General features: G+C 38.2%; 2 long non-coding RNA genes across 2 annotated transcripts; one reads left to right on the top strand and one right to left on the bottom strand.

Moving 5' to 3' along the window:
- Positions 1-25,574: 25,574 nt before the first annotated feature.
- Positions 25,575-70,893, bottom strand: LOC136005241 (uncharacterized). Its single transcript, XR_010608729.1, has 3 exons — positions 70,851-70,893; positions 52,144-52,209; positions 25,575-26,296 (listed from the first exon to the last, which is right to left on the bottom strand). It is a non-coding gene; the product is annotated as an uncharacterized LOC136005241 (long non-coding RNA).
- Positions 50,733-61,729, top strand: LOC136005242 (uncharacterized). Its single transcript, XR_010608730.1, has 3 exons — positions 50,733-50,807; positions 57,949-57,987; positions 61,670-61,729. It is a non-coding gene; the product is annotated as an uncharacterized LOC136005242 (long non-coding RNA).
- Positions 70,894-72,089: the final 1,196 nt, after the last annotated feature.

The raw sequence follows: 72,089 nt of genomic DNA, 5'->3' as shown, positions 1-72,089 counted from the left end.
TTGCATCACTGCAATTTCAGGAATGACATATTCATTTGACTTTCATGTGAACCTGAGATTACTTAGGCATCAAAGACAGGTGTTATTGAAATAATAAACTTGGCTCTGCCCAACAGGTCTGCGTATCTAGTGTTTCACTGATCCTGGTGATCCACTAAATCACATACAGATTTCCACTTCTTCTTATCTTTCAGGGGTGAAATGGATTCAGAAGATTTTTCAGACAGAAACAGTAAAATAATTTCTTTCTTTTCACAGCTATGAGGTGGACAGGGAACAGAATGAAGAGTAAATCTTTCTCACCAGTGAAGAGCCAGAAAGCCTCAGTGGCTAATTAGACAATGTTATGAGGGCAGAGCCTACAATCTTCAGATCCTTACCAATCAACAACTAACTCTAGCATTCATAACTGAATATAAGACAAGCCATTATTTCCAGGCAGCAACATTCTTTTTGCCAAACACTGTGTTGTTTGGAAAGCATGTAATTAATCCAATTTATTCCAATACTCATCATTGTACTGCCTGGCTGGCTTGAAAAGCATTGTACACCAGTGCCTTAATTTCTTTTGCCTTTAATCGGGTCTCTTGTGGTTTGCTTCACAAAATAGGACTTGAAATTAGAAAGGCACTTTTTATCTTTTCAAAGCTCTTTCAATATTGTTTAATCATATTTATTAATATAATAGTGTAAACTAATGTAGGATTTCCTAGTGTGTATTGTTTAGAATACACAACCATGTGCACCAAATATGTACTTTTTAACTGGTTAAATTCACAGAATACCTGTTAGATGTACAAACAGCCTCCATCCAGTCTGGATATGTACAACCATGAATACGCAGTGTCAGGAGGATGGTTGAAACATTTTGTATCATGATGTACTTGACGAAGAGAAGTAAGGTTGAGTCCCCTAATAAAAATTACTTTGAGGCTGCTACCCATGTTTTCCCAGGGCACTGAGGCTTATTCCATTGTCATTGTGGGGTTTTTGAGGGTTTGCTTTTTTTTTTTTTTTTTGGGGGGGGGGGGTCTGTTTTTTGGGGGTTTTTTTGTAAAGTTTCCATTTCATTTTTCAGGCTTTGACATTATGCTCTGAAGTATTGCTATACTATATTATTGCTATATTGCCTTTCATAAAAGAAAGCTATGCTACTGGAGTTTTACAGAAGATGTCTTGATCAGAAGAATATTTTAGACTTGATGGAGTTCCTTCATGACTCTGGACATGACTTTAATGCAAAAATTACTGAGCCTGCTACAGTGAATTGACTTTGAGTGAAACCAACGGTGGCCTAACAAAAGAGAGGAGTCCTGCAGAGATGTAAAGACCTTGATAAATCCAGACAGAAGGCAGTTAGGGAGAAAATTTTCTTTAATGGGAAAAGAGAGGGTTAGTTACTGTTTGTCTAAGCTGAAGGCACTGAGGGTTATTGCACATGCTGCTCTAGGAATAATTGCAGGTTTTAAAATCAGGGGAAGAGAGAAATTGAAAATTCACATTACTGCAGACAATTATAGACACCTCCAAAGATTTAACAAACACAAACACACTTTTTCTAGGAATGCGTGAACCTTTTCTTCTTACTCATGGAATAGCCTGTTTACAGTCTGTTGTCTTTGGTTTATTCCTAGCCAGAGCAAAAACAATGCAAGGAGATGATGCTGTTTATCTTCCACAAACAGATCCCATAAGCTAATACTAATGTGCGCTTCAGAAAGACCTCTCAGCCTCTCATAGGATATCAGTCTATGATACCAGAAATGGCCACTGGACCAAACTGGTCTTGCCAACAAGTTGCATTCTTCGTTTTTACACAAAACCAAAGAAAAAGCTACAGTGGCAAATTTTTGAAAATTTCACTCCATGCTTTACTGAAAGATCAACACAATATTGGAAAAGTCAATCCCTGAGAGATTTACATCTCTGAGGTTTCTATGTTTGGAGCTGCTTACAGGCCTGTGCTAATTCTGAGATTCTTAATCAATTTAGACAAAGTGATATCCAGTGCAAGGTGAAACATTTGAATTAAATTAAAACTGTGGCCAACAGTTTAAGGGGGAACATATTTCAAGAAATACACGAACTATTTTCCTCCAAAACCTACTTGCTATTCAAAAATGTAACAAGTTTCCTTAGCAACAGATGTTTCTTTATCAAAGACTTGCTCTATCAGCACATATCCATTATGGATTATTTGTCCCACTATCTTATTGTAAGATAGTGCTAACAAAAAGCATTCATTATTGCTCAGTCCCTACATTTGCATATTGATTTTTAGCTCTTGAATATGTAAACAATAACACCTTTAATGGAGGTTAGTGTAGCTTTTATTACTACAGTTACGCTAGCATGCCAAAATAGGAATGAAGAATGCTAAAAAGCTCTTTAAAGTTCTAATGAATCTTTTCTAGAACTACTGTTAACTACTGTTTAGACTATTTTTTTTTTTTTTTTTTTTGCTAGTGACCCCAGAAAATAATGGGTTCAATTAATATTCTGTTATGACTTCTAGCCATCTGGAAGTATTTCACAGTATTATTTTGCCTGAAACAGTTATTTATTTCACATTAGAGAAAAATAGTGGTTTTATTACACTAACAATAACTAACGGATGTTGATGCCCAGCCAAATCATTTTATAGACTTGAAAATCAAATATACTCATTCACTGTCCATGCTTTTTCCACTAAATCCCTAAAAAGAATTTTTCCGCAGCAAAGCAGGTGTCTGGATAGGAACTTTAAAGACTGTCTATAAGGGAGCTCAGAGAAAGCAGGCTTGATTTCATTTTCCAGAGAGTCCCCTTGTGCCTGAGGTGTAATGTGGGTCCAGCTCCCCTGTGTACTGATTAACTGTTTGCACCTCAGCATGTACAAGAGCAACATGGTATGACTGCGCGCCTCTCTGTGCTCATGTTTTACAGTCTCATCCAGCCTGCACACAACAGTTAAAGCACTTCAAGAAACTGACAATTGAGCGTTTAGTTCTAAGGACTGTGGAAAAGCCATTTGCTGTGGCTTAATCTTCAGATTATGCTATATACATGCTGTGACAAAAGCTCTGAATGACACTTTTTTAGGTGTTACTGGAATGGTTAAAAAGGACTTGAAAGTGGCTAGTACGATCTTTTTCAGGTTTTCTACAACCACACAATTTGCTTTGGGACAGATTACATGCTTGAGACATACCTTTGTTGGAAGAGCATTTTTTTTGAGGGAATTGCTGTTGAAAACTACAAATAAATCTATTCTGTATTAATAAATAATTTACCAGTAATAAAAACAGAAAATTTTTGGTGTGCAGCCTTTTCTGCATAAAGAAAGCAAATCAATAGGTATATAGCAAAATCCTCCTCAGAATGCAAAACAAATTCTGTTCAAGAGCTGAGACACCTGGTCCCCCTTCTCTAGCAGGAAATTTGCTAGAGCACAAAATTTGATACTTGCGATAAGAAGAAAATCCTAACTTGTGAAATTTATTTTATTACTTTTCAATCCGAGAGGACTATATTTTAAAACAACTGTACTTTAAAACAACCATTTTGCAAGGTACAAAGAACACGGGGCCAAACAAGAGGGTGCAGCAGGGCTAGGCAGCTCTCAGAGAGCAGGAACTTAGGTGGCACCATGCTGGCAGAAGCAGTGTCCTTACTGGCAGGGGCACACCAAGGTGACAAGGGCAGGCAGAGTGGTGAAGCCAGAGCCAGCAAAGAAACCAGGTGGCCATGAAAGTCAATGGTGATGAGGCAGCTCAGAGCAAGGTCTTGTGTCCAGGGAGGGGCTGGGATCAGAGATGTGTGGTAAGGTGTGGGCATATCTGCCCCCACAGCTCAGGCCAGGAACCAATGCTTGAACCTCAGTACAGCCCCCCATGATGAGTGGAACTGTGTCTGCTCCTTCCACCTCTTCATCATACTTAGCACTTCTCCCAGCTACTAGATACAAGGTTTCACGGCTACCCCCTGTTCAGCCTGTCCTTGAGAGGCAGCTCCTCTGGGAAAGGGCTGAGCTAAGGGTCCTTGCCTCAGATGAAATTCTGGCTTATTTGACTGTTTTTGTTCAGAGTACCCACTTTTCATTAGAAAACATAGTTCTATATGATGGAAAGAAAAAGCAAAAAATACTTTATTGAGAGAAGGAACATATTTGTTCACTAAAATGTCCAGCTTTTTGAAACAATACTGCATGTAATCTATACGAGAAAAGCATCTGTACTGTTTCAGATTTCAGACAGATAAAAGTGGCAAAGAATTAACTTCTGCCTTCTACAAAGTGGGGAAGATAAACTGCAGCAGGAAGAAACTGTCTTGCAGTGTGATTAGCCAGAAGTGGGAGATGTTTAGAGTTCATAGCACTAAGGAGCAGTTATCTGCTGCTTCATCAAGCCTTCAGAGGAAAACCACTTCTGAGACTTTTCTAGTTCAGCAAAAGCATCTCTCCCACTAAGAGTTAGCACTATATCCATCTTCACAACTTGCAAAAGGCACATCCCTTCTGCACCCGAGTTTTTAGCAGAACCGAATGCATTTATAGTCGCACTGTTCGCATCAGAAAAGTGTAGTAACCAGATCCCTGATGATAAATACATCATACAAAGACATAATACAAAAAGATCTCTTGCACAGTTTTCACTGAAGACCGTGACAGTCCTCTTGCTTGAGTGCTAACTGCTGTCTCTACATTATGGAATACATGTGAAATATCCACAAACCCTAGACTGTGAATCACTAGGTAGGAAAAACCTCATTCTGCTACCGTTTAGTATGTAGCTTTGTTTACAAGTCAGTAGCAGGTGATACAGTTATGGAAGTTTTTGCAATTCAAGCCTTAACAACTTCAGACCACCTCCATTCAAGCAAAGCACTTCATGCATCTTCTGCAGGGTATGTTCTAACAGACAGGACACCAAGCTCAGACCTGAGCTTCTGCACCCTGCAGGATCAACCAGAATGGAGTTTGAGGGGAATACTTTAACCACTGAAAACACAAAAAGCTGAAATCTATTTTCCTTGTTGGTCCATGCCTACTGAACAGAATTCCTTTTGTTGGTACTTCACAAAGAGAAAGTTTTCAGGTTGTCTCTAGGGCCTTGAGTGTTGGTAACAGCTTGATGAGACAATCATCTAGAGCAAAGAAAGAAATGCATACCACTTTGGTTTGTGTTGTGTAGTGCAAGTCTTGTGTGTAGTGAAAAGAGCAACAACTGTACCAGTCAAATCTCCATGGCAAATAAAGAAGAAAACCAAGCCAAACCAAACCATAAAACAGTCTCAAAAACATACAGATAGAATTTAAAAAAAGCAAGAGAGCACATTCTTGAAGGAAAAAATTAATGTCTTATTTTGTCTTCAGTTTTTCAATATGATGCAAATTAATTGCTGACAGAGACACCTAAATTTGTGGCACCTGGAAAACAAAATGTAACAGGGAATTTTTATATGCCACAGAAGACTAAGTTCTGTCTTAAATGCCTATGCCTGTAATTTTGTTAGATTACACTGCGGCTAGGTAGCAGATACTATTTCTATTCTATTAAAATGAGTTAACAACAGTGTATCTAGGAAAATTTACTTGAAAGGATGCTCTGGGTACAGCTGTAGCAGTCATTTTTCTCCTTCTTTGTAGCTGCTGCAGTGCTGTGCTTTCGACTTCAGCCTGAGAACACCACTGATAACACACCAACGTTTTAGTTGTTGCTAACTAGTGCTTACTCTGATCAATGGCTTTTCAGTCTTATGCTCTGCCAGTGAGCAGGGGCACGGGAAGCCAGGGGGAAGCAGAGCCAGGACGCCTGAGCCAAACTAGCCAAAGGTGTATTCCACACCACAGCATGTCATGCCCAGTGTATAAACCAGGGGGATTTACTTGGAAGGTCAGATCACTGCTCTGGTTGGGCTGGGTATGTGTTGGCGGGTGGTGAGCAACTGTATTGTGCATCACTTGTGTTTATTGTTTCCTTTTCCTTTTCTCTTTTAGTTTTATATTCTCTCCCCTTGAGATTTCCCTTATTATTATTATTGGTGGTAGTAGTAGTAGTTTTGTATGGTACCCTAGTTACTAGACTGTTCTTATCGCAACCTGTTTGATTTACAATCCTTTGATTCTCCTCCCATCCCTCTAGGAGCTGTGGGGGAACAAGAGTGTGAGTTAGTGGTTGCATGGTTCTGAGTTATCAGCTGGGCTTAAACCATGACAAAAGATTACTGAATTTAGATTCTGATTTGAAGCTCACAAATGTAAGCTGAAATGCTTGGCCTATTGTACTGGTGATAGCTGCTACAAATGGCAGCAAGGTTAGTTACGGTTGAGCCTGAGCTCAAGTGACCAATCGATAGACTCCCAAGATGCTGGGGGCTGGAAATCTGTGACAAACAGCAGCAAAAGGAAAGCTTCTTCTCTACCAGTAGATGTGCATCTGCAGCACAGATGGAGTGTCATGAGAAGAGGTGATGAGGAACAAACCCTGATGGGGTGGTGATAGACACAGCTGAGCCAGAACCAAATATTTGTACTGACTGCAAGCAGGGAGTGGTGGAAATTCCTCCTGCAAGCCAAAGAAACACCCATCTGCCAAAAAAAGTTATGGTCCTCTGACGTTTACTGCACACTAGAAGATCAAATCCAGGACACTGGAGAGAGACTTCATCAGATGATATGGACCTTGAATTTTGGTCCCAGTGCCACAGTGTCGTTGTGCCACAGATGACATTAGACGTCCCCATGAGAAAGCATATTGCCTACACTAAGCAACCTGGCATCCCCAAAAAAGCTGCTCTGTAGCTGCTGATCACAGAATCACAGAATCCCAAGGGTTGGAAGGGACCTCAAAAGATCATCTAGTCCAACCCCCCTGCAAGAGCAGGGTAACCTACAGTACATCACACAGGAACTTGTCCAGGCGGGCCTTGAATATCTCCAGTGTAGGAGACTCCACAACTCCCCTGGGCAACCTGTTCCAGTGCTCTGTCACTCTTACAGTAAAGAAGTTCTTCCTGATGTTAACGTGGAACTTCCTATGCTCCAGTTTACACCCATTGCCCCTTGTCCTATCACTGGATATCACTGAAAAAAGCCTAGCTCCATCATCCTGACACCTACCCTTCACATATTTGTAAACATTGATGAGGTCACCCCTCAGTCTCCTCTTTTGCAAGCTAAAGAGACCCAGCTCCCTCAGCCTCTCCTCATAAGGGAGATGTTCCACTCCCTTAATCATCTTTGTGGCTCTGCGCTGGACTCCTTCAAGCAATTCCCTGTCCTTCTTGAACAGAGGGGCCCAGAACTGGACGCAATATTCCAGATGCGGCCTCACCAAGGCTGAGTAGAGGGGGAGGAGAACCTCTCTTGACCTACTAACCACACCCTTTCTAATGCACCCTAAGATGCCATTTGCCTTCTTGGCCACAAGAGCACATTGCTGGCTCATGGTCATCCTCCTATCCACTGACAGTGGAAAGAGATGGGGGAAACTAAATTGGAAAGCTTGCTGAGCAGTCAGGAGTTGGAGGAAGTGAGACATGGCAAATGAACGCAGAGTGGCAGAGCCTTAGTCTCCTGGGGAGCACAGACACACCAAGAGATGGCATGCAGGACTGGAGTGCGCAGGGGATGAACGCAGGCTTTGCAGCAAAGGCAGGTGGGAAAGCAAAGATGCTAACTTAAATCTATCCATTTCTTGAAGAAACTTCGATCTTCTAGCAACTGCTGGGTTTAAGTTCCTTTAAGTCACAGGTCATACTCTAGACAGTAATTTTTAATAGACATTGAAAGATTCATCTTCCATGATTTTATTTATTATGCTCTTGATTACATCTATATCTTCAGCTTCACGCTTCATTGTCAAAAAGGCTACAAAATTTTGTTCTGCATTGTGAGTAGAGCACTTACGTTTATTTCCTTAAACCAGCTTGCTTAAACAACAGCTGAATTTCTGACGTGCTCTAAATCAACACAAGTTACTAATAGTTTTTAATTATCTCATCACAATTAAATTGTTAACGGTTGTGTTCAAACATGCCTTTAGAGAAAAATAAAGAAATATAACTGCCATATAAAAGAAACTAATAGTTACCATAAAAGGTATTTTTATCTTGTTTTCTATATGATTTTAAGCCTCTGTTCAGATAAGTCCTCAGGGAAATTGTATTGTAAAGATGAGAAATACAAAAATGTGTTGTCTTTTCAACAACATGCTAAAAACACTCTCTGATGGATTTTGCAACAAACAGCAAAATACATCTGTGTGCTTATGTTGTTCTAATATTGGTAGCTTAAGATCACTTTTTGGTACTCTGTCTCTCTAAAAATTATAAGGTCTCTGAGCACAAGGCCTGGTGGAGCTGCAGAGATGTTCTTTCATCTATGAAAGTTTAGTCAAATTATTTTGAGTACAATCCCTCATAGAGTTTTAACTGTGCTCATAACTATGTGGTGATATTTTACAGTACATCGCTATATGACCTGTGCAGAGAATATAAAAATTTGCAAAGTCCTGTACAGTTATGTGATGATAAAGAGCACCATTTTTATAATATTCTTAAATTGTCTTATCATTTATAATGCTGCTTCTCCCACTACCTACATATCGCTAATAGTCTGTGCATTATTGAGTCATTCTACATTGCCCTGGAAAAAACACATTTTTTTCCAGTGCTGGTCAAATAGTTGAAAAAAAAATAAATGCTTAGGTGAAAGATATGTTCTTTACAACATCCTGTGTATCTTCTATTTTTTTAATTACTTATTATTAAGGAAAAAAAAACATACCATAGTTTCTTGAGCACACTAAAAACTCTAAAGCTTTAGTTAAATTTGCAGGATTGTTTTAGTTCTTGCATTGCTAGTTTAAGTTGATAAGACAATACTTGTGTTAGGAGGAGGTCATGCTAATAATATCTTTCTTTTGCATTACTAAGGATTTGTATCTTTTGGAGATAACTGTAAACTTAGAAATAAATACATGCACACACTAAAAGCAAGTAACATCCACAGTGAATATAATTCAATTGACAGAAGGAGAAAGAAAACCCAAGGGCACTCAAATCCCCACTTAGTGCTAAAACTTTCAACCTTCTTTAGAACTGTGAACAGCAGTAAAGACAAGGACTTTTGAACACCAAGTTTTTTATTTACAAATATCTGCAAAGAACTGCCTTCTCAAGAATTCACTCCTTCCAAAACTGTGGGTTTAGCATGCCTGAACATATGACTCAGCAACTGCACAAACTCCATCAACTAAGATCCCGGACTTACACAAACTGACAGCTCCATCTTTTCCTGATTTATGACACTCTCTCAGCACAGCCATTTCAATTTCAAAGCACAGGGATTTGAATTGTTCTCTCAAGGACAAATTCAGACAAGGTCATCTATGAACTACAGCAGCAACAAAAACCAAAGAGTCACTACATGCAGGTGTGTCTGTTTAGTGGCAGGAGTGGGAAAAATTCACCTGTGATGGCTAAGAAGTCTCAGTTACAGTGACAGCCACCTGTGGAGGATACTAATCCGTTTTAAATTGAGATGCTCAAAAGAAGATGGAAAAGAAGAGGGGAAAGGGGGAATTCTTTGGGATTCCACTGCTCTCCAGGACACCACTGCTCCACTCCTGCTTCTTCCTGAGGGAGAGCAGATGGCAAGGACAAGAAGGGAGATAGACTAACATAATGAAATGAAGATTTGCTTCAAGAACCATACTTGTGGAAATATAACTGGACAGAAACAAGAATGCACAAAGATACCTCTTAAAGCAAATGGTCATTTAAAACCAGCTGAGAGATACAGTTCTCTCTCAAGCAGATTATGAATTATTCCAACAGTCTGTTATCAGACTCAGCTGGTATAAACTTGCTGGCTGAAGATACAGACCATTACTTTGTTCCACTCCTATTCTGGTTTTGTGGGGTTTTTTCTTTGGGTTTTTTTTTTTCACTTCTTAAAATGACAACATATTTTTGTGAATGGCACATTAGAATAAAATTTAAATCTCAAGGATATTGAAGTCTAAATTTAAAACTGATAGTTAGGCAGTCTGCTACTGGAAGTCTTCCTTTTGGCTTCAGGTTTAAATCCAAATTAATTACACTGAAATGAATAACTGCTTCTGGAATTGCAACAGTGGAAGATTTCACTCAAATCTTTGTCATATTTTGACTGAAAAAATGTAGTCCTGACTGTAAATGTTAAATATTAATATTGAATTTAAATATACATGAAGGGAGTTGATTCAACATGTTCATATTATGAGCCTAATTTAAGATTTCATTTTAGTAGAATAAACCACAAAGAGTGGGACTGTTCTGCTGTACTGTTAATCTCAAAATACTAGTAGAATTGTAGAATCATAAAATAGCTAGGGTTGGAAAGGACCTCAAGATCGTGAAGTTCCAACCCCACTGCCATGGGCAGAGACATCTCACACTAAACAGTGTCACCCAAGGCTCTGTCCAGCCTGACCTTGAACACTGCCAGGGATGGAGCATTCACAGTTTTCTTGGGCAACCCATTCCAGCGCCTCATCATCCTAACAGGAAAGAACTTCCTCCTTATATCCAGTCTAAACTTCCCCTGTGTAAGTTTTAATCCCCTGACCATCCTCGTGGCCCTCCTCTGGACTTGTTCCAGCAGTTCCATGTCCTTTTTTATGTTGAGGACACCAGAACTGCACACAATACTCCAAGTGTGGTCTCACGAGAGCAGAGTAGAGGGTCAGGATACCCTCCTTCGACCTCCTTCAAAAGGTCATGCTCCTTTTGATGCAGCCCAGGATACAGTTGGCTTTCTGGGCTGCAAGCGCACACTGAAGCCAGCTCATGCTCATTTTCTCATTGACCAACACCCCCAAGTCCTTCTCTGCAGGGCTGCTCTGAATCTCTTCTCTGCCCAATCTGTAGCTGTGCCTGGGATTGCTCCAACCCAGGTGTAGGACCTTGCACTTGTTGTGGTCGAACTTCATAAGGTTGGCATCAGCCCACCTCACAAGCATGTCAAGGTCCCTCTGGATGGCATTCCTTCCCTCCAGCATATCAACTGAACCACACAGCTTGGTGGCATCGGTAAACTTGCTGAGGGCACACTCAATCCCACTGTCCATGTCACTGACAAAGATGTTAAATAAGACTAGCCCCAACACCGATCCCTGAGGGACACCACTCGTTACCGGTCTCCAGCCAGACATCCAGCCATTGACTACAACTCTTTGTGTGTGGCCATCCACCCAGTTCTTTATCCACCGAGTGGTCCATCCATCAAATGGATATCTCTCCAATTTAGAGAGAAGGATGTGGTGTGGGACAGTGTCAAACGCTTTGCACAAATCCAGGTAGATGACATCACCTGCTCTACCCCTGTCCATCAGCTCCGTAGCCCCATCATAGAAGGCCACCAAATTGGTCAGGCAGCATTTCCCCTTAGTGAAGCCATGCTGGCTGTCACCAAGCACCTTGTTGTTTTTCATGTGCCTTAGCATGCCGTCCAGGAGAATGTGCTCCAAGATTTTGCCAGGCACAGAGGTGAGACTGACTGGTCTGTAATTCCCCGGGTCTTCCATTTTCCCCTTCTTGAAAATGGGGGTTATATTTCCCTTTTTCCAGTTGTTGGGAACCTCAAGTGACTGCCACAATTTTTCAAATATGATGGACGGTGGCTTAGCAACTTCATTCCCCAGCTCCTTCAAGACCCAAGGATGGATTTCATCAGGTCCCATGGACTTGTGCACATTCAGGTTCTTAAGATGGTCTCGAACCAGATCTTCTACAGTGGGCCCAAGGTCTTCATTCTCACAGTCCCTGCGTCTGCCTTCCAAGACTTGGGTGGTATGGTCAGAGCCTTTGCCAGTGAAGACCGAAGCAAAGAAGTCATTCATAACCTCAGCCTTCTCCAGATTCAGAGTAGCCGGTTCTCCTGATAGCTTCTGGAGAGGGCCTATGTTGTCCCTAGTCTGTCTTTTATTCGCAATGTACACATAGAATCCCTTCCTGTCAACCTTAGCATCCCTGGCCAAGTTTAATTCTAACTGGGCCTTAGCTTTCCTAACCTGGTCCCTAGCTTCCCAGAAAACATCCCTGTATTCTTCTCAGGCTGCCTGTCCTTGCTTCCACTTTTTATAAGCCTCTTTTTTCATTTGAATTTTCCTCAGCAGCTCCTTATCCATCCAAGGAGGTCTCCTGGCCTTTCTGCCACACTTCCTTCTAGTTGGGATGCAGCACTCTTGAGCTTGCAGCAGGTGATCCTTGAATATCAACCGAGAGTCTTGGGCCCCCTGCTCTCCAGGGCTATATCCCATGGAACCTTACTAAGCAGGTTCCTGAAGAGGCCAAAGTCTGCTCTCTTGCAGTCCAGGGAGTGAGCTTGCTACACGCTCTTCTCACTGTCCTGAGGATCTCAAACTTGACCGTTTCATGATCGCTGCAACCAAGGCTGCCCTGGAGTGTCACATTTCCAACCAGCTCTTCCCTGTTGGTGAGCACAAGGTCAAGCATGGCACCTCTCCTTGTCAGTTCCTCTATTACTTGCAGAAAGAAGTTGCCATCCACACAACCGAGGACCCACCCGGATTGCTTTTGCCGGGCTGTACTGTCCCTCCAGCAGATGTCAGGGTGGTTGAATTTCCCCATGAGTACAAGGGCCTGCGGACTTGAGGCTGTTCCTATTTGTCTATAGAGTGCTTCATCCACAGTGTCCTCTTGATCAGGTGGTCTGTAACAGATCCCCACAGTAATGTCCCCCATAGGTGTTCTCCCTCCAACACTGACCCACAAACTGTTAATTGATCACCTGCCCCCAGACAGAGTTCCATACTCTTCAGCCTGTCCCTGACATAAATAGCAACTCCCCCACCCCGCCTGCTAGGCCTGTCTTTTCTAAAGAGCCTGTAACCTTCCATTCCAGCTCTCCAGTCGTAGGAACCATCCCACCATGTTTCTGTAACACCATTCATAACATATCCTCGTACAAGTACACACATCTACGAGTAATTTAATTTATATTGCAATAAAATTGCAGGCTCACTTACTATTTCTTCCTTTCAATGCAATTGGATCTTTTCCCTGCAAATGCCAAAATCTACCTTGCATAACAGGATATAACCTTACATTCATGTGATATCTATATCAAGTTTCATGAAACATTCCCAAAGATATATCTTCTAGCACTGATTTGGAAAGATTTGAAGCTGTAAATAGGAGAAGAAAAGGAACAATGATCTCAGTTCTGTATTATCCAAGTGTATGGAAAAAATGAAATCAAGGGGTGAGTCAACACTGGATCTCAAGGTAATAAGAAGACCTCAGGTCACATAGTGGTGCAAAATGGAAACTAACTGTAGAGAGTTAAAGATCAAATTTAAAAGCAGAAGGAATTAAGCAAAGGCATCTGATGCTCACTTTTTAAGATGGCGGTTGAAAGCAAGCTTGATAGAAAAATGTAATAGTTGTTTAGTTTCACTGTTACAGGTGGAATAGATTCGCAAGTTTTGGGTAACAAAAGTCCTGTCACCTGGGCTGATAAAACCACTTAAAATCTTTCTGTCCACAAGGTTGTCCTTTTATTTTTTTGCATTCCATCTTTAAGCCTTGGACTGATAAAGCTATCCACTCTTCCAGCAGATTATGTTTCTCCTATTTCCTCAGCCACTCCAGCCTTCAGGATCTGATGTACTGAGAGATGGGCATGGAAACAAAAAGGAAAAGCAAAGGGATAAAAAAAAAAAGGGCACGAAGTATTAGTCGTCTGGTTCTGGTACAATACTGACTACTCCAGTATGAATTTTGCTGCTGACGAGGATTGTCATAGTTGTTTCATAGGATTGCCCTAGTTGATTCATAAAAGAAGAAGGAAAATGTGGACAAAGAAGTGAGGTAAAAACCCCACTCATTAAAAGATGTGACAGAAGGTAAGGATGTGGAACATATAACTATCAAGTATTTTTTGACTACTAGCTGCCAGTGAAAGCTTGATCTGCCTATATGCTCAGATAGGTTCTTTATTTTCTTTATATATTTCTATAAAATGTTAATATTTCACATGCCAGCACAGTGTCAGCAAGTAGTATTTTATTAAAAGTCCTATAACTAAAAAATTACAGAATGAATCTTTAACAACCGTTTTCTCTCTGAAGATAATCAGAGTTTACCAGGCAGAAAAATATTAAAAATGCAAGTAAGAGACCAAAATCTACTAAGCAAACAGATCTAAATGCAGCATCTTAACCTCTTGTTCTCAGCAATAAAATTGATCAGTGGCCAGGTTCATGCTTTCAAATGGTAATTTTGTTTATTCATTCTGGGTTTTGGGGGGGGGGGGGTGTTTTGTCTTTGTTTTGGGGGAGACTTAGACTTTTTTTTTTTTTACTACTATCTTCTTTTCAGTACCTTATAATTTCGTAGACTGCTAAGCAGAAGGAAAACATGTTTCTGAACAGCCTGTTTCTGGTCCTGGTTTGTGCCATAGTATGTGCTTCACCATTGAATCGACCCATTGAAGATTTGACAATGTCACTGTGATTATTGCTTCCATGGATACAGAAATTTTAGAAATTGCGGGGGAAACCATTCATGTATTTCCTGATGCAACTTTATTATTGGAGGAGGTTGCTTCAATTTCTGCATGACACCAGTTCCTATAGCTCTGGGTACATCCAGAAATACATAACAACAAAAATAATAGCGTTAATACTCATATTGCTGTCAGATTTAATTTTTAAAAAGGCCTTTGGTGAGAAAAGGCTGTATGATTTGAATTAATTGTCTATCATTATTTAAAGAATACCATCCTGATGCGTCCTGGTGGTGAATGCCTTTTGCAGTATTTGTGGATCTGTGACTCCAGATTGGCTCTGCCTGCAGATCCAGTGGCACTATACTTAAATTAATTTTCACTGGGTTGTATTTAAAACAGGTGTTTCAGTCCCTATTGGACTCTCACAGGCTTACACAAGCTCACAATGACATTGAAGAGGAGAAATTAAAAGATGAAAAGTTCAACTAAAATGCAGGAATTATTTTGGTGTGCTGAAAAATTAAGAAAATCAGTGACTGGGATCTCTTTGATTTTGAAAGCTAAGAGTGCTAGTATAACCTTGTCCAGTTCACTAAATGTTACCTCATGGTCAGGAAATAGATTAATTGGTAAAAATTGAAAAATATTCAAATCCTCTTGCAGTGACACTTTCAGTTCTGAATTTATTCTTGAGTAGAGTAAACACAAACAGTACAATAATATTTTTTTCTTAAGCTAGACAACTCTGAAAAGCTTCAGTTGCATTTTAGAACTAATTTATGATAATCATCTAACAAAAAACCTTCATTCTTTTTATATGATCAACGTTGAGTGCAGTCATTAGCCACACACTGAATGTAAAAGTAAGGAATTGTCTACTTTAACAACAATTGCAGGGTATTTGAAAGAGGTTCCACAGTTAGTGCACTTGAAAAAACATCAACTCCAATTCCAATATAAAAACATTTATAATAAATAACGGTGTTTGAAAATTTACATCTACCAGCATGCATTATTTCAAATGCCATGAACAATGATGTTAAGAACATATTTTTGTGGTATAATACACAACAACCATCAAGGTCATAGGAACAGCTGGTTTACTATAGCCCTGCAGTTCTAGAGTATCCCCAGAACAAGCATAAAAAATAGCAAATATTCCTCAGGACAAAATATACATTTCATTTACTTTTCTGACTACATACCTTTGTTCACATGCTGAGCTAACTGGCATGGCTGCTGAAGTCAATGCATACGTTTTATCTATATGTTATCATATTGATTCCTACAGTTATTTTACATAGGTATTTAAAAGAATATTAAACAATGCTTTCAAATTTATGATTAATTAAAAATATCATTATTACAATTTCTATATTATTAATATCATCTGTAAATGCTACATATTTATATACATAATGTTAATATATTGTGATAGTGTTATTCATATAACATGTTTATGTTACAAGACCACTCTCTAGAGCACAGATAATGAACTGATTAAGACACTGCAGCTCTTGGCTCCCTTTCCTCTGCAAAGAAGCCTGCTCCTGCTGCTCCCTGACACACAGCCTCACTACCCGTGTCAGAGCTGACCAGCCCATTTTTCCCTCTAGAATCCCAAATATCTGCCAAATTGCCTCAACAGGGGAAGGAATTTTCAGCTGAGTGATTGAAGGTATGCCTATACAAGTTCATCTTAGATTTCTGATCTTTTCCCTTGTCACCCAAATGGTGTCAGACACATTTCAAACCAGTCATTTCTGGAGTATGGTTACTCCACTAACCCAGCTAAGAAAACGACAAGCGACAAGGAAATTATCTGGAGCCTCCATTTGCTTACCCAGCTATACCTATGTGATGTGTGCTAAAAACCACACCTACTGATATAAGCCATGGGATTCATTATTGCTTTGAAGAGATTAAACATTTTTATGCATATTACAGCATCCTTTGCTCTCTCAAACTCTTTCATCAGTCCTCATCACTTAACCAGATCATCCTCTGCTGGTTGTGAAAGTGATGGTGCTGGTGGGGAGGTTGTAAATGTTACAATTTCCCAAGTATAGGGGTCTAAATCTAAATCATGCATGGGGTTTACAAGAGCTCACATGAGTCAAAAAGCAAAGGTTTAGTCTTGACCTTGCTATGGTTCTTGCTAGAAATGGCAAAGTTATGATACTGCCTCTAATCTGTCCTAATTTTGCATACTAGACCTCTTTCTGTCATGAAGAGGGAACAGGACAGCTGAATCTGCAGAACTATACATTAGAAACACCAGCTTCTGTGTACAGCACAGAATTCAAATTCATGACATACTGAAGTATAAAGAAATTGAAACTTATCCAAGTTTCAGAAGCACAAACCTTATCTTCTCAATATGTTTTTCTCCCAGAGGAAAGTCACTCTCTGTTGCAGAATATTTTAACTCTGGGAAGTGAAACGAGAAAGGAACAACTTGTGGGAGGGTCCTGTTTCATCAAAAAAAAAAAAAGCTTAAGGGAGTTAACAGCTTCAGGCAGTAAATATTTTTTCCATCTCAGAATCAATTCAAAACAAATTGAATTGTTAATTGAAACACTTATCTGAGTCAATGCTTCACAATATAATTTAATTAACTTGTTCCTCCTTTTCTGTTATTGTTTAGGCTAATCTATAGATTTATAGTTCATGTCAGATTGATGTCTCTGATCTGCCCTATGCTAGCATGACTGCCCTGCAAATCTGCATTTCAAGTATTTTTAATTAAGTAATAAACTCAGTCAGGAAGAGACCTGTGAGGGTCCAGAGATTAGTGAAGCATGTTTTATTACGTGACTCTCAAGGTGCGGTTATTTTCAAGCAGAAAAGGGAGTACTCCAGAGCTTGGGCTGAGACTGTAGTGCTGAGGTGTTACTGCGTAGAAACAATATAGCAAATGTCTTTCAAACCATTAAGAAAATACAGCCCTCTTGTCCATGCTATGATTCATGTGTGCAGTCTATTTATCCTGGCTGATTTGGTTAGACTGCTACTCTTTCACTCTCACAGCTTGTCATGCTTTCTTGGCATGTCGTTAAGAAACCAATCTCTTTTGGCAGCTATGACAGGTTGTTTTGGGCTCACCAGTAGCCGTTTTGCTCCTTCTTAGTAGCTGGTGCAGCGCTGTGTTTTGACTTCCAGCCTGGGAAGAGAGCTGATAACACCGATTGTTTTTAATTGTTGTTAAGTGATGTTTATTCTGGCCAAGGACTTTGTGAGTCTCATGCTCTGCTGGGGAACAGGGGAGGCTGGGAGGAAGCAGAGACAGGACACCTGACACAAGCTAGCTAAAGAGGTATTCCATACCACAGCACGTCATGCCCAGGGAGGTAACTGGGAGTTACCCAGAAGGGCATGGCCTCTCTTTGGGGTGGGTCGAACTCGTTCGGCGGTGGTATTGTATTCTCTTCTCTTGTTATTTTCTCTTATCATTATTATCATTGGTGGTAGCAGCAGTGATTTGTGTTAAACCTTAGTTACTGGGCTGTTCTTATCTCAACCCGTGGGAGTTACATTCTCTCAATTCTCCTCCCCATCCGCCTGGGAGCGGGGAGCAGGGGAGGGTAGAGGAAAGAAAGAGGGAGAAAAAAAAAAGTGGGAGGGGAGTGAGTGAACAAGCCGTGTGAATCGGTTTAAACCACAACACAGGTAAAGCAAAAAAATAGTTACCATTATCTATTGTTCATATTTTCTACCTGTTTCATTTCTAATGAATGGAAAATGAGGCAATATAGACTGTTGTGTGGGTAACCTGCATACTACAGAGATACACACATAATTACTAACTGATTAAGACAGAAAGTCAGGTGGGTACTAAAAAGATGGAGAAGCAAGGATCCCATCTGATCTGGGTCAAGTAGACCCTTGTGTCTCATACACTGAACTCTATCAGGCCCACAGCTTCAGCTAGCAAGCTGTCACTGTGTTATACTGAAGAACACTCAGCTCACAGTCCCCAAATGCATGGACTGCTCTCCCTCTTCAAAACAAGACCAGACATTCACATACTTTCTCTGTTGATAAACTGGTGTAAGTTCCCACACTGGTCCTTGAGATGTCAATTGACTGTGACATCTGAAGCTAAGAAGTAACTGGTTATTCTAGGGAGACCTTCGTCTCTTACCATTTAGATTGACTGTACTTCCATTTCCACAAATAATGGACTTACCTATAGCAGGTTCAATGATACTATATAACCATTGTCGATTTCTAAATAAAAAAGGAGGGGTGGAAAGAAAGAAAAGACTTAAGGACACTATAGGGATCCCTCTGTTTCCCCAGGCTTATCCCTATCAGTATTGTAGTAGGATTAATAGGATTTGCTGAACTATGATTGTAATACTCACCAAGAATTAAGCAATATATTGCTGCTACTGTCATTTACAGAAAACATCAGGAAACTCAGGCTTTCAGAGAGTGTGGGCTTGAAAGGTTGTGTATTTGAAGCATATAGTTTTTTTATTTACTTTTTCCATTCAGCATCTTTGGAGAGATGGTGGAAGCAAAACCAGTTTGAATAGCCTATGTAACCCTCTTCCCTGTACAAGAAATAAAAAATCTGTTCCCAGAGCTTTTCAGAGGGCTGGTGTAATATGTCATAGCCAAATCAGGGGTCTGAGACTATGCTACTCACTCATGGAGACTGACTTCTTTAGCCTTAAAACTAAGAGTTCCCAGAGTTCCTCATACTACCAAAAATATTTTTATGTTACGTCGAAATAACTGCCAGGTCACGTCATTCTGCTGCAATGAGATAAACAAACAGGATCTACGCTACACAGACATATGAAGCAAAGAAGACAGCTGCTTGTTCGGCTTTTTTCAATGCAGTAATTTCTCTGATATCTCAATACATGTAACCAGTTAGATATTTTACATTAAGTGAGATTGCACTCTAAATATTCATGATTGGTGTGCTCTTCAATCTGACCCATAAACTCTATTAACGTATTTCTACTGCTAATCAATACCCTAAACTTGTGGTGATAAGTTCAAAATGTATTATCTTGCTATTAACCAAGTGTTAGAAGTTTGTTGTTTGTCATAATGAAGATGATGATTTATTTCCCAAAGATTGTGTAGGTCTTTTTCAGGTACACATTTTTGTTTTGCTAATCAGCTCTTAACATGGACACACAAATCTCCAAGGGCTGTTGGCCTAAACCAGGTACAAAGGTTTTCATGTTTGCTGCCAGTCAGGTAGTGCTAACAGGATAGTTGTGGTTTGTATAATAGTTGTCACCATAGCTGTGGAAAACTTGGCTTGAGAGATTCATAATTAAATGAACAATTACAGTGCCTATTAGTGCACACAAAAAAAAATCGTCTCATGACAAATACCATGGAGATCTTTGCATGCAATATGTATTTCTCAGGGTGATGACAATATAGAATTGATGTGGGTGTTTAAAATGTTTGGGGGGTGGGGTTCAGCCCAATTTTTCTGTGACTGGTGAGGGACTTCTTAAGTCTTAGCTTCCTTGGGAATGAAAATAGTAAGCTGGCTGATGAGTACTTGGCTCACATTGCACTGACATAATAGACAAGTTTACAGGTTTTTTGCACATGTGTAAATGAACAGATGAAATGCAAAAAAGGAAGAACTGGGCTCACCAAATTATATGTAAAAACCTGCAAGTAAAGTAATTAATTTAAATTGTACTATAGATAGTAGAGCTAAGGCAAACAAGTGTGTATTTGAAGATGTTAATTTCAGAAACAAGCTTTTGATATAACCTATATTCTGTAAGCATACTCACTGTTTAATGTATCTAAGTATCTTCAAAAGAGCAGACTTTGGCCTCTTCAGGAGCCTGCTTAGTAAGGTTCCGTGGGATATAGCCCTGGAGGGCAGGGGGGCCCAAGGCTGTTGGTTGATATTCAAGGATCACCTACTGCAAGCTCAGGAGTGCTACATCCCAACTAGAAGGAAGTGCAGCAGGAGGGCCAGGAGACCTCCTTGGATGGATAAGGAGCTGCTGAGGAAAATTCAAGGGAAAAAAGAGGCTTATTATAAAAGGTGGAAGCAATCTACCCACACCACATCCTTCTCTCTAAATTGGAGAGATATCAATTTGATGGATGGACCACTCGGTGGATAAAGAACTGGCTGGACGGCCACACACAAAGAGTTGTGGTCAATGGCTCGATGTCCGGCTGGAGACTGGTAACGAGTAGTGTCCCTCAGGGTTCGGTGTTGGGGCTGGTCTTATTTAACATCTTCGCTGCTGACACAGACAGTGGGATTGAGTGTGCCCTCAGCAAGTTTGCCAATGACACCAAGCTGTGTGGTTTGGTTGATATGCTGGAGGGAAGGGATGCCATCCAGAGGGACCTTGACACATTTGTGAGGTGGGCTGATGCCAGCCTTATGAAGTTCAACCACGACAAGTGCAAGGTCCTACACCTGGGTCGGAGCAATCCCAGGCACAGCTACAGACTGGGCAAAGAAGAGGTTCAGAGCAGCCCTGCAGAGAAGCACTTGGGGGTGCTGGTCGATGAGAAAAGGAACATGAGCCGGCTTCAGTGTGCGCTTGCAGCCCAGAAAGCCAACCTCATCCTGGGCTGCATCAAAAGGAGCGTGACCAGCAGGTCAAAGGAGGTGATCCTGCCCCTCTACTCTGCTCTTGTGAGACCTCACCTGGAGTATTGTGTGCAGTTCTGGTGTCCTCAACATAAAAAGGACATGGAACTGCTGGAACAAGTCCAGAGGAGGGCCACGAGGATGATCAGGGGAATGGAGCACCTCCCGTATGAAGATAGGCTGAGAAAGTTGGGGCTGTTCAGCATGGAGAAGAGAAGGCTGCGTGGGGACGTCATAGCAGCCTTCCAGTATCTGAAGGGGGCCTATAGGGATGCTGGGGAGGGACTCTTCATCAGGGACTGTAGTGACAGGACAAGGCGTAACGGGTTAAAACTTAAACAGGGGAACTTTAAATTGGATATAAGGAGGAAATTCTTTCCTGTTAGGGTGGTGAGACACTGGAATCGGTTGTCCAGGGAGGTTGTGAGTGCTCCATCACTGGCGGTGTTCAAGGCCAGGTTGGATGAAGCCTTGTGTGGGATGGTTTAGTGTGAGGTGTCCCTGCCCATGGCAGGGGGGTTGGAACTAGATGATCTTGAGGTCCTTTCCAACCCTAACTATTCTATGATTCTATGATTCTGTGATTCTATGATTCTATGAAATGTAGTGAGCTTGAAAGAAGTATATACCATATGTGTTTGTTTTTGAGGATAGGTTTATGTTTGTCTGGCATTAGATTCTTACTTAATTGCCTATATATTTGTTTGTATGGTCTTACTTCCCTGAGTTGTTTTAGATAGGACAAGTCCAAACATTTTCATGTGTCAATGGAAGTGAGAAGTGCTGAATCTTGGGGAAGTCATTAATCCCTCTGGAATTTTGTTCCACATTTTTTTGCAGCTACCTCAGGGAAAGCCTTACACTGGGGTTTCCATCTGTTTGTGCTCCTGAGAGATGAGGTGTAAACCTTGTCTTTGCTTTACGCTGCTAGACTAATCTTTGGATGTTTTAAGAACACACCACTGAAAGCTTTGCGGAAAAGAATTAAGAGCTTGAATTTGACTAAGTAATTCAGGGAAACTATGATGAGAGCAAGCAATGGCTCTAATAAGCTTGTCATAGCCCGTGTTGTTACAAACACAGGCAGTGCCATTTTGAATGAGCTGATTACTTGGGAGCTGATGGATTTTTTTTTACAGATACAGACTACACCTAAAATCAGAGCAACTATGACAAACATATATACAATTCAGGAAAGATCATCATCTGCAATTACAGGACAATTTCCATGCCAGGTGGAGATGGTAAATAATATTCCATACAGCAATTGCTGTGCAGGACCTTAGATAACCAAATATACCAGAGGCAATGAACTGGCATTTTTTTTTTTTTTTTTGCACTTATATATGTTTGTATATTTATTGATGTGTATTTGTATCTAAGCTGATTTTTCTACATTCAAGTCTTCGGATCAGCTTTTCTTTGCCTATCAGAACAACGTCTGTCAAGGCACTTTAGAATCAAGGCAAGCACTCAGTGCAACTTCATATTGCTTTCATTTAGAGCCTTGGCTTAGATATCTTTTGCGTGGATCCATTCCCATTGTACCTGAAATGAACAGCTCTTTCATGACAGCAAATGTGACCAGAACTGTGTTTGTTACAAATGACTGGGGTTTCTTGGAGTTGATGTATGAGACAGCTTTAAGATAAATCATGCCAGATTCATTAAAAAGCTGCATGAATAATTTGCAAATTTTAAAGCCAAGATTAAGCAGAACTTTGTTCCCTTCTTCATGACTCACTAATCTTTGTTCACAAAGTGTAAGTAAATGCTTTTCACACATACACTCATAAGGAGGTACAGATCCAGGTAGATCTTACAGGGAAGATCAGGTATTTCTTTTGCTCCTGACATGAATTACTTTCCTTCAGGAAAGAAGCAACAAAACAGTGGTAAACGTGCATAAACGCTTGTAGCTAAATCCTGAGCTGTGATGTCCTAGGGGGAAAGTTCTAACTTTCATTGTGGGTCTAATTCTACTCTCTCTGACATCAATAATAAACCAAGAAAAATTGGACTGACAATGAGCGCTTCTAAAAATATTTGTTCAACAAACTAATGTTATGATTTCCACTGTGATCAATACGAATTCTACACTGAAGGATCAAGTGCTTGAAATATAAAAATCATGTATTTTTATGACTTGAATAAAATAAAACATATATTTAAGGGCAATAGAAGACCACCATCACTTTTCACTAACAATAAAAGGATTTTCCTGAGTAAAAAAGGAAAGAAGCAAAGTATATGATTGCCAATTTCCAGGTAAAAAGTTTGTTTCTTCCATAAACTATGTATTAATGTGCTGGGAAAAAAAATATATATATAATGGTTTTTTATTTTTATGGAATATAAATGTGTACATTTGTATTCCATCAGAGAAGTTTTAAACTGTGATAATTCAACAGGGTGTACTAAGATAATCACTGTCTGTGCTAAAAGAAAGTAAATAAAATGAATTGCAGTTTCCAAATAAATGCACATGCACAAAGGCCTTGGATGCTAGCCTGATCAGTGGGACATGACAATAAATTCTACATATGTGCATTGCTGCTGCTTGCCTTACAGCTGCTGTTCTCTTGGATGTGATAGGGAGTCCAGTGTTCCTGGACTTTTTTCTTAATCCCCAAAGATTTACTCCAGCACTGAGAACTGAGAACACAGTGGCATCACAGGTGCACAGTCTGTACTTGTCCTCTGGCTGCAGACAGCACCATCAGCAGGTTTTGGGCACTTTTAAATTGCTGTGGTTTTGAGATAGGTGTTTGCCTGCAAGTCACATTAATCTTCAGAGAGTGGCTGTTGGGATCTCAGCTGTGTAACCCAACTTTCACTCAGACAGCTCCTTTTGGGGCTGGAAAGGTTGGTTTTATTCATAAAATTATAGACGTGTGAAAAATGAGAGCTAAAAGAGAAACAGTAGTCAAACGCAGTGATATTATATTCTAAACTACATCATGACTTGCAGAAGGACAAAACTTCTGGGGTTTTCTAATAGGTTGTATCTATTTTTGATCCAGCAAAAGAAAAAGTCTGCAACAACATGATGGCATTCATTCATTGTGTGCAAAAGGTGACATTTCACATCCATGTAATTCTGAAACTGAAACTTGCCTCACGGGTCAGAAAGTGCAAATATCCCTGGCAGATTTTCATTCATTTCTCCCACTTTTTCTTTTTCTCCATTTTCCCTTGTTAAATGACTGAATCAGGTTAAAAATTGAATGAGGATTCCACAAGTCCTTATTTAGTAAATGCGTAACTTAAAATTAGGCATGTTGTCAGATGCCCGTCTGAATCAAGGTTTTGCTGCTCAGCAGTATCAAATATACACACAATCTCAATATAAGTTAAAAAAAGGAATATTTGAAAAATGTCATCCTTCTTTTAGCATGTGATTCCTGCTACTAAAAATGCCTTCATTCAACTTATCTTGCCTTTACGGAATCCAAGATACTCTGGTCATAAAAGCATTTTCCATGTAAGATAGAGGAGAGAAAGCAAGAACATAATACCACTTAATCAGCAGGAAGCCTTTATTAGGAAGTTGCTTTATTTTGCAATTTGACTTGAGAAACATACCAATCACAAGTCCTCTCTTCCTATAGTTATGTGGTTGACTCAGTTAATTAATACCAACTAAAAAGCATAATACTGTTTTTTTCTATTTTCATCATTATTATTTTCATAACTGCCATTATCTTTATTAATATTTACCTCTTCCTTTCGTCTCTCACAACCCCATAAAGCCATTCTTTTGTCTTAGTACTTATTTTCTGCTCTTTCTAAGCATATCTGAACCATTGCCTATCTTCCAAAATGGCTTAAAACAAAATTGGCATCTCTGTTTGCCGTTCCATTTACAGAACAAATTCAGCTGTATTCAGCAATTCAGAGAGAAATGTGTTTCACCTCATCAAATTAGGTAGATAATTAATGTCAAAACATTTTTAAAAATGAAAAGGGGAAAGGAATGCTGTGGATGCTATTGTTATTTTGGTTTTAATCCTTGATGGGCATGTTGAGTGTGTGTATCAATTCTGAGAAAAAAATATTAAGAAAAAACTCAGGGATCTAATGATTTGTAATGTGCCCACCTTGCACCTGATTTTCCAGGATGTTATTTGTTTTTAAAAATTAGTGTCCAGCTGAAGTGAGTTGAACTCTATAAGGAATCCTGTTATGGGCTATAAGAATTATTGCAGGCTAACTGGATTTGAAAATCAAGGCCATAATCTTGATGATAAAATCAGAGATTTTGATGTTAAATTCTATGTTATAAAAACAAAACATAACAAAACATAACATAACAAAACAAAACATAACAAAACCCTTCTCCTTTAATTCAAAGAGCAAAGGTATGCCTATCAGAGTACATGGTCCCATGTACCACACCAGTGGAAGGCTTTTCTGTAACCAAATTCAAGAAAGCCAAAAGACCATTGCAGCCTCTTAGCATATTTTCCTCATTTATGAAAGCTTGAAACATGAAGGATTAAAAGACAATATTTTAACAACAAAAAAAAAAAAAAACCAAAAAACCAAACAACCCCCCCCCCAAAAAAAAACCTTCCAAAAAACATTTGTCACTTGTGGAATACATCTTCTTCATCCTTTTTTTATGAGGAAGAGACGGAGAAAACACCAAGTGATTAGTCCATTACTACCGTATAAGAGGTTTTAAGCAAAGTAAGTGTAGACTTCAGGCAGCACATCGGCTACAGCCACGCCAGTTTTTGCATTCAATGAGCAGAGCTCAGAGCTAAATTTTTCGCACTCCAGTGAAGAAATAATGAAATGAGATCTTTTTATGATCTTGTTGGCAGAAATTCACATTCTAACATCATGAAGGCGTTGATGACTGATCAGTGTAGAAGCAGCATATACTTAAACCATTGGGTATCAGAAAGTGTTTGGATGAGTAGTACTGCTGAGAACATTTTATAATTCTCACCCGCCTTGACAATAGCCTACATAATAAGCTTAATCCATGATCACATGCTGTTTAGTTCCTTTTGCTGACCGTCAAAGACTTCAGAAAAAAATCTAGGCTCAATTTCCTCTAGAGTTTGCCCCATTTTTTTCCATGTTTTCTATGACAGGCCTCAAATTTGAAGAGCATTTTCTTATTCAATTCTGTAGGACCCATCTTCTGCAAATACTTGAGAGTGCAGGTATTCTATATGGATGTTCTGTAGGATGGAAAAGAGGAAAATGAAGAAATGCTCCCCAGGAATCCAGGTTATGTATTTCAATTTAAGTACTACATTATATCTCAAGGCACTTCCCCAAACAACCTTTTGCCCATTCTTGGTGATCACAAGGATCACCTTTGTAACTAAGCTGTATACAAATTTCCATATCAACAAAATACAGTAGCTTGAATGATAGACAAACTTTACTATATACTTAAATAAGGTTCATCTGATCTTGGTTTTCTCGAAGGCAGGGAGTAAACTGCTCAATACCTCATCTTTCAGCCTGTTTTACCACTTATGAAATATCACCATTTTTTAGTTTAGTCACCAGAACTGATTATTGCAGTCCTGCTGTAGAATATCTGTTCTGAAGAATTCTGCTTGTATGACGCGGAATAAACAATTCTTGAAGGGATTCAGTTCTTTATAGACAACAGCGCAGAGACTCTGTCCTGCTATTGTTTGAAAAGAGACAGTTATCTTTGAATTTGCTCTTACTACATCTACCACCAGAAAAGGGAAACATGATAAAATGAAATAATAGAATATTCAATTGTTATCTGACGTTGATGTTTCCATCTTCTTGCTATGGTTCCTTCAGTCAAAACTGAGGTCACTGTCCCACCTTCTTCAACTGTCAGCCCTCATAGGTGCTCTGTGGCACAGATATGTCTTCTGTTACTTGAAATATCTTTGGATTTAGTTTTACCACAGAGAATAGCAGTGTTTATGCACAAAAAATATTTTAGGGAAACTTACTTGGGATGTTTATTGTTTGAGTGAGCACCTACAGAGCTACATAAAAAGGTTTCATATAGAAAATTGGTGCCCTAAGTTAGTTTCTGCTGATTATTAATATTATTCTCATTACACCAATTTGGACATTAACTACTGCAGTTCCCAGATTGCCTTGCAGACCTCCAGTGAGTAATGCAGTGAATGATCTCATGTCCTGCAGAAGGTTCAAGCTACAGAAATCTATCATTTTGACCATGACTGTGAATGGCTCTGTAGTCCCTATAGACGCAGATGACTTCTTCTCACTCCTTCATACAAACATAGTAAAATACAGTCCTGGCCAAAGGAGTTCATGGCTTGAAAGTACTAAAAAAAAAAGGAATGAGAGGCTTGTAAAGGTAAAGTTGCTTTACAGGGCTCATGATCATCAAGAGGGAAGCCCACTCTCATAACTAAAATAATGGATGAGGATTTCTAAAAGCAGAGTGTTGTGGATTATCTGCCGAGTTAAATGTATCCTCCACACCATGTGTGAACTGCTGAGGGAAAACTGTCTGTTACTACCACTTTCTAACATCAGAAAAGGGGTTCATGAAATATATGGCCAAAGAAGAGCTATTTATTCCTAAATCAGTGGCTTTTCACTGAGAAATAAAGTGAAGTATTGTTGTAGTGGGTTTTAATTGTTTGTCTGTTGGGGGTTTTTTTTGTTTGTTTCTCTTTTTTGGTTGGTTTTGCTTTTGTTTTTCTCCGTGGTGTTTTCAAGATGTGTCAGTGATGTAGCATTTTCACATACAAGTTTAGAATCATTTTAACAAGTTTTTAACCTACAGGAAATACCCAGGATCTTATGGTGGCTGTAGTATTCAAAACACAAACAACAACTTTCTTTTTGTTTCCTTACAAATGAAGGTAATAACATGTTGTTGGTTTGAAAGAAGCTACAGAACTTACAACTAACTTAAAAACTGCAGAACTAGAACAAATGCAGATCTCTCCTACTATTCAAATACATAAATAAAGGTTACCTTATATCTCAGTCTATATACCTAATATCTCTTCTGAGTTATATCTTCCTCCCCTAATACAAGGTAGACAATGAAAACAAATCAAGTTACACCATAAAATCCTGAACAGTTTAGAAGGAATAAAAATTTTCTATTTTCAGGTATAGAACAACTTCCAACTGATAAGTTATTAGGATAACTTCTGGCATACTGGACATCTTACACTAGCTAATGAACATAGGGCATCTGTTTCGGACAAGATGATGAATTAGGCAACTGGACAGAGTTCCTACTTCATGGCACAGATCAGGATTTAAGTTCAGTTCTTGAAGAGTTCCATTTGCATTAATTTTTGATCAGCAAAGGAATCAGAATTTTGTAAAGCTATTGTCCTTTGTCGGTATTTAGTAAATTTGACTCTGTTTATTATGTTGCTCTTCAGATGCAAGTGAGATAAGGGTTCAATTGCTATTTAAAACAGTCTCACTATCATTTAATATATGTGGTGCCATTTCCGAACATCTCTTAAGACGTGGTGGTTGTATGCTGAGCACAGTCACATTTCCCTTGTCCACGGCAATAGAAACAGGTCACTAGGTCAGTATGCAACATGCTACCATTAGAGAAATTATGGCATACAGAGCACCCAGCAAAAACACCCCAAAGATTTCTTAGAAAAGCAGTAGTTCAGATCATGTTATTCATAAAATCAATCTAAGGTAAAAATAAAATAGACTCAAATTCCCCAATTCAGTTACAATTTTCAACAGTTTACATTTCCTTCTCTCCATGTGGAAAGTATGGAGCAGAAAATCTTTGTACATTTTTACAAAAGAGAGTAATATTAGGGTTGCAGAATAGTTACTTACTGGAATCTCACCATTTCACCTTTCTTATTTTTTTTTAATCCTGTTTCCATGATGAAAATCTTTCCACACAGTTAATTTCATATTTATCTCTTGAACAGCTGAATTCAGTATCTCCTTAATCTTTTTTTCCAAGGTTAGATTTAAAAACCAAACCACCACATTCGAACTGCAGATATGTGTTTGATTTAGACAACAATATAAGTATTATAGCATTTTTCTCTTTCCCTCTTAGGAGCATAATAAGATGTAGTTTTACACTCAATATTGTCTTTGAACAAAATAGCCTGTCTGACTCAAGTGGTCCTTCCTGTGAACAAGCAGATTCATATCTGTTGTCTTTGCTGACTGAAATAAATTATAAGCAGTGAGAGCACACATACAACAATATGAACTGGATTCTGTCTTTGCTCATACATCACTTATGGATTCAGCAGCAAAGTGCCAATTACGGATTCTTTGTTACTGTCTTTGCAAGAGATGAAATGAACTTAGCCTGACATTCACATGCAAAAATGAGTTTGTGGATTCATAGTTTCAGAAGCAAAAGTGAATCTTAAGAAACAAGCAAAATAATCTTTTTAATCTGCTACTGAGAATACCTATCTATATACTCCTACCTGTTTCGTAATCTACTTTAGACCTGGACTGGACCAGTGCTAAGGTGACAGATGAAAGCAGGAAGACAATAGCAACACACAGAGTTTTCACTTTAATTGGGATCAAAATGCTGTAACACATTGCTAGATATAGATGGATTCACTTGAATGACAGTTAATATGGCAGCTACTCCTATTTCACTTCCAGTGATGCACCACTGTAAGTGCATTGCTGGTGTTGAGCTTCTTTATCTATCAATTTATCTATGTTTATGTTGATATTCGTTCTACAAAATCCTAATCCTGCATAAGAATTATTAAAGCAGTTGTGTGTCTATAAACTGGAGCCACATTCTCAGAGTCAATTGGTTATATTTGCATGACTCTTTTGTCTTGCTCCATTAGATAGCTAGTGAAATGAAGTGTGTGTTTGTTCAACTAAAGTTTTTATGTTACTTAGGGGTGCCTAGAGTTTTCAGATTCCTCTGCTATCAGAAATGAAAAGTCTTACCAGCTGTCTAGTGGCACAGAGCTTAGCTATTTACTTTGATAGCACTGAAATATTCCTATGTAGAATGGAGAGGGTCTTTAACAGTTCTGAAGAGTTCACAATTCCTTCATCATAAAAAAAAAAAAAAAAATCCCACAAAAAAAAAAAAAACACCAAAAACTAAAAGCTGAATTTTAAACAATTCTTGAAGCAATATCTTCCTCTAATTATGCTAAAGATTCTCAGCACCTCTTCACACCTTCTCTTACTAGATTCTTTTGTTGGAAAACCTGATCCTTGGCTGGCGGCTAAACTCATCATTAGCAGAACATCTCCATAGAAAATTTAATTTTTAATTCTAGTTCTCTGAAAAAAAGTTACTAAGATTATTGTATGAAACAATGCCTGCTTGATCTCCATTCTCCCAGAGAAGGGAGAAAGTAATGCAACTTTACTTTGTCTAGCTCACTTTACTCTTTTCCTCCAGCACGTTTCAAACTTCAGAGTTTAACACTGTTTCACTAGTTACAGTGCAAGTCAGAGTTGCAAGCAGTAACAAAGACAGTGAATAATTGTCCATCCCACAAAACATCTGGAATGTAAACAATTTAATGAATCAAAAAGACTACATGGTTACCTGATGTGACTGCTTAGTCTCCCTGTGCTGCCTTTAGGATGGCTCGTCCTAGGAAGGTGCTAGTGTTCTATCATTTCTGTTTCTGTTGTTAGTGACTAATGTCCTTACCACTGTACTGAAGAAGTACAGAAGAAGGCAGCTGCACAGCCAGAAAGCTGTTGTTTTCCTTTGTAGAGGTTGAATTTCCCTTCCCATTTATCAGTGTTGTTTAGGAACTGGGCAGCTTACACGGGCACTGAGGCACCACAATACAGTACTTTCTTCTCCCTGCCTGAATCTCAGTACTGCATTGTTGCCCTTTGCTTGTGTTCTCCATTCAGCTTCCCGAATGTTGTTTTAATTTCCTTAAGGTCCTATGGCAAAAATTTAATTACCCATATGCACAGAGAAATTATTGTACTACAGCACATTATTAAAACTATTGCTTGCGGTTTGCACTGAGCTTTGTTTATAGAAGCAGGATGATGATGCAATTGCAGCTGGGGAGGTTCTGTCTGTACAAATATGTACTTTCTGCTCTAGTTTGATATCCAGTATAGGATGAATTCTTAAAAAAGCATAGGCAGTAAATTTCACAGAGCAAGAATATGCAAAAATTGTTTGTTTTTTAGTGGTAGTAAAACAAAATGTATGTTGTACCATGTTCCAGCTGGTGTTCCATATCAGTCTTGATAGACAGATACTGCAGCCTTGTTGCTTCCAAGCAACCACAACAGTTGTAGATGCTGCAGTTATAATCTAATCTAGCATTTGACATGTTAGATATGACATTTATGGAGAGGGTGCATTGTAGTTCTGAAACTGATGTACCAGCTGAAAAGGAAGAGGCTCTTCTCCTCTCACCCTCCTGCCACGTGTGTACCTCACACTGGTTATGCTAGTCTACAAAGCTAATTTAAGAAGCACATCTGCTATAGGATTAAGACAGTAATATATCTATTTATCTGTACAGTGACATGTTTCTAGCTGCCAGCTGGCTGCCAGAAGGAATGCAGAGGCTGGTGCTCAAATCCAGGATGGACTGGCACTGGCTGAAAATTGTTCATGCCTCTTGATTGCTAGCTGTGGTAATAAAATGTGAAGCTCATGCTCAGGAGAAAGTTCCAATCTAGAGGAAACAAATGGGCTCAACACACGCTTCCAGTGTCAACCTTAGCAAAGAATGCGTATCAGGTAGATGGGTATAGTTGTCTTCTCAGCACACTGCAGAAAAGTAATAGAAAGTCTTGCATATTGTTCACAGCTCTTAGCAGAGAACTTCAGAAACTGTGTCTGCTCCTCAGCATTTGGAAAAACAAACTAAAAACAACCAAAACCAGCACTTTCTTTGTGGTGTACAGGTGCAAGCTGATCAGATTCAGCTGTCAGAGACAGTTCCGAGGCTGAATATTCACAGTTTTGACAACTAAATCCATATGCTTCAGAATCTATACATGAAGTGGCTGATACTACCTATAAAAAAAAAAAAAAAAGAAAAGAAAATCTTGACAATCAGGTAAAAAAGCCTTCAAAACCCCTATTTCCAGTGCAGAGAAGATAATTTTAATAAATCCTTAATTTCTGTCAGTTTTCAGGAGTTTCTGAAGGGGTATGAAATATGTGTATGTGTGCAGAACAGCAACTGTGGAAAAATTAATGGAGTTCAGTTACTCAATGATTCTTTGTGTAAGAATGTAGCCACTTCAAATTAAGCCATTGAGTTAGAAACAGATGAAATTATTTTTCTCCATCCAGCAGATTACTCAGCTATGAGATTTTTTGCCAGGATATGCTATGCTGCTGATTTTAAAGCAATTCAAAAGATACCTAGAAAAATACATGGAAAAATTGCCTCAGGTATTATCGGACACAAACACTATTTCTTGTTCAGGACAACCATGAGACTGTAAATTCCTGGCAGATGGGAGAATGAAGCAGAGGGTGGGGAGTATATTACTATATGTTCTCTCTATTAATCTCTTCTTCCCTAAGCATCTCTAACTGACCATGTCAGAGATACTGCAATAAACTGCATAGTACTCTGAGCTAACATTAAGACAGCCAGTCTTACACCTTTGTTGATTGGATGGTTATCGTAATATACCTAAGGAAATGCCATTTCTAACCAAGAATACTGAGATTAGGGGAAGAAAGACTGGCTCTATGAAACAGAATAAAAAACTGTTTCACCTGAGAAATGGGTAGGCAGTTTTGCTACAATCAGTGATAACAAGGTAAGTGGGGATTAATTTAACATTTAGGTTAGAATGAGGAGGAGACATCCATGTTTATCTTGCACTCCTAAATGTTAAATCTTCTCCTGGTAATATCTGAAGATGAGAAAATTGATTAAGCATTTTCAGTGAGGAGCTTTCTGTCTAGAATTCTATGAAGATTTCTCCTTTGGAGACACACTGTTCTGAACTGTAGGAAGTGAGATTATCATTAGGTGATTGGTGATTGTCATCTAGAAGACATTGACTTTTCTACTTCTTTACTTGGCTTTTAGGAAATGAGTGGCTGAAATATTTTACACTGTTCTACATTATTTATTAACTAAATATATCTTTTCAGTACATGAAGCTTTCTGGTGGCAATACAGGCCTGCTGCTAAGAATGCTTACTTCACTGCAGTAGATGTTGCTGCGGATAAGCATTCATCATCTATGGTAAGAAAATAGACATAGGAAATATTGTACTAAACAGTCAATAATGAAGGCATCAATATTTCCAGCTCCTTCTGTTCTTCTGGTCAAATCTTATGCAAGCTAAGGGAAACTTGTTTCTTTACATGAAGTTTATTATTTTTAGGCCTTCAGAGACATTCTATTTGTTCTAAACATTTGAGCCCTTCCTCATGTTGAAGAAAATCTTATATAATGGCTTTTCTGACGCACAGTCAGCATTTTAAAATCTCCTTATCTCCTTTTTCTTCCCTGATTTTATTGAATGCTATTTGAATCTGAATGAATTGTCTGCTTTATCTTAGAAACTGTGCCTCTCAGTTTAAGTAGCATGGTATGATCAGCAAAACCATAGTCCTAAAAATGTTGCTTTGCCAAGAAACTACTTTTCTTCATCCTGCCTACCTAAAGCTGCCAGTTTGAGTCTCTACACGAAGCCACAAACAGAACACACATTTCTTCATCCAATTTGCTTTGCGTTTTTAAATGGAAAGGACAACCTCTGAGGAATACAGAGGTATTGCCCAAGCATGCAGTGTTGAGTTTAGGAAAGCCAAAGCCAAATGGAATTGAATCTGGACAAGAATGTCAAAGAAAACAAGAAGGCCCTCTGCAAGTACATGGCTGACAGAAGTAAGACTAGGGAAAATGTGGGCCCACTGCTGAACAAGATGGGGGACCCGCTTGCAGAGGGCACAAAAAAGGCTGAGGTACTGAAGTTTCCATGATAATGAAAATGAACAACACGTCCCATGCATAAACGTATTCTCCAAGGAAGAAAACAGCCTGAGGCACTCACAAGCTCTCTGTGGCTTTTTCTTTGCTTTTTTTAACACAGTAGAGAGGAAATTTAATGTTTCACTACAGTACTGGCAGGTAGGAAATATTGTTACAGATAATACTGCGATTTTTTTGAAAGTCCATGTTTACTAGCTATTAATGCACTTTTAAAAGATATCTCAAATATTCCTTTGTTTAATCCTTCTGACTCAAATCTGATATACCCCATTCAAATGGACAGAAATTAAGAACTAAACACAGAGACTCTCAAAGAACAGACAGATTGGTTGAATTGCTCAGGTTCCTTCTTTTCCTCTCCATTTTTTCCATCTGTTTATCTGCAACATCCAAAATTTACCAAAAGAATTCTTGCCTTGAGCAAGAGATAATGACACTGCTCATTAACAAATGCTGAAGGATTTCATAACTAAGCAGATTTTCATCTATTTCTTCCAAAAAAAAAAAAAAAAAACCACCTCAATTCTGACACTTTTCAAAGGAAATGCAGGCAAAAATTCATTTGATGCCAACCTGCCTTTCTAGCGGCCTTGCTGACAGCCTGCGTGAGAGTTTTACCTGTTCCTGGCTTCAAGACAATATGGATAATATCCGGGGGACCATTTTCCATTGCAGTGATTTTTCTTTTTTTCTTTAGTAGTTGGCGGTTTGTTTGTGGGTTTCTTTGTTTGGGGTGTTGTTTTGGAGGGTTTGCTTGTTTGTTTGTTCACCATTGCAAGGGACTATTCAAGCTGACTGCAGAAAGACACATTAAATCCAATGCAGATAAAGACCTTCCTGCTGCTCAGAGTAAATCCTTGACTGCTCAGGAAAAGGAAAGTCAGGCTCAGATCTTGTCTCTACTTGATTCATGGCAGGGATTTCACCTGACTTTCTTCTCAATCCTTCAGAGTATGGAAGACTATGTATGGTGTACTGGCTGGTTTGCAAGGCTGCAAGAGACCCCAGTAACGTCATACCAGACACATTATGAAATCTCACATTCCCATGCCTTAAAATAATTTTTCCCTGTGTCAATACTCTAGAACAGGAAGATACTTTGAAACATGTTTTATACGCTTCATGACGCCAAAGTTGAATTATAGAAGTATAAACACAAATATTCACCATCAGAAATACGACAGTAATTTTTTTAGAGTTATAATAGCAATTCACAAATACTACTGCATTAAGCTGTGTATCTATCTATACAGGGCCTCTAGGATGCTCTTCTCCAGGAAGTTTCTATTAGAAGCATAAGACACAGGGCAACAGACTGCTGGAAGCAAAATCCTACACATGTATGCATTACAACATATACTGAAGTGGTAGAAATGTTTCTTTAAAGTGCCCAAATACCAGGCCTGTCACCTATCATGCTAATATATTGTGTAAAAATAGGGCAGATATCAGTCTGGCCACCCACAGTACATCATACGTACTCTCTCTGTCTTCAGTGAGGCACTGAGAAAAGCTACCTCTCCTGGTTTCAGCTCACAAGTACCTGAGCCTTTTGGTTTTATTGTTTTGCATGGTTATTTTTGCTTCTTCCTCTTGAAATAAAATGCCTTTTTAGTGCCCATTCTATGGTATCCTCCCATAGGGCACACAGTCATTCATAAAACTTTGGTTAGTTTGCTTTTAAAAAGGACAGTGCAATGTCAATTTTGTTGTAGCAGTTTTCTCTGGGGAACTCAAACTTCATTTGCATTCCACTTTGAGAACTTATTTAGCCATTGCTTGAAAAATTCCCCAGAGTTTTGTTACACATCACTGAATTCTCTTACTACTGTGCAAAGATTTCAGAAGTAAAAAAGAAAAAAACAAAAAACAAAAACAACCAAACCAACCTTTTCTATTTTAAATATATTAAATCATACCCATCTGATGTGTACATCTCTCCATTTTAGATGTGTATCTGTTTGTAAGCATAGACACTACTGCTGTCGGGATCACATGTCAACAGAGAAATACCATTTCTAAAATATCACATTCCCATATGAAGGGAATGTCATTCCTTTTAAGGCTTTGTGTGTTTGTTTGGGGTTTTAGGTTTCCTTGTTAAATGCTGAGTGAGTACCAAACAGGACAAACTTGTTCGTCCACCAGAGAAACTTGTTTCAAACGTATCTATTATTGCTTTCCTTTTGAATAGCTTCCAAGAGTATAATTGGATTATTTTTCCTACAGAGAAAGCTGCTACAGCTGGTATAAATTAACACCTTCTACCTGGTTTCTTTAAGCCAAGTGTTCTGGCTGTTGCTGAGCAGTGCTCACACATCAGGGCTACCAGTACAGTGACTCCTCAAAAGCCAGTAGCCTGGGGGTGAACTGGAGGTTGGGAGGGAATAGAGTGAGACAGCTGACCAAAGCTAACCAGAAGGATATTCCATACTATATGAGGTAAAACTTGACTAGATTCAGAGTTGATTCATGCTGATTTTGATTCAAGCTTGTTGGTACTTTAGGTCCAGACTTGGAGCTTCTCTCCACAGGCTACAGAGTCGCAGTCTTTGGGGTATCCTGATTCAGTTGTGCTTGAGCCTCAGCCTGGACTGTGAATAAGACAGTCTCAGGCTTTCACCCACCCCAGTCAATCCTTGAAGAATCTGAAAGTGAGGAGTACCTGAAAGCAAAGGGAGACATTTCAGTCTCTTCCGCAGCCTTGTCTTCAGCGGCTGTCTCCCTCCTTAACCATTCTTAACAAGCTAAACTGACAGGTTTCACCAGGTTTATGGTGACCTTTGGTCTTGCCCAAAGGCCAGCTACTAAGCTTAATCATAAGTTTCACCAAAAACCAAGGTCTTTTATATTCATATACTGCAAGCTAACCCCTAGCTTCATACCATTTCCCTACAAATAGACTAATGGCAGGATTCATCTGTTCTTATGTTATGTGATAGAATGGAAAAGGTTTTTTGTTTTAGTGAGCTGCCTGTAGCCATGGGCCTTTGACATTCTCACACCCACAGCTGCAAGACGTTTGCTATCACCCAATGCCTGTAACTCTTCTGTACTGCACTTTTATTCCATTGTTACCAACAAACCTGTTGTATCTCTTGATGTAGAGATGTATAACTGTGGGATTCACAATAAATAGCTTTTGCTTAGCTGCTTACAGTTGAGTCAAATAGATTATAATAGCTGATTATTAAACAATTTCTGTTTCAGAATAATTAGCTGAAAGAAAGCATCAGGTGAATGACATAAGAGAAAGCCTGAGAAATCCAAAGGTCTGCATTTTTAGCTTAGCACAAAGCCTGTGACCTGTTGTGAGTATGACAAAACCATATTCACTGCTTGAAAACCATTTACATAATTTTTCTCTCTACAGCTTAACAGGAACCATCAGCCCCTTTAAATCTTGATGCAAGATTTGAACTTCCTATTTTCCTAAGCTAGAAATGAGATTAAAATTCAGCCTGTGTCTGCCAGCCCTTGAGTAAGAAATTCAGTGACAAGAAAACAGTTTTTCCTCTCCATTTCATAGAAAATTTATAATGAGTCAGTCTTTGGATTTCTCTTGACCTTTCAAGGAAACAAATGACAGAAGCTTATATACTGGTAGAAACTGTTAAGTCACTTGTATACAGTTTGGTCTGGTTTGGACTAGAATCCAAGCCTCCTGAGTACAAAGCTAAGAGACCTATGAGCCAGACCATGCTGCCTAGTTTAAAGTACAGCAGATAGAAGTAAATCAAGTCACCTGCTCTCAGATCATCCTCAAGTGTCCATCTGGAGTCTGGCTCCAAGACAGCCTGCAGTGCTCCAGTCTCTGGCAGCACAATTAAGACAAAGAATCCGTATCCAAGGAAGCCATGCTAGCGCAGTGTTATAGACACTTTCTCTATAACTCAGCCATCACCATCTGTTCTAGCTTTTAAATGTAACAAAAATTAACATGATTCACGACTTAATCATGTCATCTGAAGTAAAATATAAGTGATTTAACTGTAGGTCCTTTACTCAATACAGCTGCTGCGCTTTCCTTTACAAATATTTCAAACACAACTCATAAAAGCACCCTTTTTCCCCAATAGTTATGTAACAAACCTAACATTTCTTTTTAGTCCTTAATGGAAAATGTAAGGATGTGCTCATAAAAGAACCTTTCCTCCTGCTGCCTGAGTGTCATGTGTAGCAAAACAAGATGCATTATTCACTATGCTTCTGTTTTCCAAGACACTAACAGAAGCTGGTATTCAAAACCCAGCACAGAGTACATCAAACTGGTTGTCAGAACCCTGGGAGTTAAGCATTAAAAGAACATGATCCTGTCTTAAAAATCTCTGCTGCCGTGGTGTCTGTAAACCATTTTAAAATAATTGATTCAGCAGCTGGTCTCTTGAAACAAGATCTCAACATGTTCACCAATATTGCTCCATGGCCTGCTTGTCAGGATTTTCCTGTTTTACAGACAGGCTATACACTTTATGTTCCACAGACTGAATGCTTTTCTGGGCTTTTGTGCCACACACCTAAACTGTCTCTGTTCCACAACCACATATACAGGTAGAACTGCACTAAAAGAAACAGCATATATTGGTCCAATCTTCCTAATTCAGTAATAAAGTCTCCATGACACTTATATAGTGTGAAGGAAACATTACCCAAAGACACATACACAAAGAACTCATCTCTTATTCAGAGACTGCTCAAATAGCCTGTGCAGTGGTTGGTCCCTAAGCTAGAGATCAAGAGGCAGAGTTTTGCACCAGCATCTGCGGCCTGGGACTCTAAATCAGCTAAAGTATTCCACTGGACATAGCAAAAACAGGAGGTCCCACTTAACCCAGTTATGCACAGAGGATTAAGCAGTGATCTTCTGTCCCTATGTGTTTCTTTTGTCATCACAGGTTCATTTCTGCAAAGGAATGTAGCTGCTCAGGAAAAAAAAAAATGTCACAAAGCATAGAAAATTTATGTCATAAACGGTTGTATACACAGACATTTTTATGGACGCAATAGAGACAAAATGAGGTGATTGCAGAGATCACACCAGAGTGGCAGATATAACCTTTTTAAACGGATGGTTAACATGTTTGTGTCAAACATAAAGATGTTATTTTGTATAATGTATTATTACACGTACCTAACCCATACAACAATTTACTTAACCTTCATTCTGTTAATAAGTGATTATAATGGTGTCATTGCAGTCTTTCATGAAGCAATAAGCCAGTTGTCAAGTGAATTAACTATGAGGCCAAAGGGAAGGAACAGGTTTGTATGTGTGCAAGACCACATGAAGTCAGCTGGAGTGTTTGAATAAGTATGTGCATTTATTTTCTTTTTAAAAGTGCATATTTTTTTGTGCACTGAATACAAAATGAAGAAGTATAAGGATGCACTTGTTTTGGTTGGGATGAAGTTATAATTTCTCCACAGTAGCCTGTTTGGAGGTAGCAGCTGTATGGTGCTCAGAACCTTAAGATCATCTAGTTCCAACCCCACTGCCACGGGCAGGGACACCTCCCACTAAACCATGTCACCATGTCACTAAACCATCCCTGCAGTCCCTAATGAATACCCAGCATCCCTATAGCCCCCCCTTCAGACACAAGAAGGCAGCTATGAGATCTCCACGCAGCCTTCTCTTCTCCAGGCTGAACAGCCCCTACTTTCTCAGCCTGTCTTCACACGGGAGGTGCTCCAGTCCCCTGATCATCCTCGTGGCCCTCCTCTGGACTTGTTCCAGCAGTTCCATGTCCTTTTTATGTTGAGGACACCAGAACTGCACACAATACTCCAAGTGAGGTCTGGTGAGAGCAGAGCAGAGGGGCAGGATCACCTTCTTTGAGGTCACACTCCTTTTGATGCAGCCCAGGATACGGTTGGCTTTCTGGGCTGCGAGAGCACACTGCCGGCTCATATTCATTTTCTCATTTACCAACACCCCCAAGTCCTTCTCTGCAGGGCTGCTCTGAATCTCTCCTACCATGTCTAAACCTGAACTATAGTGTTTTAACCAAAATCCCGGGTTATTACTGAAATGAAAGGTAAACAGAAAAATGTTGAGAAACAAACCTTTTCCAATTTTTTCTTTTTTTTTCCTGTTTCTTTATTTTTCCACAACACAGCTTAACGAATGTGACAATTTGTGAAAAGTATCCAAAATTCCAAATGACAGTCCTTACGAATTGCATGTTAACTGAACACATACCAACCAGTCAGCATCTCCTCTGTACCCAAATCCTACTTGAAGTTATATTGAAACATACAGAAGGCTGGGAGGTGATTAGAGACAGCCACCATAGTTCCATCAATGGCAAATCATGCCTAACTAATCTAGAGGCCTTCTACAACTGAGTGACTGCTTTAGCGGAAAAGAGAAAAGCTACAGATGCCATATACCTGGACTTTTGTAAGGCCTTTGACACAGTACCCCACAACTTAATTGCAGCTGGACTGGAGAGACATGGGTTTGATGAATGCACTAGTAGATGGATAAGGAATTGGCTGTATGGCTGCATTGGAGGAGTTGCAGTAAATGGTTCAATGTCCAAGAGGAAATCAACAGCATAATTTATGATTCTATGAAAAAGTATTAAAAAAATAAGGAATACCCAAAACTGACTGGAAGAAGTTAGAAGGAGCTCCTTTTTTTGGGTTATAAAACATTGGTTTAGAAAATTATCTATGATGTTGTCCTCAGCTTTCCAAATCACAGAATTTTTGGGGATTGGAACTTTGCACTCTACAAGTGTAGACAGAGTTGTAATATCAGCATTTGAAAATGTAAAATCCAGTCTCTCACATTCTGTAGAGGTGACTGCCTTGACATGGTACAGAACTTCCACTTAAAACTCTTAAACTTTTACGAGTGGATATCAAAAATCTGGTTTCATGAACTCCTAAATGACTGCAATTCTAACTATTCTCTAGTTGCTAACTACAGTTGTCTCACACCTGCTTAACAGAGGAAAATTAAACTGCAAAATAAGTGTTTCATTATACTGCCGTTATATGGCTCCCAGCTGATCCTGAATGCAAAAGTGTGTAACCCAATTTCACTTAGCCGGGGACTGAAAGTTCTACCATTTATAAGCTCAAAGATCTCCTTTAATGCAAAGAGATGCTGTACAAAATAAATTTTAACTATCTACATCAAAATCAGCCAATGAAAAAAACAATATATGCAGGTAATAAAAAAAGAACATTAATTATGTTAAATTTAAAAGGGTTTTTTTGAGGGTTGTTGTTAAGGTTTAATATTTCTGAGACAAAGTAAATCTGGTTTACATCCCAAAATGAAAAATGGAGCCTAAGATTTAAAAAGAATTTACAGAAGATAGATTACGATGATATTCTATGATTAGGAAAAAAAAAAACGCAAAAACATCTGATTAGCATTGATTCAACATGTTCATGTCAAAATCAGAATTTCTAATTGGATTTGTTAGAAAAATATTGAAATATTTAACTTTTGGGGTGACATGAATGACTGCATCTGACAGAGCCATCATGAGGCTTTATGGAAATGCTAGCATTGGAAGACCCAGACTAGTATTTTTTCCATCAAAATTTAAACATTTATTGGATTTTCCTGAATGTTTTCATACTGCAACAAAATCCCTTTTTATTCCAGATGAAGCTTATTTCTGAGGAAACTACATTTTTTATCACGAAGAATGCTGGTGAAAAGCACTCGGTCTGTTTCAGCATAACTTTGAACTTCTGAAGCACAATATTGGTACTGGAGGTTGGGGCTGAGCACAGGAGACTTTGCCCTTAATGACATTGTTTCCTGAGGGGGTGAGTAGAAAAAACAAGAGCAAGGGAAGGTCGGTGTCGCTGTAGAGCTAGGCTTTGGAGTGTGCTATTCTCTCACCTCTTTTCCTGCTCTTTGCTTTTTCCTGGGGGAACAGCAAGAGGTACCTCCCGAGCTGTACTCTTGCTCTCTTTCTGCATCTCCTTTTTGAGCTGACTCCCCTCTGTGTTCCCAGGGGCAGCTGCTCACCACCCAGGCTCTTTTGGGCTAAGTTATGTCTACAGATGTCTCAGACACATCTAACAGGGTGACCACAAAAAATCAGAGCAGTCGACTTCGTCAGGTAAGCCAACGTGGGTTCAACCGCCAGGAGCATCCAGAAGACTATACATACCTGTGCTTGCTGCCTGCTACAAATAGCACTCAAAGTTACAAATAACTCTTAAAGCCACACTTTTCCAGTGTATCCATACACCAGCCTTCTCTCTGCTTAGAATTACCTGTGTCAGAGATTTTGGAAAAACATCGGAATTCTTTTTCTATTTCTTCCCTGTGTTTAGAGGGGGTCTGTTTGTTTGGATTTGTGGATTGTTTTGCTTCGTGTTTGGTTTTGGTTTGGGTTTTTTTTCCCCCTTTTGTTTTGTTGCTTATTCATTCATTTTAAGCCTATCTGAAAAAGACATTATTACTGTTCATCTGAACAGTTCTGGTGTTACTTTTTCCTGTCCCTAATTTGCCGTACCGCAGTTCCCCCTGACCACCACTGGGGAACGTTTCCCGCACAGCTCACCTCTGCTAATGCAACCGCGCACAAGGTGCCTGGCTACCTGAACCAGGCAGGGCCGTGGAAACACAGGTGATAGCTCTGGAATGGGCTCTGAGAGCTGCAGACGGCAGTCCGCAAAGCACCACTCAGCACCAGGAAAAGCCTTGCTCAATGTTCCCTATCTCGCAGGCATGAGTTTGGTCACAAGCCAGGCTGGCCAAGCTTTGCCGGAGCCTGAAGCAGCATGGGACGTGAGGTCAGAGTCCATTGCTTGCTGACGTCACTGCTAAGGGAAGTCACCCTCCACTGCATGGTTACATTATAATGGGTTCTTCTCCCCCAGGGTGCTGCACATGCATCTGGTCCTGCTGCAGAACCACTTTCCATGCCCTCTTCTCCTCTGTGACTTCAGCTCACCAAAGGTGTTTCATGCCAGTCACCAAAGCCTTGGCTGTACTCTTAGCCCCCTCACATTCCCTTGTGCTTCACTGCCTCCAGTTCAGCCTCTAATAGAAATAAATAAATTCAGCCCTAAATTGGTCCCAACTTGGCTACATCTGGTCCCAGATTTGGTATGTCAGATGTTATTTAGGCAATGTCATCCTTAGACAATATAGATACTGTTCAGCTGGTGCTCTTCCTGCAAGGCTTCACTTCCCTTTGTGTCAATAGTACTCCCCTCCAGCTTATCCGTGCATTTTGACCATATCTCTGGCAACTCCACCAATTATGAAATCCAGCCATTCCTCACAGTGCTGTCTGAAACTTTTACTGGCTTTTTGTACCACCTTGTGGAACAATTTCTGTTAGGCAATGGACCAGTCTATAGCCTAGTTATTTGTCTGCAGCCAGAAACATTTATTTCTGTGAAGACGAATCTCTGTTTTACTTTGTGTATATGTCTGTGTTGCAGAAGTAATCCTGAACCAAATGTCATTGTTTCCCAGACATCAAACTAAGGATGAACCTGTTCAAAGTTATTCCACCTTTAGAATTTTTTCCATGCTGGAATCTCTCTTTGTGTGGAAGTGCTTATTCTTAACAGACTATTTTTTCACACCAAGCATTTAGAAATTAAGCTTATTTTGCAAATACAAAGTGGTTCCGTGATTATCTATACATATTCTTTACTCCCACTATTTAAAAAAACCCTGTGAATTTATTAAAGCCTATGAAATTGCTTTGATCTTATAATGATGTAATCAAAGGAAATTTAGCTTTGATAGCAATATTAATTTTTTATCCCCTATGAGTTAGAATGAAAACTGGGTAGCGTTTAACAGAATTTTGCACCCTTTCCTGCACAGATCAACTGCACTCTTACATACATGGATGTTTTGACAGTTTGAGTGCTTAATAATTTCCTTTGAATACTCAATGTTGGAATGTGGATACACTTAATATGGATATATTAGTACATTGCTAAGGCATGTTCCAATTTCATTTTCACTTTCCCAAGGAAAGTAAACTTCACAAAAGAGAAGCGTGTAATAGGTGTGTAAAAGAAATTGTCTTGGGATTATTTTATAAGAGTGATACATAAAGAAATGTTGGCTTCTTTGCACATCTTCCAGGCTACACTACACAGTTATTAATTTTTCTAAGGTAGGATTTATTTAGTACTAATATGAATATTACTACCAGAAAAAGATACTTGGCTTGTGAAATTATTAACACTGTATCTATTTTTTCCATGGCTTTAGGTAATTTTTCCTTCATGCTCATTTGAATCAAATATTCGACTTTTAACAGGGACACTCCGCGTTACCCAGAGGTAGAACTTCTCATGACCCTTCTAGTTTTATCCAGTGTTTTCTGCATTATCACACTGAGGCAGAAGTCCTCATTCGAAACTCTGAGAAAACATTTTTAGAACATTCACTCAAAATATTTCAAATAGCAGAAGCTGTCCCTGTGTTTTACCTGACATAAGTCAGTCAAGCTGAGATAATTTGGAAAACATCAAAGAATGAAAGCATTACTATTCATTTATTTTGGTAAATAAGTAATTAATTACTTTGTCTTAAAGTGAAAGGATAGATGAGTTTAGGTTAAGTCTAGGATGCCAGAGATCAAGGTTTTAGTATTGTCTCTAGTACTGAAATCCAGTTTTTAGTCTTTTAATTTCTGCATCTCAGTTCCCATCTGTTTACCTTCAGAAAAGTGGAGAATGAGGTTATGATTACATGAGACTCTGTTTCTATGGTAATGAATGACACAAAAAAGTCTATTAATAAATATTTGAAAAATCTGCAACCTACCTGCTTACCATCTTCTCAATGCATCCTACTCCTCAACTCCATCTTATTTTGCATTAGTATTTTAAGGAAAGGTATGCATATTTCAAATGTTGAGTGTTATATAAAGCAATTACATCATCCATATAAACTAGTTCATGGGACAAAAATAATGTGTTTGTGTATTTTATAGAATATTACACACATGTTATTCAGCTATAAGCGCAGCAATATCTAAGTAAAACAATTCTCCATATACTTTTTTTTTTTTTAGGAAGACAAAAAAAAACCTTAACTAGTAAGGATTAATGATTTCTTATTTCTAAAATCTAACCTCATTTTTTGTTAGTTCTTGTGTGTTCAAAAAGATTATTCAAGCTAAATTATTTGGATAAGGTATATAAGGAAGAAAAAGAACATAGAATCATATGATACAAAATCCCTGTTTTGCTTAGGCTTCCTCACAGAGCTCTGTGCATTGAGGTTTGGATTGCATATAAAGTGATGAAACATCCACAAGTCACTTCCAATTTCTATCTGGTAACAGGGACCAGTGACTGCAGTAAACTGTGTCTGGAGTAATAGCATGTATTTGACATTAGTTAGCAGCTTTCCCTACTGCTAAATTTTTTCAGTGAATTTGTAGAACTCTGGACATGTCACACTAACATGCATGGGTCTTTAAATTACACCTGTACTTTAGAGATTAATACAAAACAAAGACTACTGCATGTTTAAATAAAGGCACTGGCTAAATTGTGTAGGTTGCTATTGGCATACATCTAGCCATTCAGGCAATGAGAGGTAAGATTAAAGTCATCTCAGGTAACATTACAAAGAGCACAGTGGATGTTCACAGCATCTCAGCTCAGCTTTTCAATCTGTAATAGCTGCAAAACATTCAATATATTTCAAAAGAGTCTGGTACTATAGTTATATATTAATGTTAGAGCAATATAATTGGATCTAGGTGAATATCACTATTGTTTAAGGAGATTCAGTTTTCCCAGTAATATGCAACTATAAATACATTTACAATTCAGAATCACTAACTAAGAAAAAAGTGTTTACTAAAAATTTCATGACTGCAAGCAATAACATAGGCTAGTTCGATTATAGAAAAAAGATAAGTACTTTAATTTGCCACTGGATCCTGTAATCTTAAAGTGTTTAAACATATGTATATATTAAAGATTTTTATTATGTTTCAATGATGGACATTTTTTATTATGTCTTTCCTCTTATGTCCATACCGGTAAAAGCTAGTGATAAAATTGAAACTGCATTTACGACTTTTTTGTTTTGTTTTTCTTAGGCCTAAGCTTCTCATTTGAAGCTCTGCAGTCATCTTAGTGACTATGTACAACAAAATCTGGATGTGTTTAGATCAGTAGTCAACTCATTTTTTTGCTTGGTAATGATAAAATAAGGAAAAAAGTATTTACAGCTCTAAATTCTCACATGTGGAAGGAAAAATTACCAAATCCTTGTTTCTCCTACCACATTTCTGAACAAACATTAAATGCTTCAGATTAGAGACCAAGTTTCCTTTCATTCCAGTGAAGCCTGATACCGTCTCGTGTCAAATCTGAAATCTCTTGGGGAGAACCTCTTCATTAACATCAGTTCTGGATCTTTTCAAAGACACTCATGCGCTTTTGTCAGCAGGCAAGCTCTTGGACAACATCATTAAAAGTCATAGGCAGCCTGAAAACCTAGAGTTCTTTCCCGCAACTAGTTGATCACCAGTAGCAGACAGAAACACAGCACTTTCCCAGTAAAAAAAATTAAAATATTCAAATATATTTCACAATTTTATAATCTTGCTTTTCTGAAGTTTATTTACCCAGCCTCCACCTCGAGCTAAATGTGTCCGAGATCTAGACTCAAAAGCTTTTCTTCCCACAAGAAAACAAACTCACACATTAGCACTAATGCCAGGCACACAGAGAAATACCATTTTATATAGCTTTGGCTGTTTTTACCTCCTAATTATTACACCCATCATTTTACATTTTGTTAACACAGCAATGATCCCTTATGCTTGTAATAAGCTGAAGAAAGGAAAATCTTGATATCTATGGCTAGACTCACATACCTTCATGGGCAGCATAAGTCTCCTTTAAGTATGCGGATTCTGTTTAATACGGAAAGGGTAAAAAGTGGCATACAACTCAGTGACAGATGCACAGCCAGGATCGTAAAAACTTTACAGGTTGAGGCAGAACTCTTTCATTTATTTATTTTATTTTTTTTTTCTTTTCCCAAGCCTCTTGGTGCTGAGAGAGAATTTCATGCTTGCCTTTAGTTTCTCGCATAAATTTTTCCCACAAGCATACTTCGTCCAGGGCTTAATGCCAGAAATAACTGTAACCATGTAACAGTACTGAACTGCTCAGGTGTTCTTAGTAACACAAAGTAGAAAAAAAATAACTAGTTTGGATCAGCAGATAGGTGAGCATAAATCCCTCTAAAAAGAAGTAGTGAAAGTCCGTATGAAATAGTCACATAGATTCCTACAGAAATGAAGGAAAAGGAAGATACAAGAAAATAACTGGTGCCTTCCATGGACATTTCAGACCTAATTAATGTTTATAACACCCCTGAAACTGGCCTCTTAATATTACTTTTATGTAGGAAAAATATGTTTGTCTGAATATTTCTCAAACAGCAGAAGGGTACCAGTGGATACAGTGTTGGAAAGCATTAGAAATTAACTTCATAAGGCTAAAATCTTCCATATGACTGCCAGGAAAAAACAGTAAGAAGAATGTGAGGGTTTTGTACAATATTCATATCATTTGCAAAAAATGGAATGTGATTCAACTAGATTTATCCCTAATAATACACATCTAAGGATATTGCTAGATAATCAGGTATCCAGCAAAACACAAATAATAACTTCGTATGCGTGTTTCTCACCATAACTGCGTGGCTATAATGATGAGTTCAGGCTGAGGAAAGGAAATGAACCAACAAATCTCTCCACAAGAATGAAAGAGAATACTATTCACTATAAAAAATGCAAGATGCTCTGCAGACAAAAACAGTGGAAGATGCTGATACAGTATATTTTCCTACTTTGATTAGGAAATAATAATAAGATAAATGCCAAAATGTCACAATATAAAAACCCTTCATATATGTTCAGAAACTGTTCATAATAGATTTTAAACTAATAGGTTAAAGAGACATCAAAATATAATTAGAACCAAAAAACTGCCTCGGAGATGGTGACTTCCTGCTAAGGCCTTGTAAGTGTCCTAGTTTGGACTAGCTAGCATTTTTAATTGTTACAAAGAAAAAAATTAAATCTGTCAGTGGTAATGTTGTAAAGGAGAAAAAGAAAAAGCACTAAGCTGAGAGAAATAAAGATGAATAAATTACACAGCTTGGCTCTGCCCTTGAAAACCCCAGCCCATGCACTTAACTGTTGCAGTTTAAGCCCAGCCAGTAACTCAGAACCATGCAGCTGCTCGCTCACTCCCCTCATTCTCTCTTCCCCCCACCCTCCCCACCCTGCTCTTGGAGAGACAGGGAGGAGAATCAAAAAAACGTAACTCCCACAGGTTGGGACAAGAGCAGTCCAGTAACTAAGGTATAACACAAAACCACTGCTGCTACCACCGATAGTAATAATGATAAGGGAAATATCAAGGGGACAGAATATGATAATATAAAACTAAAAAGGGAAAAGGAAAAGAAAACAATAAACACCAGTGATGCACCATGCAATTGCTCACCATCTGCTGACTGACACCCAGCCCGACCTGAGCAGCAATTTGGGTCCTTTGGGTAATTCCCTCTAGTTTATATACTGGGCATGATGTGCTCTGGTACAGAATACCCCTTTGACTAGCTTGGGTCAGGTGTCCTGGCTCTGCTTCCTTCTGGCTTCCTGTGTCCCTCCTCACTGGCAGAGCATGAGACTGAAAAGTCCTTGATCGGAGTAAACATTACTTAGCAATAACTAAAAACATCGGTGTGTTATTTATGTTGTTCTCAGGCTAAAGTTGAAAACACAGCACTGAACCAGCTACTAAGAAGGAGAAAAATTACTGCTACAGCTGCATCCAGAACATCAATCAGTAGTTATTTCCTCTTGCAAATACATCTTAGGTGTGTATTCGTTTATGTCCACAGGGAGATATCTAGAGGTTATCTTCAGCACAAGACCACATTAACCTGATATTTAAACATACAGCAGTTGTTTTTCAAAAGTGATAAACCTCTATCTGCTCACATCGTGAAGTTCTAATTCCCGCATATTTTTCAGTATATTTGGAAATAAGGCCCTTGGTTTAAAAAGGTATTCTGCTGTGCAGTCTTATGGTTTTGCTCTGCTACTAAAAAAGGTATGTGAAATACATTAGTATTTTAATTACATTAAAACTAGACACTCAATAAAATCTTTATTGTAGAATAGTCACTAAAGAAAAGATGAAAGGCAATCAATGGACTGTTCAAAAAATCCTTGCAAACTTCCCATGCATTTATCAGAGAATGAGGTCTTTCTTATTAGGTCACAGAACAAATTCAGCCATGCTGACAACCTGACTCATACAGAGCTATTGATTTCAAAGTAAAACCACCAGCATATATTACCTGGAAATGTGAATACTTACTTCTATAAGGTCTATAATCTGAGAGATTCATTGCTCATCACATTAACAAAATGAACCTTTTGGCTATTTGTTCTAGTCACCTCATCTCTACTCTCTTAATAACATCAGATACAGAGTTTATGGCAACATGGACCATGATTTGGTAGGGTATTGTAGAAGATTCCTGGGTCATCACTAAACATTCACATTTCCTACAGCACCACTTCCTTGCCTTTAATTTCTAACTACAGCTGAGTGGCTGCAGTAAAGGGAAGAATTGTTCACACCTGTAGCTTGTAATTGCAGCTGATTCTTACTTTCCTGTCCAGCAAAATATAACTGCTTGATCTCAAGTCAAAATAAAGCAAAGGGAGAGTCAGGTTCAGAGTAGGCATACAAAAAAAAAAAAGAATGTTTTTACAGAAAAGTCAAAAAATTTTTTTGCAAATACTGTGTGAAAGGCAGCAGAAACTTCAGGCAGTCTGACTCTCAATCAGAGATTTGCCATTTTTTTAGACTACTTACTTAAAGTTATACACTGAATCTAAATTGGTTGGAAAATCAAAACCACTGGGATAGTTTGGGGAATATTATCAAAAACTCTTTAACAGTGTTTTTTTGCTTAAAAGCTCTCACCATCCCCTAATGAGAGCAATGATAGGAGATGGAAGCAATCCTATCGTGCCTGTTACACAGTTCCTTCCTGGGACTAATCCAAGAAACAGTGCTGATAAACCTATACAGCCGCTGTTGCTAGGCATTCTCAGAGCAGGGAATATGTATTTCTGCTACACTTGCACAGAAGTGTATTTCTGTGGAGCTGATTTTAGTCAATGCTCACCTCAGATATGAGACCCTGTGGTCAGTCTCACATAAGGCAGTGCAATTAATATTCTGCAAGAATGAAGTTAGTATAGTTAGTATATACATAGAGACCATAAAATCTGGTGAAAGCATGCAGCTGTTTGGGAATGGTGGGGTTTTTTTGGTTGGGATTTGTTTGTTTTTTTTCCTGAGTCTTTCATTTGACTTTCTATTTTATTTCAACCTATTATTCAACAATTAAAACTTTGGGCATATAATTAGTTATGTTGTTGTTCATGCTGTCCTGGTTTGAGCAGCAGCAGTCATTTTTCTCCTTCTTAGGAGCTAGTACAGTGCTGTGTTTTGATCTTTTGGCCTGGGAACAGTGCTGATAACGCCCATGTTTTCAGTTGCTGCTCGAATGTTTGGTCTGGCCAAGGACTTTCTGAGCCTCATGCTCTGCCAGGGAGGAGGGGAGGCTGGGAGGAAGCAGAGACAGGACACCTGACCCAAGCTAGCCAAAGAGGTATTCCATACCACAGCACGTCATGCCCAGGATGTAACTGGGAGTTACCCAGAAGGGTTGGGACTGCACGGTTGGAGGAGGTATCGGTTAGTGCTTGGCTGGGGGGAGTGGGGCGAGTTATTGGTTGGCTGGTGTTGAGGTGTTGTATTCTTTCCTTTTTTTAATTTCCTTTAGCACTATTATTATTGGTGGCAGCAGCAGTGATTTGTGTTATACCTTAGTTACTGGGCTGTTCTTATCTCAACCCGTGGGAGTTGCATTTTTTTTCGATTCTCCTCTCCGTCCCTCCAGAAGCAGGGGGAGGGCAAGAAGGGGGGGAGTGAGTGGACGAGGTTTGTGGTTGGGTTTAAACCACGACACATGCTTAGAAGATTTTCTTATCAAGACACACTGAGATATGGCTCAGAGCTGAGTGGCTCTTTCATTTAGCTAATTTTTTGATGATTAAGTGGATTCTTGTCTTAAAGCAGTGAATACAGCCTTACCCATCAAAACAGATGTCTTGCCACCTGTACTCCTGCCACTCTTTCCTTTCAGTTTGCCATTAACGAAGTTTCTAATGTTTTTCTAATGTGACAGTAGTTAATACAGACAACAGATTTTTCAGCCTCAAAAAGCCTTGAATATGTGAATATTTCATCGTAATTTCATCGTGTGTGATAATATTATTACAGATTTAGGCAGGAGGTTTTCAAAAGCCTATCAGCTCAACAGGCCTTCTTTTTCACAACAGAAAGAGTGCTGCAGCGTGCATGTTTTGGAGGATTTGGGAACAGCACAATAAACAGTTTGCAGTGCTAATTTCTCAGGACCTATTACCTTTAAACATGAGTGTGAGCACCTGAAAACAATCTGCCATTGTACAGACTGGTGAAGTAAAGAATAGGAGACAGATATCTTACAGACAGATAGGAGACAGATATCTTACCAGCAGAGTAACTCAAATAAATCAGTGAGTCCTGCAGAACATTAACTGTCTTGCAAGAAACTATATTCAAACATTTGTTGCATACTCACTTTCTCCAGACTATTTATTTTCTTGCTGTTTCAGAAGAATAACCAGACAGTCACTGTAAATAGACTTGAAGAGAAATTACTTACCTCAAAAGCAGGAAATACTAAAAGTCCCAGGCAGGGATGGAAAATAGGAGTTTTGACTTTATGTCATCAAAACTGCCCTCCTAACACACTCTCATAAGCCATCACAGAGCCACAATAGCATGAAGAACGGTTCACCAGCAAGAATACACTAACTGCAGATAGCCTACATCACCACACACTTTCCAGAACACCAGAAAGACTGAAAATGTTTTGGAATTTGAAAGATTATTATATTAAAAAGTACTAAGTAATCAAAGTTTCACAGAAAAATACCACTATCTTCTTTAATTCCTCTGATGACAAGGAATTGCTCACAGAACTCTTCCAACCAGCAGACAAATCCAAAGAGGCCTCTGCTCATCATGGTGATAATGCACCTCTCTTGAAGTGTTTATGGAACATCAGGGAGAAAGAAAAGAAAATATGGTCAACTTAACAAAGAAAGTGCCACACTAGCTGCACAAGACTCCAAGTTATCCTCTTTGATAACTTTTGTTCAGAGGGGTTCAGTGACTTCCTTCTAAAACAAATCCCATCTTGCTTCTGTTAAGGTGCTACAAACTCCAGTGTTGAATCTAGTAGACCAGAATTTCAGGCATTAATCTATTAACAGAATTTCTAAGGCAATATTAAGTGGCAGATATTGTGGATGCCCCATCCCTGGAAGTGTTCAACATCAGGCCGAATGGAGCTTTAAACAACCTAGTCTAGTGGAAGATGTCCCTGCCTATGTCAAGGGGGTGGAACTAGATGATCTTTAAATGACCCTTCCAACCCAAACCCTTCTGTGATTCTGTCTCAGTTCTTCTAATGATAGTAACCAATGTTTCCTCATCTCTGTACTACTTAACAACAAGTTTTCCTAGTCCAGATCCCGAGCTGTTTTACTTGGAACATGTTACACAGAACACAATCATGTCACTGCTCAGATTTCACTCAAATGGGTAAAACATATTCAGGTTCTTACTTTTACAGCTATCTTAACCTGGCTACAAATCTGTCAAACAAATTTATATATAGCATCTCATCAGTGTCAGATTTTAAGATGTTTTAATATAATAAGTTCCATGTTTTGGCTGTGGCTATCAGCAAGCTGAAACTTCATGAATTTAATGGATTTTTTTTTTCATTTGATAGTCCCACTGACAGCATGAGGGCATAACCTTGAAATACAAGCAGTAGCAAAATTTCCATTCTTATTATTCACTTTCCTTCAAGTTACCTTTTTTTTTGTGCATTTTTGATATTGGTGATTTTAGCCCTTTGTCTATCTGTACTTTAAAATGATACAGCACTGGTGAGCTCAGCAAAAGGTCAGCACTGTTCCTATAGCACAAAAGTATTACCCAGGGTCACAAAGAAAATTCATGGAAAACTGAAGAAGTGAGCACATCTCCAGAATTTCAGTAGGAAGAAATTCTTCTATCTGCTTCCTGATGGACCCAGGTACAGCAATCAGGGGTGCAACATTTTGTAGCTGTAGAGATTCAAGTACCTTTTGTCAGACTGAAAGCTTTATTTATTTTTGCTTTCTCAATAAATAGATTTTTAATAGCATTTAAATGGCCAAATATAAAATGCCAAACAGCCAAAGAGTTGTAAAATGAAATGTAGTGTATGCCATTAAAACTAACTATGGTAGATACACTAAGGTGGCAAAAATATTTATTGATTTTTCTCATTGCTAAAGCAACAGAAAGAAAAAGAACACTTAAGCAGCCAAAAGAGTGAGCAAGTAAGGATTTGAAATTATGGGCTTACATATTAGGTCAGCAAGAAAGGTTGTGATGATATTTCAGATCATGTCTGGACCATCTGCTGCTATAGCATGTGCTGGTTCTGATACTATGGTAGTATACTGAGCATGTATTTCAGCAGGCTGCAATCAGCTATCTCTCAGCAGGAGTGAAAAGTAGGTCCTTAGTCAAACAGGTTTTGTATAGAGGGATCACGCCAACATGAGCTGGCTGAAATATGCTAAAGGCATCCACGTGCTTTTATTCCAACAGTAAAATGAGCTTATTTCTCTAGTGAACACAAACACTTTAATAATTCTATCCCATATTAGGAAGTATTTCAACAATATATTATTTCTTCATGTATCATTTGGGGGGGGGGAAAAAGGAGATAAATGGTTCATATTTTGGGGTTTTTTTTTTTTATTATTTATCTCCTGAGATAAAAGGAGGAAAATGTACAGGCTAGTCTCACCATGCTTAGACATAATTCAATTTTCCAATGTACATTTTTTCAGATATACTTGTAGTGGAAACTTTTCTAAAGTTTTCTATGTAAAAATTTGACAATGACATGAGCCAAGCTGAGCAGGTGTCAGAAGACTGACGTGGTGTCAGGAGAAAGCTGGGAGGATGGCTCCCAAAGCAAGGAAACAACCTGAGTTTTAGTTCCTTTGAAAACTGATTCAGTCTTAAATGGGATCTGGTCTGATGCAAAAAACACTTTAGTAAAATAGTAAAACTCAAGAAATTATTGCAAAAGTAAACATTGAAAGCTACACTGAGAATAATACCTTACCCTTCTAGCCCAGCAGAACTTTCAGACAAGAAACTATTTTATCAGCATCTCATAAAGTTTTAAAAAAGTGTATCAAAATTTAAGGTTTAATATGATTTGTGCAGGACCAAACATCACATGAACAAAGTTTACTGAAGTATTCAATCAAAACTAAGGAATGTACAAAGGGAGATTTTAGCGTAACACTAGTACAACCTGAAACAGGGTCCACAGATGGCAGACCTTCACTGAGAAGCCAACCCTGGTGCACAACAGATACTGCTACTCTCATACTATTCTCAAAGGAACATTTGAGAGACAAAGATGGTCCAGCTGTAAAGGGAGATAAATTTGTCTACAGCCAGTGCCTTGAGGTAGCTGATTTCCTCTGACGCTTCAATGGATTGACCCTTTTCTCAAGAAAAGCAGAAATAATTTGGATCTCTGGCCCCACAGAGTGAAACCTCCTCATTTGTGGATTTGCAGTCAAAGATTGCAAAGTGCTGATGAGTGTAACGGACAGCCACATAGTGATTAAAACACAGCTAACAAATTAAAACAACTCTCTAAATCTGAATGGACTAACAACTTAATACAAGATGAACAGATCATACAACTGTGCTACCATTACAGAAAGCAGAGCAATGTGAAATAATTGCTGTTAGCCGGCAGCTACACAGAGCATTTTCAAATCAGTGCCAGTGCTCTTCTAATACTGCCATTTTAGTGATGTTCTGGACTTGCAACTGGCAACTTCCATGCATAAATGGCAAAATTACAAAAATTTAACTTTTTAAAGCCAGTAATATGTCCAGGATAGTTATACTCCAGGAAGACTGATCACAAATACTAAATCTATTTCTTCAGCTTCTACTAGTCATGACTTTAGGCTAAGTTACCTAACACACAGGCAGGAGCTCTCTTTCCATAAGTATAGAAAAATCCAGGAAGACATGAGTTCAGAATGAGAGGTTATTTCCCAGAAGATGAGATGGTTATTTCCCAGAACATGGGAATTTTGGTATTGTATGCCCACTATGCCCAGCATTAGTTTAAGGAATACTAGTATCACAGATGTCAGAGGAAAAAGTGTTGAAACATCTGACATGAAGAGGTGAGGGCAGTGACATAGCCCTGTGCAAATCAAAGAGATTTACAAGTATGTTTTCCTGCAAGGGCATCTCACCTGCCCAGCACAGAGGAAAGTTTCATCTGAAAGACATACAAACAATCAAACAAAAAAGTTACTTATTTCACAGTCAAATAAAATCCTAGGAGCAGAAAACAGGTTGCAAGAAAATTTTGTGAAATCTGATTTAAAGTGTTTAAACAAAAGTGAAAAAAAGTTGAAATCTGGAAGAAAAAAGAAACCAGTATAACATACTTCTACTGTACAGAAAAAATGTCACAGGAGAGAAATTTTAGAAATTCTGAATATACACAAAATCTGAAAAGAAGAACGGTTTTAATCCATGTCTGCCGTGGAGCAGAAGAATACAGACAAAAAAAAAAAAAAAACAAACACAAAAGGAGACAGGGGTATTCTGCTACCAAAATAATCACTTTTTTCCCCCTACTATACTGTCTTCCAAATACTAGACTGTCTTCCAAATTAAAGTGACATTGTGAAATTGCTTACTTAATTCATAGTATCATATCCTCATAAAGGAAAGATAAATCCACAGATTCTTGATGAGAGAAGATTATTTTTTTCTCATTTTTATGGAAAATGTTTGTGCAGAAACCTAGAAGAAAAACTAATTAGTTTACCTTCTTTCCCAGACAGACTTGTTATCATCCAAGAACTAAACTCCGCATGAGTAAGGCTTTTTGAACATCAAAATAAAATCTAGTGACTAGAAGCACTTAGTAGATCTCAACACATTTTCCCACTTAGATCAGCTCTTCCCTTTCTATTTTTCTAGAAAATCTTCTTAATTTTTCATAATGAATAGAGAAAGCTTTCATAAGGGAAACAAGTCTAAAAAATTTAAATCACAGCACTGATACACTGTATTGCTTCTTATGCAGAAGCTGATTTTTATGCAGTGCACTCCATTAACTATGTTTACCACATTCATAACTCTTCTCATACTCATTCCTCAAATCCTCACTGTTTATTAGTTTTATGGCTCTGAAGACTAGAAGTCCCTTTAATGCAATTCTGATTCTCATGTAACTCCCCACAACTTTATAATTTTACTGCAGGGGAAGTGTTTCTTTCTGATACTCCATTTATTGGAATAGAAGGATCAAAATAAGGAGTTTCTTCAGTACACTACATTTGCAGAGCTACAGATATATAATAGACTCAGTCTCAACAATTAAAGCCCTATGGACAAAAGGCTCTGAATTACTTGGTAAATTCATGCATGGTAGATTTTAGATTTTTTTTTTTTTTTTAATATTAAATAGTGGGAAGATACAAAGGAAGCATAAAATTTATTAACCAATAGTCAGCTGGTTATGTTCTATGTGTTCAATAATATACTCCTGCCTGGATGAATTCTGGACAAAAATCTATCTACTTCTTCCCTTTACTTACCTCTTCTTTTATTATCCAGGTAAAACTGAGTTTTATATCTTGGAAGTTGCTCTGTGCTTCAAAAAACTTAACCTCAGGTTTTGGTACTAGTACAAGCCTCTTTGGAAGTAAAGACCTTTCCTATAGTTGTCTTATAACTTGAGTTCAAGTTTATTTTTAAAGATGACTTCCAACAGTTTGGATACATTAAGTTTTCAGAAGAATCCGCTTTTCACAGATGGCAGTATCTCTTAGCAACTCATTGTGGAGAACCTACACTCTGTTTCATCAGAGATGTGATCAGTATCGTAACACCCTGACACAGGGTATGAACACCTAAGATCTGCATGCAGTCTTTAGTTTTACACACACTTCAGTATGTGATATGTATTTTACTGAAATATAGTCAGCTTTAACCTGAAAAGCAGCAGTTAACAAAAAGCATGTGGAAGATATGCAGAATCACTAAAAAAATAAGTGTGACAGAGACAGCAAGTGTTTGGAAGACCATAATTACAGAATCATAGAATATTTTGTGTTGGAAGAGACCTTCAAAGATCACCTAAGCCAACCCCTGTGCAATGAGCAAATTTAGAAACTATCAAAAAAATGCCAACTTTTTGTGTTTGGGTGGCCCAAATTTACATCCTCAGCTACTGTTCATCTCCTCTGGAGAAAGTCACGACAGGCAAAAAAAAGATGAAATACAGAAAAATAGGTTAAAACTGTGACCAGGTAAAATTATTTGTTTTTTTTTTTTTTTTATTACTCCACCCCCAATCTGCTTTTCCCAATCCAAACCAAAATTAGTTAGCTATTTGAAATCCCAGTTTGACGTATTCATAGAAAACCAACTTGAACAGAATAGCAAACCAGAAGTTGAAGAGAACCAGTAAGGCTCACTTTTTAATGAGAAAATTGCAGGTAGCACATGAAGCAGGTATAAATCAATGTCAAGAACTAACACTTCTACTTACTGAATTAACATTTCACAGCATTTATAAAAGATTGCTTGAACTTTGTCTCAGTACATTGTTGTGAGTTATACACTGGAAATTAATCTCCTTGTTATTTTGACACAGGGGAAGAAGAAAGCACCATGTACAAAGATGGATAAGCAGGTTAGTATTAAAATGTCAGAGACTATTAATAGATATGTCAAATAACAGTATTCCTTCAGACACAGAGCTGTGAGAATTGCTTAATGAAGTCTGTCTCTTGTATAACTCCTTACAGCCATCACAACAAACTTGTACCTTCTTCTCACAGTCACCAATGCTTTTTTTTTGCTGGTATGGCTCATTTACATAAAAAAGAAGAGATAGCATTATCATGCGGTTACTTTCACAATATGAAAAAGAAATGTATTACTTACGGTAATTAATCTCAAAAACATCACAAATACAAAACTATAACTTAAAAGAGTTACTTTATGAATGTGCTTAAAAAAATGCTTGAGCCCATCTCACGTACAATTATCAGTCTGTATTGGACAGAAAATTGCCTGGATTCAGTGTCCAGTAAAAAGTTTTTAAAGTGACTATAATGACTTCAAGAAACAAGCTGTCTATTTGTAGGTGGAAAAATGAAGAAATACCTATGAGCTAAAAACAGTAACAGCATATTTAGTATAGTACTTAGATTGCATCTTTTATTGTAATTTCATATCATCTTCTTGTCCATAACTTGAGATTCTGAAATTGTTTTGTTATTCAGAAAACAAATTAGCATTGTCATACTACAAGTTATGGAACATGGTGTTCTGCTATGTATTGGTTATGTCTGTTCCATATTACCCCCTTCCATTAACTATCTTAGCTTTTTAATACCTACCTGATTTAAATCATGTTTGAGGGAAAGGCCTCTCAGGGAAAGTTGAATAAGGAAGCATGAATACCTAGATTGGGATTCAAAGGAAAAAAAAAAAGTAGTGGAAAGACAGAAGGACACAAAAGATTGCTAAGTTCATGGCTTGACAAAGTGCTTTGGGGGAGAACAAAGCAAAATAAAATCCAAAACAAAGCACAAAACACTAATTGGCAATAGCAAAATGAAAAAGACGGTCCTAGAATTTCAGTCTATTTCTTATCTTCTAGCTCCAGTGTTGGTTGGACCAGACCCTAGTTAGTAGATAGAGTCATGAATACTTATTTATTTTTAAACATTATGTATTTAATTAAAACAACTCCTATAAAATCTTACAGATTCTACTTTCCCTTAACTGTAACACGCAACTCAGGTCTTAATTTTCCATAGTCACTGAGTCCATAATTCCGCTGGACTACATTTTCATTCATTGTTACCAATAGAACCCAACTATTTTAGGGGAAGAACCTTCAACCCAGTGAGCAAACATTGTTAGGTTTAAACAAATAGGGAGATGATTCAATTTCTTCTGGAAAATAAATATTTTTGTAGTATAAAATGTCCCACATTCAGACAGGAGATACACTTTTTTACCATGGAGTCACATTGCACTGCACCTCAATCCTTTTGCAAGTTTTTCACAAAATGCAGTTTTTTCCTCAGAGAATTGTGAAAAGCAGGAGTCAGGAAAAGGAAGTTAATGTTTCTGGATTCTTCCCCACTTGTCTCACAAAGCTTCTAAAATTTACCTTCATCTATTAGAATACCCTATATTGTTTAACTGCATTTTGAAAAAAAGTATTCCAGCTGGACTACTATTATAAGATGGCCTAGCTCTAAGTTTGTTGCATGAACATGCAGTCTACCAAGTTGGCATCATCTAACAGATTAAAACAACAGTAAAAAAAAATTACACGTCTGAGGCTTCATTACAGGCATCACCCAAGGAGTAGGCTGACACACTTCTGCAGGGAGCTGGACACGTATCACAACAGTTCTTTATTGCATGGCACTTCCCTAAGGGTAAAACGCCACCTGGCTGGCTGCAAGGACTAGGGGACCCTGATAACATCTTCCACCAGTTGTGAATATGTCTTTCTGCATCCAGAGTGTTCTTCCACCTCCTCATGAATTGTAATTCACACAGTAATAGAAAGTATTCACCTATCGGGGGGGGGGGGGGGGGGGGGAGGGGGGGCAAGAAATGTATTCCAAGAAATAATACATTTGTAAAAATAAATGAAACTTTACCTCAAAACGCATTTACACAGTGTTGTTGCATTCTTCCTGAAAAAATATGTCAAGTTTCCACTTACTAAACTGTCAGTTCAAGGAAGAGTTAAATTCTATTTCAAAGTTATAGCACATGAAAGTTCGTTTTTCAGATGGAAGAAGTGGTATCTTTGAACAAAAAATGTGCTTTTAGTTTACCTACCAAACTAGTCACTGAAAGAAAAGACACCCATACAGATTTTCTCTTGTTATTTCTTGACATAATAACATAATTAGTCACTTGATGCCTGTGACTTCCTAGTCTAGTAATGCAAGAAATAATGACTACAGATACAAACTCTGACTCTCCAGTTTCAGCAAGAAGAAAACAAAGCATCTACCAATAGCCGAAGATTAGGCAATGTGGTAGAGTCAGACTGTTCTGCTTTGTCAGGATGACAGCCTTTATAAAATACTGCTAATTGCACAGTAATGATTTCTCATTAAGTAGTCTATAACTTAACATAATGTCTCTGTCCTGAGATTATCTCCTTTCATTCATTTGCTGTACTTATTAAATATATATAGTTTGAATATTATTCTACATTGTCTGTCATGGAAGATGATGACTCCAACTTGCTAGATGAGGCAAAATTCATTAATTGGAGCTGTTCAGTCTTGGATAGTGAAAACTTGGATTGGCACTAGGGCTTTATGTGCTGAAGAGAGACGTCAGAGTACAGAGTTTGCAGGCTGCAAGGTACAATGCTAGGCACACTGAAATGCTGCCACAGGTACTCACAGGTTTCTACTATTCATCTCAAAATACTAATTTGGATATACCAAATTCACATAACTGGAAGTGCCAGTGGGATTGTTGTTTTCCCTAGAGGAAAAGAAAAAAAACCCAAGAAATAAGAGGAGATCCTCAAACTGAATTTTCCAAAAGGCCAAAACCCTAAATACAAGTTGGGGTGCTTAATGTCTTGGCTTAGGAGTTATGTACACATTTTGGAAAAAAAAAAAAAAGAAGAACTTTGCTACTCCCTGCACTCCCTGCATGTAAATGCTTTAATCCTACTTTAATCCTATCACAGTGTTTAGGATCCAGCTAGGCATGGTCCACTTTGGCACTTTTTTAATTCATCTCCCATGAAAGGCTTTCTAACCACAGCTACCAGCATATGGAAAGAACATTAGTACCACTTCCCTTCATTGAAAGACAGGAAGACACAAAACTAGCAGTAACATCAGGAACGTGACTTTTGTCAGCTTAACTGTGTTCAGACCTGAGTAGATCCATATCCATTTGTCCAGCCTATCCAGAAAGCTGTCTAAAGCATTAACTACATACCAACTTGGGGTGACAACAGTCTTCTAAGATACAATAAAGTCTTTCCAGCATTACTGACTGAGAGAGGTCAGGCATTACAGCAATGCTGAAACCACACAGACGTCAATGAAGTTGAGTTGTCTGATGAATTGTGAATTGAGTTTATACAGTCCCCTGCTCCAGCATCTGCTCACAGTGTACCTTGAAGTGTCCAAAGCTAAAGACTGATTTCTCAGTTAAGATTAAAAGAAAGGCATTGTTGATCTTGATTTTATATGATGCCACATTTTATTCACCATATTGCATTTTTTATTCAGCAGTGTATTTTCATTTTATTAACTGGGACACATTTTGTTCAGCAGCAGATGCTTGTAAACTTTTCTCTGTTGCAGGGTAAGGATTGCCAGAAGATGTTTATGCAGCTGAAATTGCTAAGCTCCTCTATTCAGTAACTGTACACAGAGTCCAGTTAAAGATGAAGTATATGGGATACAATTATTCTACTTTAACAAAATCATGAAACTGAAGAAGAGATAAGAATTCACTGTATACTGCACCATATATTTTCTTGATCTGGTCTGCCAGTTTATAGGCACAGAAGTTGAAATTGAAGGACAGAAATATGTTATGTCTGACCTCTTTGTCACTTAAGCTACATCATATTTTTGCCATACATGGAGCAGTTGAAAAAACAGCAGAAAAATAGACGATGGTAAAAATTTTGCTGTGGAAGAAGCAGCGCAACAGCTATGTGCTTGGAAATTGCTACCTGAACAACATAAAAGACTGCAAATAGAAAAAGGCAAATGAACACAAATGTTGTCATTAATGAAATGGAAACAAGCTTCTTGATGTCATTCTACACGTTTTAGATTAATATTCTGAAACTCAGAAGTTATGGACTACAGGTCAATTCTTCCTAACAGGTATAAGCTATGCTTACAAATACCCCTGTCTCCTTAAAACACGCATCAGTCAACAATGACAAGCAGAACTGCATGAACTCTTGCAAAGAAACAAAGGAAGCAATGTTTTACAGAGCAGAGACCTGCTGCTTCTTCCCATTTTTCTTTCAAGTAAAAGTATGATGTGTGAAATATATTGTCTATAGGATAATCACTTTGTGGTAGAAATCTAAAACCTGTTTCAAGGAATGTGTGACCAAACGTCCACAGATGCCTCTTTTCAATCCCAAAAGCAGCAACTGCAAGCATTATTTTCATTTTTTTAATAATCTTATACCTAAAAAAAAAAAAAAAAAGCTTTAGTTTTGAAGAAAGCTAATGCTTCCTAATGAATTACCCAAGAAAGATTTGCAAAGCTGTTATGTAGAACTTTTAATGGATAAAGTTGTCAGTTAAAAAGGACTTGTCAAGTGTTGCATTTGCCTTTCTGTAATAAAGGAACACAATCAGAGTGTTAAAATATTATTTTCTATTCCTATAGACAGGCTTATTAAGCTAGAGCAGCTTACATTTCAAATGAAAAATTTCAGACAGTTTTTCTAGGCCATACATGTACCTTGAGTTTAAGTGCTGCTGTATGTGACACATTTTGAAAAGTGAGATGTGAATATCACATTTCAGCAGCACTGGTGGAGACTTCTTCATGGTTGGTGAAGAACAGGGAATTAATTACAAAACTCCTTGTTGCCCTGGCCAGTGCAAAAGTACTGCGCAGTTTTTCCCTGGGAAAAGATAGCTGCTGTTCATCCTCAGTAAGTAATCTTGGGTTAGGACATACTGATCTAATTCTTGGCTGGTGACCACAGGACTGGAAAGGAATTCCACTGATCTCTGTGGAATGACCACTGATTTTTTTTAGAGAATTTGATATTTCCTAGGATTTTTGTCAGAACTTTGGAGCTATACTCATTTATTTTTATTTTTCTTTCATATCAGGCATTTTTATGGATTTAATTGTTCTTTTTTTGTTGGTGGTTTTTTTTGGGGGGGGTGTTTTTTGTTTGTTTTGGGGTTGGTTTTTTTTTTTGTTTGTTTTTGTTAGGGAACAAAAAAAGACAATTTCTTATTCCTTTGTGAAATTGTGGTTATTAATCTTAGAAGAAACACCTAGATAACCAAGTCTGTAAATACAGAGAGAAGAAGCATAAAATTTTTTTAGAACAGTACATGCAAACAGGACTGCAGAAGTGAGTAACTTCTAATTAGACATCTGAACATGATCTTAGCTTTTGTTTCCTCTCTAGCAACCTTAGGCTGTGTGAGTGTTTTTTGAAAGAGTCTATTCATCCAGATATTGCTATGCTTACCTTTGTTCTCCCTCTGAATGGGTCTCTAATGTAATTGATAAAGAATTCCCTAGCAGTAAAAGTTTTAAATATTGAAATTTGAAGTAAAATGCTGTAGTTATTAAACTATTAATAACCCTAAAAATAGTCAAAAACTTTCCCTGGTTCAGTAGAAATTTTTAAGGCATGTTAGACCAAAGTAGCACCTCATAACCTTTGTATGTTTGGTACATTTGTGTTCATTGGTACATTCTGCTTTAAACCACAGAGTAGATGTTTTCTTTACTTTTTGATGAGCCATGAAATGACAATGAACTTGCTTTTGTACAATGCTTTTCATTCAAGAAAAAAAAAAAAAAGAAGTGATTCGTCCTTGTTTAACAACAATTATCCATGTTTTATAGATATGAAAATGGGAACTGTGCACACCCTAAGAGAATTTTTCATTAGCCTTTCTTACTTCTAAAAAAGTGGTTTTACCCTCACTTCCACAGCATATCCCACTACTGTCCATCTGGAAGCACAAGATCTGTGTTTGTGTTGAGCCTTTTGCTCTGTGAGGGCATAATTTAGCACTGAAAATCTAGAGACGCAGGAGACAATTCTTAGGGACAGCAAAACCCCCTTTCCACTACCAAAGGCAATTTCCTCAAGAAGAATTGTCAAGATAATTCCTTAAATCAAGGGAAATGTAAACTGTTGCCATACAAAGAATGGTCAAAGCAAATTAAAACCTTTTTGGAAAAGAGGGAACTTTGTCATGGATGTCCATCTGCCTGGGTAAGTTAGAGATGCATGCTGTCTTTGCAGTGTATTTGTTGCTGAGCAGTGAATGAGACTTAAGTTTCCCCCCAAATCTTCTACAAACCTGAAAGGACACAGTTACTTATGATTCTCTTAATTTTAATGAAAGGTTTCATGAAAGAAGGTGAATGAGAGTATTGCATTATAAAATTTACACATTTAAGAAAAACACTTCAGAAAACATTAATAGTAGCACTACTAAAATACATGAAACTAACAAAACATTGGATGTAAAACAGTAAAGCCCACATGATAAAAATATATTAATGGCAGAAACACAAGACATTTCTAATATGTGCATGTTCTTGCAAGATAACACAGAAAAAGAAAGGCAGATAATAAGGAACTAAGATGATTAAATTGCACTGTGCAGAAGAGACATGCACATCACTGTAAAAAGGTTTGGAGAGATTAAGCTTGGAGTTGCATTGTAGTAAAATGCATTTACTATAGGTATCTGGTACACACCAACAGAACACTGACAAGGAGAAAAGTTTAGTTTCTGAAAGTAATTTAGACTACTTGGAGCATTGTCTGAAGTTTTAAAAAGCTAAAAGCCTCAAAGAATCTGGGCCTACAACATCCACACATGGGTCTGTAATGTATCATGTCTACTATCTTCAGTGTTGGTGATCTTCAGAGTCAATGAAAGACTCTGTATGGAAATTAGGAATATAAATCCAAATTTTAGCCCCATTACTCAAAGAACATCTCAAAAAGCCTTTACAAAGTGATCACTAAAAATTCATCCTAATAATTATACTTTACATTTAAATAGAGACTGATAGTCTCTCTTTTGCTTAATTTCTTCCTAGAGGTATCTTTTGCAGTATGACTGTATAAGCACATGTAAACTCTAGTTAAGTCACATTGTCTATCCAAGAATATTCCACCATTCTACTGACATACATAGATACCCTTTTCTGTTTGTAGGCTCCTAAGTGGTTGTCATGTTTTAACCCCAGCCAACAACTAAGTACCACACCGCCTCTCGCTCAGTCCCACCACCTGTACCCCCTGGGGAGAAGAATCAGAAAAAGATAAAACCAGTGGGTTAAAATAAGAATGATTTAATAGTTGAAATAAAGATAATAAGTAATAATAATTATTATAATGATAGTTAATAGGGGATAACAAAAAGAGAGAGAAAGAAAAAAACCCAAGAAAGATAAATGATGCACAGTATAATTGCTCACTACCTGCTGACCCAGCCTGCCCCTGAGCAATGACTGACATCCCCACCCAAGTTTTACCTGTTTATATACTGAGCATGAAGTTTTACAGTACAGAATATCCCTTTGGCTCATTTGGGTCAGCTGCCCTGGCTGTACTTCCTTGCATCTTCTTGTGCCCTTCCTCAACACAGAGCATGAGAGACAGAAAAGGGCTTGACATAGGTAAGCACTGCTTAGTAACAAGGGAAATATCAGTGTGCTATCAACATTACTCTCATACTGAATCCAAAACACAGCACTGTACTAGCTATTAGGAAGAAATTAACTCTATCCTGCTGAAACCAAGACAGAGGTGCCTTAATTAACAGGAAATGCATGGAAATAATACATAAAATTGTCTAAATTAACCCCCAATCCCATTAAAAAAGCTGCTAAATAAGAACTTGATAGGATCAAAGGGATGAAAGGAAAGAAAGGGAAACTTGGTAGAGAAACATCTATTAATAGAACTGATCATTTTGCCAGATTTTAAAAACAATTTATATTAAAAAAGAAAGCATCAATAAGTTTGAACATAAGCATTAATATTGACTAGTTTCTAGAAAGAAAACTGAGGGTGTGTATCTGGTAACCTGCACATCAGAAATACTTGTTAATGGTTCAAGGAATACTAAATACATCACTCAGGGTTTTAATCAATCTTCTTTTTACCAGATCTTCACCATTTTGTTGAAAAATCAAGGATCCCTCCAGAAAGATTAAGGTTCAAAAGGAACCTGATTAGGGGCATAAGGAACCTTATTATGACATCTGTAACTAAACAATACTCTTTCATTTTCAAAAGATGCTTAAAGTCATAGTAGGGAAAAAAAGAAGTATCATTGATTAGTATAATCACAAAGATCAGTTTATGAGAGATGGAACCACAGGGAAGGTAATGAGAGAGCTGAGTTACAAACATACCATCTAGGATGTACAGACTGTAGCAGTTTTAAAATATTAATGGTCATAAATGGACTGAAACGTTAGAAAGATTCTTAAGACCATGGTAACTTCCAAAGATAAAGGAGTCAGCCTGAACCAGCTAGTGACAATGAAAGGAAAAGGAGAAAATAGAATCTTTGTGGCAGTATGCAAATATGAAATATTTATAATAAAATTAGTGTGCCTTTACAGTGGATTTGAAAGTACTTTAGAACAGGACTACAATTCCTTTGTTTTAATCATGGAGAAACTGTGTTAGAGAGGAGTGAGGACACACTTCATGACAAGTACAACAGCTACGCAAGGACCAAAATCTTTATATTGCATGTGACATCCACTTGGCCTGAATACTACATCTATGAGTGTAAAACTCAAAAGCAGTGAACTATTCCAAGGTCTGCCCACTTAAGAGAAAAATATTTTTCTTTTTTATCAAAGAAATAGTGAAATCAGAAGACAAATGTTAATGCACAAATATCACCAAAGAATGTGGCATCTTTGTATTTCACATATTCAAATAAGTTCAATGGCATTTCAATTGTTTGCTTTTTTTGAATACACATTGCCTGTATGCATTGGTTTCAGTATTCTTCATGGAACTATAGAAAATATAGCAATTTTTTATTAGCTGTACATAACACAAGTGGAAAAAAAAGTAGCCTGAAACAATGAGGACTTCATGCTGTTCTCTGTTCTTAATCTGCATCTTTTGTCATTGTTGAGCTTCTTTAGAGTGTGGTTATGCTATTTCATGAGTTCAGGGGTGAAGTTACAGTCACTGTTCACACAGTCTATTTCATGACCTTCATGCTCATTTTAATATAGAGTTAGCTATGTGCATGCCAATGACAGGAACTGTTTTAAATTCCAAGACCATGCAGAAATAAGGGCACAAATGGTAAAAAAATCCCTCAGCCACAAAACCCCATACTTAAAAAACTACACAACATGGTCTTCATGCCTGGAATATATCTTAAAAATATTCATGAACATGTATGACTAAACACACCCTCCCCTCCCAGGACTTAGAACCACATACGTGAAGGCAAAGGAGGATGTATAAACTTGTAGCTAGTCTCCTGCTTGAATTATTGCTCATTCTCTCTCCTGTTAAATTAAAAGGTTAAGCAAGTCACTTCGTAGAGCTGACACATGGCTTCCTAAAGCAGTTATAACTAATAATCTTTTGCACAGCCAGTACAGATCCCTAATGAACATTTACATGAGCACAGAACAGATTAAGCAGTTCATAAAGTATGGAAGCATAAAGACCACCATCTAATAATTGGGGCAGTGAAAATAGTACAGACACTTATGAAAGATAGTCTAGCCTCCTGAGCAATGAGGCCCAAGGCACCATGAAGTAGCCACATGATTCAGCAAATGGGACAAGAGCATGTTTAATGGAGATCCTATGAGAAAGGCCCCCATTTAAAATAAGACAACCCTGCTACACCAGCTGGCATTTTATAGTGGGGACAGGTATGTTTAATCCCACTTTGTTTGCCTATTTGACAGATTCAATTCAAAACTGAAATGAAAATGAGATGTCAGGAAAATGCACACATCCTACATGTAACGACAAAATAAGACACAGGCTCCTAAACAGTCATGCAAGGGCTGCTCAGCCTTTGTGCAATTGCTCATTTGAGTTCCAATACGGTTTTGCATTTCAGTGGTGGTAGCCCTGAAGACCTGATTTGTATCATGGAGATGATGTATATAGAGGAGCTCTTCCTAGTGATAGTGGAACCGATCAGCTACATACTCTATTTTTCTCATTGTTTATAACAGGGTACAAAACCTGTCATCTTCTGCTAAGTAATTTGGGAGAATCAATGAAGTATAAGTAAAATCAGAAACAAGTACACTTTTACACAGCATCATACCTTAGCCAAGGGGAAAGAAAAAAATAAAAACCAACAAAACTAAACCAAACAAGACCCCCCCAAAAAGCCTTGTAAGTATTTGCTATGGAAGAAGAGGAGAAAGATAAGAAACAAAGAAAATAACAATCCCTTTCAGTTGAACTGTAGAAGTTAACTTTGTACCCCAGCATTGTGAAAGCATACTCCTTGTCATTTGTGCAAGCAGCTAGAATCATAAATGATTCTAATCTGGATCATGATACTGAATGATTTGGGGGCCACAATCCTGGTAAGCATAAAGGCAGTTCAATAAAGTAACATGATGAAGTTTTCTCAGAGCAAATGGGATGCCTGAAAGCAGTAATTAAATATCATTTTGATTTGATATCAAAAAATGGTGTGAGATTAAATTTGTACCACCTTCCTCTCTTCCGATTAAAAGATTGATATGTATGACAAATATTTTCCAATACTACAAAAGAAGGCAATTAGCAATTTAACATCTCTTCCAGACCTAAGAAAAGGAAAGGTAGATGAGTCTTCGAGTAATAACTTGTGAAGGAATATTGACTTGGATGGTAATGTGAATTTATCAAGGGAATGGGATGAAAACAGAGCCATAAAGGGATGTCTGGAGACCTGGGCAGAAAGGAGATTATCAAGTTATATAAAACAATGACTATGAATAAAAATGAATACACTGTTGAGTGTGTTTATTTCTATATTTAAAGCTCTGTTGTGAGGCCAAGCGTTATGCTTGTGGAATGGTTATGCCACGATGCAGGACAGTGAAGCAGAGTGAGCTAAGGAGCCAGAATCAGATTAATTCAGGAAGGAATCTCCTTCGTGAAAGAAACTGAAAGTGACAACTTTGAGGGGAAAAATATAGTGGTGAAAAGAAGCAGCTATACAGTGATAGGCTTATTTTCTAAACAAGGAAAATGAGGAGATATGACAGGACCAAATGAGGACCCTGGAATAGATTTCACAATTTCTCCATGATAAAAGTAATCAGACACTTCCATGTCAGCAGGCCCAGCAGCAGCAGGAATATGCCAGTAAATGCATGCACTGGAGAAATGATCCCCAGGCAGCAGCAGGTCAACAAATAGAAATAAACTTCAAGCTTTCCACATCTGCTAATGGAAATAGATGCATTGTTACTTAGCAAAAATGCATTGTCAGTTAGGAAATGTGTCATTAGCAAAGAAAACTCATAAAGTTAAAAGCAGAAGTGAAAGCAAATGAAGACAGAAAAGGCTGCTGCCCACTACTGTACAGCTGGATATCATATAGTGTCTATATGTGTATATGCATGTATATGTGTATGCATGTGTATGTATGTGTTTATATATGTATCTGATTCCAAATGATTTTTGGCTTATGCTATCTCTGACATGAAAACGGAGACAGGTGGCTGTAAGCAAAGGTGATTTCATGGCAGCCTATGCTTGCACTGGGGCAATGCATGAGCATAAGGCTGCGTGGAATTAGCTTTATGCAAGAAAATAATATATTTCAGCTAGTGTTCTTGAAATGTTTGTGATACATGAAAGTTAGCTGACTGACCTTACTTATCAAAACAGGACTGAAGTATCCCTGATCTGTGGTTAAGTAAAATAGCAGATTTATATTTTGCTATGATCTATTATCCTTTGACATTTTATGTCACTGAATGAGCAACAGTAAGACTCTCCATTCATTACTAGTCTCACAATATATTGGTTTTTTTCTCAAATCCTGGCTTTTGCATTTCATATGAGTCTCTATAGCAGAGTTTCTCTCTGCTTTCATTTTCATAAATAAGCCAGTGTTGGGATATGCAGAGGAAAGCTTGATATTTATGTAAATGCAAACAGCATAGAAGGGAGATAAAGACGCCCCATCCCTCAGTCTTCCTAGAATGATAGAACAGTTTGGGTTGGAAAGAACCTTAAAGATCATCTAGTTCCAATCCCCCTGCCATGGGTGTGCACACCTTCTACTACACAAGTTTGCTCAAGGTCCCATCTTTTTACTTCACCTGATCTCATTATTTTGTAGATTGTGGTAATAACATTTTAAAATTACATTGGGAAGAAAACATGTCAGGGTCTGCTGGCGTCTCCTTTCTACTTCACCAATTTTCCACCATTTTTAGTTCTCCTTAAATTATTTCAGAACAGTCCACGTTATTTACGCAGAGCTGTCTACTAAAGGAATGTGGAATGAAGTCTAAGGCCTACAGCATTCAATAAATTGTTGAGAGAACTAATCGATACTTAGGCCTACACCTATACCTAAGCCTACACTTAACATCTATACCTATACCTGTATTTTCTTGCCATAAAACAAGACAACAACAAAGGAAAAAAAAAGGTAAAACCATATAAGCAACAACTGTATAAGGACTTTTGTAATACCATGATAAACAAGCAATGTGTTCATCAAAGGAGCAAACAACAGGAAGCATTTTTTGAAGATTTTAATTAATACTTAGTCCAATACTTACGTGGCAGGAGAAAATACCTAAATAGGAACTCAGTCATAGAATCTGTAAGATAAAGAAGAGAAAACAAGTTGCAAACGACCGAAAATAAGCAGGACATACTGCCTAATGTGAAGAGTGTTGCCACACATGAAGGATGGCTGTCAAACTAATAGCAAGATATGCACCAACAGGAGCAGATGAGTCCCTTTTGAGGAGGGGCAAGTAGTATCAAGGCTGTATTTTTGACATCTCTTCTTGGAAAGCATTCAAGCATGATCACCTAAATCTTGTCTTCAGCCACAAAGACTGAATCACAAAGATATGTCATCAGCTTTTTGTTATTTCACACACACAGCTAATGCAAGATATGAGTGTTAAAGGGTATTGATTTATATTTGATGAATGAGTGATTGTGAGTGTTAACGAGTATTGATTTAATAGTAGTGGAAACCATTAAACCATGGACTTACCATATCCTCACAGGAAGCTGCCAATGAAGTTGGTGTCCTGGTTTCAGCTGTGATAGAGTCAATTTTCTTCCTAATATCTGGTATACAGTGTTGTGTTTTGGATTTAGTGTGACAATGTTGATAGCATACTGATGGTTTTAGTTGTTGCTAAACACTGTTTATACCAAGTCAAGGACTTTTCAGCTTCTTATGCTCAGCATTAAGAAAGCTGGAAGGACACAAAAAGCTGGGAGGGAGCATAGCCACGTGTCATGGTTTAAGTCCAATCTAACTCAGAACCACTGAGCTGCTTGTTCACTCCCCCACCTTCTTCCCCTCCACTCCCAGAGGGATGGGAAGGAGAATTGAAAGAATAACTCCCACAGGTTAAGATAAGAACAGTCCAGTAACTAAGGTATAACACAAACCACTGCTGCTACCACCAATGATAAGAATGATAAAGGAAATAACAAGGGAAGAGAATACAACCACTCACCACCCACTGACCGATACCCAGCCCAACCGCAGCAGTGATCTAACCCTTCTGGGTACCTGCCCCCTGTTTATATACCGGGTACAATGTGCTGTGCTATGGAATACCTCTTTGGTTAGTTTGGGTCAGGTGTCCTGTCTCTGCTTCCTCCTGGCTTCCCCTCCTCCCTGGCAGAGCATGAGACTCACAAAGTTCTTGGTCAGAGTAAACATTACTGAGCAGCAACTAAAAACATCGGTGTTATGAACGCTGTTCCCAGGTCGTAAGCCAAAACCACAGCACTGCACCAGCTACTAAGAAGGAGAAAAATGGCTGCTA

The sequence above is a fragment of the Lathamus discolor genome, chromosome Z (genome assembly GCF_037157495.1).
Source record: "Lathamus discolor isolate bLatDis1 chromosome Z, bLatDis1.hap1, whole genome shotgun sequence".
Taxonomy (NCBI): Eukaryota; Metazoa; Chordata; class Aves; order Psittaciformes; family Psittacidae; genus Lathamus; species Lathamus discolor.
Note: the sequence above shows the minus strand (reverse complement) of the source record. Positions and strands in the feature narration are given on the sequence as shown.